The sequence below is a fragment of the Macrotis lagotis genome, chromosome 1, assembly GCF_037893015.1.
Source record: "Macrotis lagotis isolate mMagLag1 chromosome 1, bilby.v1.9.chrom.fasta, whole genome shotgun sequence".
NCBI lineage: Eukaryota > Metazoa > Chordata > Mammalia > Peramelemorphia > Peramelidae > Macrotis > Macrotis lagotis.
The window spans coordinates 908594346-908646274 of NC_133658.1; the positions used below are offsets into that span (position 1 = coordinate 908594346).

Sequence of the window (51929 nt, forward strand, 5' to 3'; positions counted from 1 at the left end):
ACACGGGGCCTCAGGCTTCTCTTTTTTTTTTTTCAAGAAAGATTTTATTTGAGTTTTACAATTTTTTCCCCCCATTCTTGTTTCCCTCCCCCCACCCCCCACAGAAGGCATTTTGTTAGTCTTTACATTGATTCCATGTTATACATTGATCCAAATTGGGTGTGATGAGAGAGAAATCAGATCCTTAGGGAAGAGACAAAAAGGCTAAGAGATAACAAGATCAGACCATAAGATATCCATTTCTTTTCTAAATTAAAGGGAATAGTCCTTGAACTTTGTTCAACCTCCACAGCTCTTTATTTGGATACAGATGGCACTCTCCTTTGCTGACAGCCCAAAATTGTTCCCAATTGTTGTACTGATGGAATGAGCGAGTCTTTCAAGGGTGATCATCTCCCCATGTTGCTGTTAGGGTGTACAGTGTTTTTCTGGTTCTGCTCATCTCACTCAGCATCAGTTCATGCAAATCCCTCCAGGCTTCCCTGAAATCCCATCCCTCCTGGTTTCTAATAGAACAATAGTGTTCCATGACATACATATACCACAGTTTGCTAAGCCATTCCCCAATTGAAGGACATTGACTTGATTTCCAATTCTCTGCCACCACAAACAGCTGCTATAAATATTTTTGTACAAGTAATGTTTTTACCCTTTTTCATCATCTCTTCAGGGTATAGACCCAGTAGTGGTATTGCTGGGTCAAAGGATTTGCTCATTTTTGTTGCCCTTAGGGCATAGTTCCAAATTTCTCTCCAGAAAGGTTGGATGAGTTCACAGCTTCACCAACAGTGTAATAGTGTCCTAGATTTCCCACAACCCTTTCAACAATCATTGTTATCCTTTCTGGTCATATTGGCCAGTCTGAGAGGTGTGAGGTGGTACCTCAGAGAAGCTTTAATTTGCATTTCTCTAATAACTAATGATTTGGAGCAATTTTTCATATGGCTATGGATTGTTTTGATCTCCTCATCTATAAATTGCCTTTGCATATCCTTTGACCATTTGTCAATTGGGGAATGGCTTTTTGTTTTAAAAATATGACTCAGTTCCCTGTATATTTTAGAAATGAGTCTTTTGTCAGAATCATTAGTTGTAAAGATTGTTTCCCAGTTTACTACATTTCTTTTGATCTTGGTTACAGTGGTTTTATCTGTGCAAAAGCTTTTTAATTTAATGTAATCGAAATCATCTAGTTGGGTTTTCAGTGATGTTCTCCAACTCTTCCTTAGTCATAAACTGCTCCCCTTTCCATAGATCTGACAAGTAGACTAGTCCTTGATCTTCTAATTTGCTTATAGTATTGTTTTTTTATGTCTAAGTCCTGTAAACATTTGGATCTTATCTTGGTAAAGGGTGTGAGGTGTTGGTCTAATCTAAGTTTCTTCCATACTAACTTCCAATTTTCCCAGTAGTTTATATCAAAGAGGGAGTTTTTTCCCCAATAGCTGTACTCTTTGGGTTTATCAAACAGCAGATTACTATAATCCTCTCCTGCTTTTGCACCTAGTCTATTCCACTGGTCCACCACTCTATTTCTTAGCCAATACCAAACAGTTTTGATGACTGATGCTTTATAATATAATTTTAGATCATGTAGGGCTAAGCCCCCTTCTTTTGCACTTTTTTTCATTAAGTTCCTGGAAATTCTTGACTTTTTATTTCTCCATATGCATTTACTTACAATTTTTTTCTAACTCCTTAAAGTAATTTTTTGGAATTTTGATCGCTAGGGCACTAAACAAGTAGTTTAGTTTTGGTAGAAATGTCATTTTTATTATATTAGCTCTCCTGATCCATGAGCAGTTGATATTTGCCCAGTTATTTAAATCTGATTTAATTTGTGTGAGAAGTGTTTTGTAATTGTTTTCAAAAAGTTTCTGAGTCTGTCTTGGCAAATAGACTCCAAAGTATTTTATATTGTCTGAGGTTAATTTGAGTGGGATTTCACTTTCTAGCTCTTCCTGCTGTATCTTGCTAGATATATATAGAAAAGTTGAGGATTTATGAAGGTTTATTTTATAACCTGCAACTTTGCTAAAATTGCTAATTGTTTCCAGTAGTTTTTTGAATGATTTCTTGCGATTCTCTAGGTAGACCATCATGTCATCTGCAAAGAGTGAGAGTTTTGTCTCTTTCTTCCCAATTCTAATTACTTCAATTTGTTTTTCTTTTCTAATTGCTGAAGCTAACATTTCTAATACGATATTGAATAGTAGTGGTGATAATGGGCACCCTTGTTTCACCCCTGATCTTACTGGGAATGCCTCTAGCCTCTCCCCATTGAATATAATGCTTGTTGATGGTTTCAGACAGATACTACTAATTATTCTAAGGAACTGTCCATTTTTTTCCTACACTCTGTAGTGTTTTTATTAGGAATAGGTGCTGCATTTTGTCAAAAGCATTTTCAGCATCTATTGATATGATCACATGATTTCTGATAGGTTTGTTGTCGATATAATTAATTACACTAACAATTTTCCTAATATTGAACCAACCCTACATTCCTGGGATAAATCCTATTTGGTCATAATGTATTTGGTGATATCCTAGTGATAACTTGTAATTGTTTTGCTAAGATTTTAAGATTTTTGCATCTATCTTCATCAGGGAGATAGGTCTATAATTTTCTTTCTCTGTTTTAACTCTTCCTGGTTTAGGTATCAGCACCATCTTGGTGTCATAGAAAGAGTTAGGCAGAGTTCCATCTTTCCCTATTTTCCCAAAGAGTTTATATAGAATTGGAACCAATTGTTCCTTAAATATTTGGTAGAATTCACTTGTGAATCCATCTAGCCCTGGAAATTTTTTCTTAGGGAGTTCAATGATGGCTTGTTGAATTTCTTTTTCTGAGATACGGTTATTTTGGTTTTTAATTTCCTCTTCATTTAATCTGGGCAACTAACAGGGGGAAGAGATTTGGCCAAGGTAATGTAGGTAGGATTTGAATCCAAGACTCTCTGAATCCAAATCCAGGACTCTTTCCACTGCCTTGTAGTGTGTAGTGGGCACGTCTTGGCTCCAGGGGACTTGTGTCTTGCTCACCCTCTCCCTGATCCATTATTCTCAGCTCCTCTCATAGCTATTTGGGTACCAGGGGAGGAGGCATTACTTTACAACCCTGCCATGCCCTTCTCTCTCTCCAGTCAATGCCCACTTAAGGGCTCTTGTCTATGCAACGCCTGGTGTTTTACAAAGAGCTTTATATAGATGCTCTGTTTGTTCCTCCCATCAACTGTGAGGTGGGCACTATTAGTCCCATTTTACAGGTGAGGAAACTGAGGTACAGGTGGGTTAAATAAGTAAGCCACATAGCTGAGGCAGGATTTGAACTCAGGTCTCTGATTGATTTCAACACTTGCCACTCTGCCATGCCACCCCCAAGGGCTGCCAGGGCACCTTCCAGAAAGCCCCAGGAGCCTGTTCACTGCCCTCATGTCCTCCCCACACTTTGCCACCCATTCTCCCTCTATTTAAACTTCTTAACAGTGACTAAGGGAGGGAGTGGAAACTGCCAAAATGAGATAGAAAGGAGGTCATAAAAAGTGACATATTTCCTAGTTAGTCCTCAATGGAATTTAAATCTTAGACAATTGGAGAAGGATGACTGGGATCTTGTTGAATGTGCCTCAGAAATTCCTCTGGGACACTCTCCTTTCTCCTGGGAAGGCTGACCTGCCAACCTCGAGAACCCAGGGATAAGAAAGGCCAGGATTGGGACCCTCTTGAGGTCATGAAGTCTCAGGGGTCATCAAAGCTATTGGTTTACCTTTCTATAGTAACAACATCTCATGTTGTAAGGGAGGAAACTTCTAAGGAAACGAGAGAGCCCCAAGGAAGGTAATCCAGAAGTTTCTTTGTAAGTTTGCATGATTTTGTCCCATGGGCAAGGCATCCTGGGCACTGGAAGGGCACTAATGGGTGAGAAATCCCTGGACTTAAACCAGGTGTCCTGACTCCCAGCCCAGGTCTCCTGCTTCCTCTACTAAGTGATCTGTTCCCAACCTTGTTCTTCTTTTGCAAGTAAAGTAACCTTTCCTCTCTGACCACCAGGTCCCTGGGCCTGTTCCTAGTCATCCTTCTTAGACTTTCCCCAATGTCCTCATCAAGGTGGGGAGATAAAAGTCCAGGACAAGGGAGCAGGAACTCTCCCAGGCCCTGCTGGCTGAGGCCAGAGGTGCAGCTGTGCAGTATATCTCATCTCTGAACCAGTCTGCCTCGTCTCGCAGAGGTTTGGCTCCAGATCCTTGGGCCCAGGAGATGTCTTGGTCCAGTCATCACAACTCCAGATGAACTTTCTTCTAAGGCCTAGTGTTCCTGTGATCTGCCTCAGAGAAAGAGCTGTCCATGACAACATCTCAGCTTCTTAGCTTAATTTCCCAGGGCTTCTGACCTTGCTAGGGTCTCTGAGAGCTTCCAAACCAGATGCTTGGATGCAGGGCTATGACCAAAAAAGTCATTTTCTGTCTGTTTTCTGCACAAATACACTTTGGAAACCTACCATCATCAGCAGCAGCGTGGCCCCAGGGGAGAATGAGGACAGTGTCACCTTGACATGCCAGACTTCCAGTCAAGATGTCACATTCCAGTGGTTCCCACCCAATGGCTTCTCAGCAGGTGACAGGATACAGCTGTCCCCGGATAACTGGACACTCACTATCCAGAACGTCACAAGGGATGACCAAGGACCCTATCAGTGTGGAATCTGGAGCCCAGTCAGTCACATCTTGAGTGACCCATTCACACTGAATGTGGCCCGTGAGTATTTCTCCTTCTCCTTGGGGCATGTTTGCGGTCTGGTTCTCCCAGGTCTGGACAGTTGAGACACTTGGCTGAGTGCTGAAGGTCAAGTCTCTGATCATTGTTGTTCTTTTTCCATCTTTTCCATCCCAGTGACACATCATCCTCTTTCTCCCTTAACTTTTTCAACTAAGAACTTCCACACCTGCCCCGGGAACACCTGGTCTTTCCTTCCTAACATTTCACTTGTGTCCACGGCCCCACATGGAGGTTACTCGTCTTGGTTGCCATGTGAGTCATGATTGTAGAGTGGCTGACTTTGATCCCCTTTGAAGGAAATTTTGGAGATGGGAAGGAGAATTTAAATTTTGTCTCCTTTCATGCAAAGGGTCTTACTTTTGCGTTGTTTTATTTCCTCTTTATGGCATGAAAACTAATATGGAAATTTGCCTGGTACGAAACCAGCTTCTTTTCCACATAAAATTTAAATTTGCTTTAGCATGAGGTGGTTGGGTCTAATTCTCTCCTCTGCTTCTGTTCACTGGCCTATTAGCTCACTTGTCAATCAATATATATGCTCTCTGAGCAATTCTGTCTAATATAACAGAGACCTCTGGTGATTATTGAATAGGAATACAGAGGTGTGTGTGTGTGTGTGTGATATTTCCCAGGAGCTTGTGGCAGTTTACAAAAGCAGACTGTAAATTAGGGAATTAAAAACATGACCCCAAAATGCAGAAAACAGAAGTAGTAAACACGTCTTATACTGCTCACAATGCAATAGAAATTTTATTTAAGAAGGTTTGGGGGTAAAGGATTGAAAATTACAGACCACATAACTTAACACTAAATACAGGTGAATCATATCTCCTCTTGCCCAGAGTAAGCGAGCCTATTTCCATGAGCAAACCTTAGATCATCCTCTAGCAGGTGCTAATGATTTTCTTCAGTGTTGGACCATGGAGCTCTTCAAATGCATAGATGAAGGATATAAATTGGGAGAAAGACTAGAGGGGAAAAAGACCAGTAAGGAAACTGAAAAAATTCAGGTGGAAAATGAGGAGAGCTTGAATCTAACTAGGGTTGTGAGGAGGGAGAAAAAGGTAAGCTTAGAAATTAAAGCTGGGAGGAGTGTTGGATCCTCTAGCCCAAATGACATCATTTTTAGATTGCAAAATTGATGTCCAGGAGAAAAGGAACTTAACTCACTAACAGCACCAAGTCTCCAGATTCCAAATCAGAGCCCTTTTTGTTCCAGTACAGCACAGATGCGAGAGACTCTTTTAAAGGTTTTTGAGGAGAAAAATGACATAATTAAGGAAGATTAGATGGGAAGAGTGGTTTGAAGGATGAATTAGAGGTGAGAGACAAGAAGCAGGAGAACTGTACAGAAAACTACTGCCATTAGCAGAAGAAATAGGATATCTTAATAAATGTATTTTAGGAAAAACGACTGAACAGACCATAAATGAACTTCCAAAGGAAAAAACACCAGGACCAGATGGATTTGCAAGTCAATTCTGCCAAATATTTAAAAACCAACTCATTCCTATATCAAATAAATTATTTGAAACAACAGGCAAGGAAGAGATACTATTAAACTACTTTCATGAACTAAATGGATCCTGATACCTAAACTAAGAAGAATAAACAAAGAAAGAAAATCATTCATGGATGATTACCAAAATCCTACATAAAGTACTAGCTAAAAGATTACAATGACATATTACAAAGATTGTACATTATGACCAAGCAGGATTTATATCAGAAATGTTGGGATGGTTTAACAGAAGGAAAACTATTATCATAATTGATTCTATCAATAATAGAAGTAAAAAAAATGATTATTTCAATAGATGCAGGAAAAAACTTTTTGTTAAAGTACAATACTCACAAAAACACTTAAAAATCTGCATGAACTGATGCTGAGTGAGATGAGCAGAACCAGAAAAACACTGTACACCCTAACAGCAACATGGGGGTGATGATCAACCTTGATGGACATACTCATTCCATCAGTGCAACAATCAGGGACAATTTTGGGCTGTCTGCAATGGAGAATACCTTCTGTATCCAGAGAAAGAATTGTGGAGATGGAACAAAGACCAAGGAATATTACCTTTAATTAAAAAAAATCCATTATCTTATGTAATTCTTCTATTTCTTATACTTTATTTTTCTTAAGGATATGATTTCTCTCTCATCACATTCAACTTAATCAATGTATAGCATGGAAACAATGCAAAGACTAACAGACTACCTATACCCTAGTAGATCTGTTTTACATTGTTAGGAAAAAAGGAAAGAACCTCTAAATTTCCAAATATTTTTTTTTTTTTGCAAGGCAAATGGGGTTAAGTGGCTTGCCCAAGGCCACACAGCTAGGTAATTATTGAATGTCTGAGACCAGATTTGAACCCAGGTACTCCTGACTCCAAGGCCGGTGCTTTATACACTACGCCACCTAGCCACCCCTATTTCCAAATATTTATAGCAGATCCTTTTGTGGTGACAAAGAACTAAAAATTTTGGGATACCCTTTCATTGGGGAATGGCTGAACGAGATGCAGTAAATGATTGTGATAGAAGAAATGATAAGCTTTGATAGACTTGTATGAAAAGACAAAGAGTGAAATGAGCAAGCAGAACCAAGAGAATGTTGTCTGTGATAACAGCAATAATTTAAGAACCACTTTGAGTGACTAAGACACTTTGATTGTACAGAGGTCTCAGCACTGTGCCCATGGGTACTTCATGTTGGAGACCCCTCAGAAACACTTAAGGTTTTTTTTTGCTTCTCTGTCCACAGAAGATAAGGACTCCTCCCTCCCTGAATGGACCATTGCTGTCATTGTGATTGCAGTTCTTGTCATTGCAGTGTTTGGTTCATCCCTTACAGCAGGGCTAGAGGTAGGATGATGTTTCCTCTAGTTTCCATCCCTCCTAATCCATCTCCTGCAATGGGGCAGAGAGGCCAGGATCTCCTACTTCCTGTACCCAATTCTGGGACCTGCTCTATTGCTCTTTCCAAAACTCCTACTTTCCCACCCTGATTCTCTTGGGTGGCTCCTCCTCTGAGCTGCCATCCTCCCCCATCCCTCACACTTGATTCCTCTTGGAAATAGGAGTTCACTTCCCCATTGGGGACTAGACCAAACCATTTCTCTCAGATCTTCACCCAAAGGGACTGAAGTTCAAGAAGGCAGAGGTAAAGAATGGAAGGGGCTGCAGAGAGGAAGGAAAGAGATTAATACTCACAACCTAGTGAGAAACCAAGGGAAGGAAAAGACCACTGAGGCAGATCCAGACTGCAAAGTATAACTGAGTAGGAGAATGACAGTGTCTAAGGATCAAGGAATCAACAGTGAGGTGATTATGTTTCAGGGAAAAGCCCTGGAAGGGAAAAGAAGCCTAGGACCTGGGGCAGAAATCTCTCCATGAAATCTAAGGGGACCCAAAGACCCTCTGACTCGGATGCCTAAGTTGCTCTGATACAGATCTCACATCATGTCTGATATTTATTCAGGGCCAGTTAACTTCTTCCTCCCAAGAAATTCCCCACTTTCTAAGCACCATAAGGAAAAATACTGATCAAACTATCTAACGACCATTTGGTTGTCCTGGGGAACCCCCTTGCACTGTAAAACCCCTCCAGTCTTCAATCCTGTGTCTTCATTTTGGTTTTCCAGGTCCAGGTCCCTCCTCCCCAACTTGTAAAAGAAGACCTGGGAGTGTCCCCTGCTGACCCTGAGTCCCAGGCTGGTCAAGCCAGGCCTTCAAAACAGGGACTTATTTCCAGGAGCCATATCCTCAACCTTATTCCTTCACTGGTTCATGGCTCTGTACATGGGACATGGGTCTCTTTCTTTGCTGGGCTTTCCTGTAGGTACCCTCTGCAACCCAATAGCTACTGAGGCATCTAACTGAAGGGAAATCAGAATCTTAAGGAGTGAGGGAAATCTGCAGTGGGTTAATTGGACACTTTTCCATACCAATCCTCTATGCTAAGGCTGCTGGTCCAGGACAGTTACCACAGAGGAGGCATTTCCGCATAAGGCTGGTTCTATTCCAAGGGCCTTCTCACAGCTTCCTCCTCCCACTTCCTCTAAATGAGAAAGAAGGTGATGTGAAACCCCCCCTGTTCACTGCCCAGGACAGACCTGCTGTTGATAAATAACTGTTGTCCTTCTGCTTCCCCAGGTCAGATCTGTTCCCAAGAAGTCATTTGATGAGGTAAGTTTTATCTTTCCCACTCGGGGCTGACCCAGTTGATAGAAAATAAATAGACAGAAATTAGATGATAACAATTATAGCCACATAGCACTTTATTTTTTTATTTTATTTTTTAAATTTTTGCAAGGCAAACGGGGTTAAGTGGCTTGGCCAAGGCCACACAGCTAGGTAATTATTAAGTGTCTTAGACTGGATTTGAACCCAGGTACTCCTGACTCCAGGGCCGGTGCTTTATCCACTACGCCACCTAACCGCCCTAACACATAGCACTTTAAAACCTCCAGTTTCTCCTACCTCATTTGACCCCATAGCTTGAGCCTTCTCCACATCAGACTGTTGAGGAAACTGAGGCTGATAGAAGCAGGGAAAGGTCTCACACTCAGTCCCTTCATGACTGCCCCCCCCCACTGACCCTCTTCTCATCAGTCTGCACCTGCATTCATTCCCTAAGAGGCTGCTTCTTTAGCTGACCAGAGCCCAGGTGTATTCACCTCCACTGCACCTTTATCACTGATTTGCTCAGCACAAGGACCTCTGCTCTGTATTAGGGATGCAAAAGTGTGGCACAGACCTTGCCCCCTCCAGCTGCTTGTTCAAACAAGAGGATTCATTCAGGGAATAAGACTGAGGCCTACAGTATGGTCCAGAATCATCAAAGAACCATTGAAAAGGTGAGTGACCTTGCTCAGGGGTGGTGAGCCCCTTGTTTTCAGGTATAGCCTGAATAGCCATTGGCTGGGAAGTGGCCTCTGGGGGTGTGGGGAGTGCTCCTGGTGCAAATTAGACCAGCTGGGGCCTGGAGGGTCTGTAGTTCATACCTTACAAGAATTGTTGGGACTCCAGAGGAGTGATACCTCCTCCTCTGCTCTGTGTGCCCCCACTGATGCCAGTCTGTTCCTTGCAGTCTGAGGATGGTATTCCTGAAGCCTAGAGGCCTCTTGCCTTGAACTGTCTCCAAGGATGATAGACATCACATTAAAACAAAATTAAATGATCTGCTTGGTTCTGCACCATGTATGTATTATGGTCTTCCCCTGGTTCACAGAAGCTGTTTCTCTTGGACCTTGCTCCCCTCCCATCACAGTGAGACTGGCTTTTCCATCCCTGCTGATGGTGTTTCTTCTTTGTTCTCAAAGAAGAGAGATCAGAGAGGAGATGCCATGACAAGCATGTGAATTAGGCTTGAGAGAGGGGGCAGCCAAGCTAAGTCCCCAGCCTCACTTTCTCCTTTGGAGTCTTGTCCATTGGCCAGTTAGGAATCAGGAAACAGGAGATGACCCCAGGTGCAGTGAGAGATCTTTTGAAGCTAAGTCAAAGGGTGGCTAGGTGGTGCAGTGGATAGAGCTCCAGCCCAGGAGTCAGGAGTACCTGAGTTCAAATCTGGCCTCAGACACTTAATAATTAGGTAGCTATGTGGCCTTGGCCAAGCCACTTAACTCCATTTGCCTTGCAAAAACCTAAAAAAAAAAAAGAGAGAGAGAGAGATAGTCCATTTAAAATAACTTTAGACAGTATAAAATACCTGGGAATACATCTACCAAAATAAACAAAATTATATTTAAAAAACCTTTGTTTATACAAATAAAATAATTTGTAATAAGGAAAAAATATGAATTGTTCATGGATAGATTGAATAGAATAAAATTATAATTTTTACCTAGCCTGATTTATGTATTCAATTCTGCCCTAGTCATCAAAATAATTTTTACTGAATTTTTAAAAATTTAGTTGAAAGAACAAAAAGTTAAGAATATCCAAGGAACTCATGAAAAGAAAACGTAGAGAAGAAGGTTTTGTGGTACCAGATCTTATGTGGTGTTTATTGAATGATTCTACATATTTAAATGATCTTGTAGTGATCGAGAAATAGATCAGTGAAACAGAGAAGATGTATCATTTAAAGCCACAATTAATAAAGTAACCTTGTATTTGACTGGTGAGAAGATTTAAATTATTTGTAAAATAAACATTAGAAACGTGGTTAAAAATGGGTGGTACAACTGGAAAGCCATCTGTGGAAATTGGGGCAATGACCATTACTGTAAAGGTAAGGTCAAAGTGGATAAAATGAGATGACAAGAAAATCTGAAGACAGTGAAATATCTATTCCCTATCAGACTCAAGGCAGGTGAAAAACTTAGGAATAAACAAGAGGTGAGATATAAAATGGCTAATGTCAATCACGTGTAATTCAAAGGATTTGGTACAAATAGCACACGTGAGGCCAAGATCAGAAGGAAAATAAAAAATGAGGAAAATGCTTTTCATAGCTTCTCAGATCAAGGTCTCATATTTAATAGATAAAGAGAGTCATTCCTTAATGGATCAATGGTCAGAGAATATGAACGCGCAGTTTCTTGCTGAGGAACAATTTCCTACCTTTTTTTGTTTTTGCAAGGAAGGCCGTGGGGTTAAGTGACTGGCGGGCGGGCGCCGGACGGGACGCGCGCGCTCAGCTGGGCCGCACCCGGGACCCGGGCCCAGAGCGGCGCCTCGGCGGCCCCAGGTCCCCCCGCGTAGACGCGGCGTCCCGGGGAGGGTCCCCCAGTGTCCAATTCTGCCACTACTAAAAGAGCCGCTGTCCATAGTTTTGCCCACGTGGGCCCTTTCCCTTCCTGATGCTCTCTTTGGGATACAGACCTGCTGGTGGTGTTACCAAAGGGTGAAGCCAGGTGGATCGTCTTTTGGCCGCAGTTCCAAATTGCTCTCCAGAAAGGTTGGATGGCGTGCCCTGCTGTCCCAGTGTTCCCATGTCCTCTCCCATGGATCACGTTCCTTTTCTGTCATCTTAGCCAAGCACATGGGTGTGAGCCGGGACCTCGGAGTTCTCTGAGTTTAGGAGAATGCCTTCATATAGCCAGAGCTAGCTGTCATCTCTTCATCTGAAAGCTAACGGTTATATCCGTGGATCATTCATCAGTTAGAGACTGACTTGTGTTCCTACGCAGTGGACTCAGTTCTCTAGATATTTCAGAAGTGAGACCTTTAGGGGCAGCTAGGTGGCAGTGGATAGAACAGCTGCCCTGGAGTCAGGAGACTGAGTTCAAAGGCTGCCTCAGACACTTATGATTGCCCAGCTGTGTGACCTTGGGCGAGTCAGCTAACTCCATTGCCTTGTGAAAACAAACAAAGAAACAAAAAGAAACAAGACCCCGATCAGAGGCACTAGCTATAAAAATGTCTTCCAGTTTTCTGCATTCTTTCTAATCATGGCAATATGGGAACACAGGCTATTCTAACAGCCATAACACAGGTCATTTCTAACAGCCCTGCCACCTGGACAGTCTCAGGAGCTGGTATGCCACCCTGAGAAATAAGGTGCACCAGAGTCCTTGGGAGCTGGTCATTCCACCCCACAGCCCAAGGGCACAGGACACAGCTGTGCTTTACCACCTCCCCCCTAACATACCCCCTTATCCTGTAATGCAAGACGCTGCATGTACACCATTATGCACCCCCATACCGCTTGTGCACCCCCATTCCCTCATTTTCTTTGTTCTACCCCGGAAGACCTAACAGTATATATGAAGAAGCTAAGCAGTAATAAAATTGAGCTGGAGGCATAAAGCAGTGGTGGCTTGACTCCTCATTCTCAGCTTCCCCCACCCCCAGGAGGGGGGTCATCGCTGTGGGCCCCAAGTTGAAGCAAGCTGCAACATGGCTGCATTATTTTCTTTTGGGGGGGGGGGTTGGTAAGGCAATGGGGTTAAGTGACTTTCCCAAGGCCACACAGCTAGGTCATTATTAAGTGTCTGAGGTTGCATTTGAACTCAGGTCCTCCTGACTCCAGGGCCTGTGCTCTATTCACTGCACCACCCAGCTGCCCCATTGCTGCATTACTTTCACTTCTCCCACTTTGCTTGTGTTTACCTGGAACAAACACCATCTTCCCTCCAGGGCTATTTGTGAGCCCAACTCTGTTAGCCTTCAATTGCACCCAGACTTTAGCAAGGAAAGTTTTCCCTGGTTTTGTACCAGAATATCTGGGTTCAAATGCTGCCTCTGCTATTTCTTACTTAATAGTGGTCACAATATTACCTTTTCTGACACTCAAATTTCCTTACTTGTAAAAGGGCATTTGATTCAGAGATCAGGTCCTATCCAGGTGTAAGTTCTGATTTCTCTCCTCAACCACCACATTTCTCCCTTCTGTGTCTGACCTCCCACACTGCCAGATTCTTTCTGAAGGAGGGAGCTTAAAATGGGTTCCAGACCAAGCTCTCAGATCCTCTGCAGAGACTGGGATGGGTTGATCTGTTAGGTGCATGAATCCCCTCCAAACATACTCCAGTGAGTTCCCATCAGATCCTGGGGCAGGCTTAGTTGACTACAACTAGGTCTTGGGAATGGCTCAGAGACCTGGGGCTCTCAGGAGGGCATGGGGGCCCTCTTGACCTCTGCCTCCTTCTCCCCTCTAAGGGTACATCTTTATTTGTTGCATCCTGTCACTACTTGCTCTAGATGCTCTCCTCACTGTTGTACCAAACCCACCCTATGGTACCGTGGGGAGCAGCGTCCTCTTGGACATCCAGGGCTTCCCAGAAGAAAAGGTCCTCAGCTATGTTTGGTTCAAGTCATCTTCAGAAGGCCTCGACCAGATTGCTGTCTACATCGTTCCTTCTAGAATACAGACCCCAGCAGATATCAGTGAGCGAGTGTTCTCCAACGGCTCCCTTCTCATCCCCAACCTCACCCTCAGTGATAGGGGGTACTACGTGGTGCAACTTGTTAACTTCACTAGTGGTGAGGCGCTCATGGCTCGAGGCCATTTATCAGTGTACGGTAAGTGCTGCCCATCCCCGGCTCAGGGGGTCACTCCAGTACCCTGCTTCTGTGAGGGATGAGAGGTCTCCCCTAAGTTCCTTTCCTAGGGAGCAGAGAGAATCCAAACATGATGCACCCTCACATTAAGTATATCAAACAGGTGAGAACCCCCTAAATCCAGACCAGTCTGGTCATAGGTCACAGGAGAGCTCAGAGGTCCCCATCATCTGAGGCCCCAGGTAGTCAGTATTTGAGGGTAACTTGTTCTCCCTCCAGATTTCCTAGGATGTACTGTGAAACTAGGAGAGGCCCCTGAGGGCTCAGAATGGCACCTGGTCAGTTGTGTCCAAGGCTGGTGAAACCTTCCTGAAGTTCACCTGCCCCAAGATACTCAAAAGACCATGAGACAAGGGGAACATTTCTGGGGGTGGTTTTGGGGAGGACAATCACCCTCCTGTGCCAGCTGGGCCCAGCAGAGCTCAATCCAGAGTGTCTACTCTCCAAGGGCCAGAGACCTGGCTACCTAATGCCCAGGACCATCTGGATACTTGTGCATCCTGAGACTTCATTGCCAGGAGAGCGAGCCCAGAAGGAGGATCCCATGTTGCCTCCATTTTCTAGAGGAAAGGCCAAGAAGGCAGGGCCCAGGCCTTCTCTGAAGGGACAGATTGGAACAGGGGGTCTCAGCCAGATGAGGAGAGAACAAATGCTGAGCAATGTGGGGAGTGACAAGGTTTCTGGGGCAACTTTCCCAAGGAGAGCTTTGCAGTTGGGGAGTAGATGACAGAATTCACAAAGTACCTAAAGGTGGACAATGTCCTTTATGTATTAGATTTTCTTTGATTGTCACCAAGACCCTGTGATCTAGGTACTAATTTTATTTTATAAATGAGAGAAAAGACTGAGAGATTTAGCTAGTCAGTAACTGGGGCAGGATTTGCTTCCAGGCCTTTCTGAGCCTCATGTCCAACATTCCATCCACTGACTGCCTTAGCTGCCCTCTATGCACAGAGGGGGACCTCAGGAGTGACTGACGTTCCCAGCTGGGGAATCTAGGTGACCATTTGTTGGGGATATTTGACTGGAGATGCCTTGTCAGACCTGACTTGGACAAGATGCCCTCTGAGACCCAGAGGACAAGATGCCCAAGAGGTCTCTGGGGGATTTCTAGCTCTGAGGCTGTGGTGTCTCTGGGGTAGGGGTCACAGCCCCAGACATGTGGGGGGGGTTACTTCTGTCATCAGTCTGGGGCAGGGGCCATTCAGTGACTAGAGTGTGAGAGGCAGGAGCCAATGTTTGTGGAGGACCCTCGTGGTCATCGCATCTGTCTGTCTGTCTGTCCTGGGCAGAGGATAGTGTGGGAGGAAGGGCCTGGGAATCCTCAATCTGTTGGTCATTTATTAGGCATCTGCTACATGGATAGGCAATGAATGGGCTGAGGACTGGACAAAAAAGGCAAAGAAAAAAAATGAGCTGCTAATCTTAAGGAACCTATTGAGGAAATGTGTCAATAAATACGAGGAAACTAGGAATCAGTCCCAGGCTGATGAATTCCTGGGGAGAGGGAATCTTGGGGGAGGCAACCTCCCACCAGTAAAGGCTTGAACCTGGTCTGTAAAACTTGGTATTAGTGGGTCCTCTTGGGTCCTAAGCAGGGAGGGCTTGCCTAATATTAGCAGTTGGTATGTGCCTGAGGCAGAACTAGAACCCAGAGCCTCTTGACTTCTCTTTGGTAGCGAGGGCACTAGGCAGGGGAGCACCAGCAGTGTTGGCATCAGGAGGGGCCTGTTTAAGGGGAACCTTGAAAGAAGAGAGGGGCTCTGTGAAAGGGGGGCAGGAAGAGGGCATGCTAGACTGGGGGGGGGGGCAAAGCTCCCTCCTCAGCACAGGACACTGCAGCAGTTGGGAACTGGATTGGGACCTGGGACTCTCTGAACAGTCTGGGAAGAAAGGGACCCAAGAGCACCCAGTAAGAGGAGCTGAGACTTGGGTGAGGTCAAGACAGCCTCAATTCCCCTGAAGAGTCAGGGCTGGAGGCAGCAGATCAGACCTTTTCCCACACACACAAGGGGAGCTGGGCTCCGCCAGGGCTCCCTGCTTCTGTGGAGTGGTGAGGCCAAGGAGAGAAGAGAGAACTCTAGAGGTGGGATCACATTTATTGTGGGATCTCAGGAGAGTCACCTCAGCTCCATGACTCTCCATGGCCTCATCTGAGAAATGGAAGGGTGGGGGTACAGCTCCCAGCACTCCCTGCTTCTCTGGCTGAAGGTGCCAGAGCTTGGGGTACCCTTGTAGGCAGATAGTCATTGAGTTTGGTCAGAAGATACAAAGGGGAAGAGGAATGGGTTGAGAAAGGACTGAAGGGAGTACAGGGGCCTGAACATAAGTTAAGGGACTTTGACCCCGAGATGGAAGGTAATAGTGAACCCCTGAAGATCCTTGAGGAAAGGAGTGACCTCACTCAATCCACAGAGAATTAAGATGGTGTGGTTTGGAGGGGCATAAAGAAAGGTAGAGAAACCTGACAATGAGGGATGATGGAATCGGGGTTTTGGGATGCATTGCAAGGCAATGAGGTCAAGTGACTTGCCTGTCATCATACAGCTAGGTAATTTTTAAGTGTCTGAGGTCCTCCTGACTTCAGGGCCCTGGGATGGTGGAATCTTTGAGCAAGCCTTGGAAAAAGTCACACGGGGAGGATAATGCTGCACTCTCCTTTTACATAGGGAGAGATTGAGGCCTAAAAGGGGAAGAGACTTGGCCAAGGTCATGTAGGTAGGATTCGAATCCAAGCCTTCTGGACCCAAATCCAAGACTCTTTCTACTGCTGTGCAGTGTGTAGTAGGCACATCTTGTCTCCAGGGGACTTGTGTCCTGCCCCCCCGTCTGCGATCCATTCTCCTTAACTCTTGTCATAGTTACTTGGGTACCAGGGCAGGAGGCATTACTTTAGAACCCTGTCATACCCCTCTCTCTCTCCAGTCAATGCCCATTTAATGCCTCCTGTCTATGCAGCACCTGGTGTTTTACAAAGAGCTTTATATAGATGCTCTCATTGTCCCTCCCATTCACTATGAGGTGGGCACTGTTAGTCCCATTTTACAGGTGAGGAAACTGAGGCATGGGTGAATTAGATGACTTGCTAGTAAGTCAAATAATTGAGGTATGGTTTGAACTTGGGTTTTTCATTTCTCATTTCAACACTAGTCACTCTGCCATGCCAGGCATAAGGCCCACAAGGTCTGTCAGGGTACTTTCATGAAATCGCCAGAACCTGCTTGCTGCCCTCATGTCTCCCCACACCCCAGGCATGGCTAGCTGACAACAGCCCTGCCCGGTTCTTGACCAGTCCCACTTGGCCTTACGGGACTGGATATAAGGCATCCTCAGCTTCTCTTTTAGAAATGAGGCACATTCTCCCTCTCTCTAAACTTGTTAATAAGGACTACGGGAGGGAGGGGGAACTCTGCCAAAATGAGGACGAAAGGAGGTCTGAAAAGGTGAAATATTTCCAAGTTAGTTCTCATTGGAAGGATGACCCAAGGCCGGAATCCTGGGATCCTGCTGAACCTGTCCCAGAAATTCCTCTAGGACACTGTCCTTTCTCATGGGAAGGCTGACCTGCCAACTTCAAGAATCCAGGGATAAGGAAAGGCCAGGTCGAGACCCTCTTGGGGCCATGAAGAGTCAGGGGACACCAAAACTCTTGGTTTACTTTCCTACAGTAATACTGTCTCATGTTGTAAGAAAGGAAACTTCTTAGGAAAAGGGAGAGAAGTTTCTTTGTGTGTATGGTTTATCCCGTGGGCAAGATAGTCCTGGGCATGGAGAGGGCATTGATGGGTGAGAAACCACTGGACTTAAACCACGAGACCAGAGGAGGTCTCCTGCTCCCTCTCCTAACTGATCTTTTCCCAACCTTGTTCTTCCTTTGGAAGTAAGGTAACCTTTTCCTCTCTGACTACCAGGCCCCGTGGCCTGTACCTAGCAATTCCTCTCAGACCTGCACAGTGTCCTCATCAAGGTGAGGAGGTAAATGTGGCTCCTTCAAGTTCCATGTCCTGCCAGCTGGAGAGGCCACAGGTGCAGTTGTGCAGTGGAGTCTCTCATCCCTGGACCAACCTGCCTTGTCTTATTGGAGTTTGGCCACAGGGGCTTAGGTCCCAGGAGACATCTTGGTCGGTCGCCACAACTCCCAGATAAATGTTTTCCTAAGGATAGGAAGAGCCTTGGCCTACCTCAGAGAAAGAGCTGTCCATGACAGCAATATCTCAGCTTCTTAGCCTAATGCTTGGACACAGGGCTAAGACCAAAAAGTCATTTTCTGTCTTTTCTGCACAGATTCACTCTGCAAACCTACCATCAGCAGCAGCAACGTGGCCCCAGTGGAGAATGAGGACAATGTCACCTTGATGTGCCAGACTTCCAATCAAGATGTTGCATTCCAGTGGTTCTCCCCCAGTGCCTCCTCATCTGGTGACAGGATTAAACTATCTTTAGATAACAGGACACTTACTGTAGAGAACGTCACAAAGGAAGACCAAGGACCCTATCAGTGTGGAATCTGGAACCCAGTCAGTCACATCCTGAGTGATCCATTCACACTGAATTTGGCCCGTGAGTATTTCTCCTTCTCCTTGGGGCTTGTAGTCTGGTCCCCCAGGTCAGGACAGTTGAGTCACTTGGCTAAGTGCTGAAGGTCAAGTCTCTGATTTTTGTTGTTCCGTCCCAGTGACACATCATCCTCTTTCTTCTGTAGCTTCTTCAACTAACAACTTACACACCTGTCCTGGGAGCACCTGGTCTTTCCTTCCTACCATTTCACTTGTGTCCATGGCTCCACATGGAGGAGTCTAGTCTTGGTTGTAGTACGAGTCATGATTGCAGAGAGGGCTGACCCTGATTCCCTTTGAAGAGAAATTTTGGAGATGGGAAGGAGAATTTAAACTTTGTCTCCTTTTATGCAAAGGGACTCACTTTTTCATTGACATATTTCCTCTTTGTAACATGAAAAGAAAACACGGATATTTGCCTAGTATGAACCAGGCTCTTTTCTATGTAAAGTTGAAAATTGCTTTAGCAAGAGGTGACTGGATCTAATTCTCACCTCTGCCTCAATTCACTGACCTATTAGCTCACTTGTCAATCAATACATGTGCTCCCTGACTGGCTGTGAACTCTGAATGACTTATCTAATATGATAGACCTCTGGTGATTGCTGAATAGCAATGGTAAAGAATATACCTATTTCCCAGGGGTGTGTGGCATTTTACAAAAATTGATCATGGTTTAAGGAATTAAAAATATGACCCCAAAATTCAGAAAACAGAAATAGCAAATGCATCTTCTATTGCTCCCAATGCAAGAAGAAAAAATTGAAAAGTAGAGACTAAGGGCAGCTAGGTGGTGTAGTGGATAGAGCTCCGGCCCTGGGGTCAGGAGGATCAGAGTTCAAATGTGACCCCAGATGCTTAATAATTACCCAGCTGTGTGGCCTTGGGAAAGTCACTTTAACACCATTCCTTGCAAAGAAAATTATAGACTAAATAACTTAACATTAATAACTAAATAACTTAATACTAAGTACTAGTGAATTATATCTCTTCTTGCCCTGAGTAGTAAACTTACTTTCATGAGCAAACCTTAGTCCATCCTGTAGCAGATGCTAACCATTTTCTTCAGTGGCAATACATGGAGCTCTTCAAATGCAAAGGTGAAGGATATAGATTGGAAGAAAGACTGGAGGCAGAAAGACCAGTAAGGAGACTGTGAAAGAATTTAACTACGTTAGTGTGGAGGGAGAAAAAGGCAAGTTTAGGAAGTAAAGCTGGGATGAGAGTTCGATCATGTAGCCCAAACGATGTCATTTTTTAGATTGGGAAATTGATGTCCAGAAGAGAAGGAACTTGCCTCAGATGGCAGGTGACAGGGCCAGGTCCCCAGATTCCAGATGAGACACACTCGTTTAAAGATTTTTGAGGAGAAAAATGACATCATCAGAATGATATTTAAGGAAGATTAGATGGGGACAGTGGTAATGAAGGATGAATTAGAGAGGTGAGAAATGAGAGGCAGGAGAACTGCTCAGAAAACTACTGCCAGTGACAGAAGAAGAAATAATAGACTGATTTTAGGAAAAGAAATTGAACAGACCATGAATGAGCCTCCTAAGAAAAAAGTGCCAAGACCAGATGCATTGAAAAGTCAATTCTGCCAAATACTTAAAGAGCAATTCATTCCAATATTAAATAAATTATTTGAAATAATAGGCCAGGAAGAGATCCTATTAAACTACTTTCATGAACCTACCAGGAAGAGTAAAACAAGGAAAGAAAATTATTCATGGACATGAATGTCAAAATTCTAAATAAAGTACTAGCTAAGAGTACAATCATATAGATTGTACATTATGACCAAGTAGAATTTATACCAGGAATGCTGGGATAGTTTAACATAAGGAAAACTATTATATATAAATTGATTCTTTCAATAATAGAAGTAAAAATGTTATAATTTTATCAACATATACAGAAAAAGCTTTTGATAAGGTACCACATTCATTAAAAACACTTAAAATTATAAATATATTTTTCCTTAAATTGATAAAAAGCATCCATCTCAAAACCATTCTCAAGCATTATTTGTCTTGGGGGATAAGCTAGAAGCCTTCCCAGTGTGAAACAAAGATTCCCACTGTCACCAATATAATTTAATATTTGTATTTGAAATCCTGGCAATGGAAATAAGGATTGAAGGGGCAGCTAGGTGGCAGTGGATAGATCACCGGCCCTGGAGTCAGGAGTACCTGAGTTTGAATCCGGCCTCAGACACTTAAATTACCTAGCTGTGTGGCCTTGGGCAAGCCACTTAACCCCATTTGCCTTGCAAAAAGAAAAAAAAAAAACTAAGGAGGAATGAGAAATAGATGGAATTGGAATAGAGAATAAGGTAATAAAATGGTTTCTTTTTGGAGATGATATGATAGACTTTGAAAAACCCAAAGATTTAACTAAAAAATTAGTTGAAACAGTTAATAATTTTAACAGTGTAGTGAGATATAAAGTAAATCCATAAAAATCATCAACATTCCTATATATATCACCAACAAAACCCTTCAAGAAAAAATAGTAAGAGCCCATATAAAATAACCCTAGACAGTATAAAATACCTGGAAGTACACCTATCACAATTAACAAAATTATTTTTTTAAACAACCTTTTTAAACAAATAAAATCAGGTTTAAACAATGAGAGAAATATTCATTTTTCATGGGTAGTCAGGACAATATAATGAAAGTGACACTTTTACCTAAACTAATTTATACATTCAATTCCATCCCAATTAAATTAACAAAACCATTTTTCTAAATTAGAAAAAGCAATAACAAAATGTATTTGAAAGAATGAAAAATCAAGAATATTCAAGGAACTAAAGATAATAAATGTAAAGGAATGAACTTAAACTATATTATAAGACTGTAATTATCAAAACTTTCTAGTACTAGCTAAGAAATAGAAAGTTAGATTGTGGAATAGAGTAGATATGATTTACAGCAGCAAACAGATACAGTAATTTTGAATTTGAGAAATGGAAAGACTTAAGTTTTGGGGTTAAGAATTCATTATTTGTAAAATGATAATTAAAAAATGTGGTTAAAATTGTTGGGAAAACTGGAAATCAGTCTGTCTGGCAGAAATTGTGCAAAACCAGTGTCTTATATCATTTTACCAAGATAAGGTCAAAATAGATATATGACCTATATAAAAGAAGAGATATTACAAAAAAGATTTTGAGGAAATGGAATATGTTACCTATCAGACTTAGGGTAGATGAACAATTTATGAATAAATAAGAAATAGAGAGCAATGTAAGGTATAAAATGGATAATTTCAATCACGTTAAATTTAAAAGATTTTATACAAGTACAACGTATGTAGCCAGGATCAGATGGAAAGCAGAAAATTAGGAAAATAATTTTTATAGACAGATAAAAGTCTCCTATCTCAAATACATAAAGGACTGTTAACTTTATGAGAATATGAGTCATTCCTTAATTGATAAATTGTTAAAGAACATGAACAAGCAGTTTCTTGATGAAAACAATCTATAATAAAGTAAAAAAAATTCTCAAACTTACTATTAGTAAGAGGAATGCAAATTAAAACAACCTTGAGATGATTGGCCAAAATGATTAAGATGAAAGCAGTGGATATTGAAGGGGACAAGGGTAAATTGAGACCCTAATTCACTGTTGGTGGAACTGTGACCTGACCCCACCATTTTGGAGAGCCATCTGTAATTATGTCCAAAGCATTACTAAACTGCCTAGTAGATCTGTTTCTCAAGATTAGGGAAAAAGGCAAAGAACTTCTATGTTTCCAAATCTTTATAGCAGATCTCTTTGTGGTGACAAAGAACTCTAACTTTGGGGATGCCCAGCAATTGGGGAATGACTGAACAAGTTGTGAATGAATATGATGGAAGAAATGATGAGCTCGATGATCTTAGAAAAATTTGGTTAGACTTGTATGAAATGAAAAAGAGTAAAATGAGCAGAACCAAGAGAATATTGCATGTGATAACAGCAATAATTTAAAACTCACTTTGGGTGACTAAGACACTTTGTACAGAGGCCTAGGCACTGCACCCTAGGACGCTTCATGTTGGAGACCCCTCAGGACCATTCAAGGTTCTTTTTCTCTTCTTTGTCCACAGGAGAAGATAATGGCTCTTCCTTCCTTAAATGGATCATTGCTGTCATTGCAACTGTCATTGCGATTGTAGTAATTGTCATTGTGATCATTAAAAAACCACAGAGGTAGGATGATGCTTCCTTTCATTTTCCTCCCTGCTAGTCTGCTCCTTGGAATGGGGCAGAGAGGCCAGAACCTTCCTCTGCTCCCTGTACCCACTTCTAGGACCTGCTCTATGACTCTTTCCCAAACTCCTGCTTTCCCACCCTGATTCTCTTGGGTGGCTCCTCCTCTGAGCTGCCATCCTCCCCATCCCTTCACTTGATTCCTCCTGTTAACAGGAGTTCACTTCCCCATTGGGGACTAGACCAAACCATTTTTCTCAGCCCTTCAACCAAAGGGACAGAAGTTCAAGAAGGCAGAGGTAAAGAATGGAAGGAGCTGCAGAGAGGAAGGAAAGAGATTATTACTCAACACCTAGTGAGAGACCAAGGGAAGGAAAAGACCACTGAGGCAGATCCAGACTGCAAAGTATAACTGAGTAGGAGAATCATAGTATCTAAGGGTAAAGGGATTAACAGTGAGGTGGTTGTACTTTAGAGAGAAGCCCTGACAGAGGGAAAAGAAGCCTAGACCTGGGGGAGAAATCTCTCCATGAAATCTAGGGGGACCCAAAGACTTTTCTGGCTCAGAGGCCCAAGTTGCTCTTATTGACATCTCATATCACGTTTGATATTTATTTATTCGAGGGCTAGTGAGCAATTCCTCACCTTCCAATTGCAGTAAGGATAAATACTGACTGAATCATCTAGTGGCCATTTGATTCTCCTGGGGGCCCCTTGCCCTGCAAAACTCCTCTAGAATTCAGTCCTGTGCCTTCCCCCCTTTCAGGAACATCCCCTCCTGAACCTGAACCACAGGCCTGTAGCATCACTCATCCCAAGCTAGCCAAACCAGGCCTGCAGAACAGGGACTTGTTTCCAGGAGTCATGTCCTTCCCCTAGTTCATGGCACTGTACATGGAACATGGGTGTCTTTCTTTGTTGGGCTTTCCTGTAGGTGATCTGGGATCCTCCTGCCCCTCCCCTTGACTGGAAATTGCTACTGAGGAAGCTATCTAGCAGAAAATCAGAATCACATTCAGACTTTTAAGGAGTCAGGGAAATCTGCAATGGGCTAACCTGGCACCTCTCCATGCCAGTCCTCTGGTGCCAAGACTGCTGGTCCAGAACTGAGGAGGAGTTTCCTCCTGAGGATGATGGTCAAGCTGCACCCCCCACCCCATCCATCCCACAACCTTCTCTCCTCCTACTTTTTCCTGGGAAAAAGATCAGAATTCTGGGTCAGGAAGAAATGAGGAAGAAAGTGATGTGAACTCCCACTGCTCCCTGCCCAGGACAGACCTGCTACTGATTTCTAACTCTTGTCCTTCTGCTTCCTAAGATAAGATCTGCTCCAACAGCTCATCTAATGAGGTAAATTTTATCTTTCCCATTAGGGGATGACTGTCTTGATGACTGTAAGGATTTACATACATGGAGTTATTTAAAGTCTATTGATAAATCCCCCATCTCATTTGGTCCTGTAACCTGAGCCTTCTCCTCTTTAGGCTGTTGAGGAAACTGAGGCTGATCAGATGCAGAACAGGGTCTCACACTCAGGCCCTTCATGACTGTTCCCCCCACATCCCTGGCCCTCTTCTCATCAGTCCACACCTGCTTTTATTCCCTAAGATGCTGCTTCTTCAGATGACCTGAGCCCAGGTGTATTCACCTCCATTGCACCTTTATCATTCAGTTGCTCAGTACAAGGCCCTCTGCTCTGTATTAGGGATGCAAAAATATGACCCAAACCCGCCCCTTCCAGCAGCTTGTCCAAAGAAGGGGATTCAATCAGGAAACAGGACTGAGACCTACAGTATGGTCCAGAATCACTTAAAAAATATTTCATAAAAGACAGCATGTCTCCTATAAAATCAGAGAACCATTCAAAAGGTGAGTGGCTCCCTCAGAGCCAGTGAATTATTCAGCAGTCCCTGTTACTAAAGGTCTTAAGGTACAGCCTGGATGGCCATTGGCCGGGAGGTGGCTTTGAGGTGGGAGCAAGTGCAAGTTGGACCAGATGGGGTCCCGAGGGTCTGTGATTCATAGAATCCAAGAGTTGCTGGGAACCCTGGAGATGATGCCATCTTCCTCTGTGCAGTGTGCCCCCACTGATGCCCACTGATGCCAATCTGTTCCTTGCAGGCTGAGGACATTGAAGCTCAAAGGCCTCTTGCCTTGAACCCCTCTCCAAGCAGCATAGACATCACTTTAAATCAAAATGAAATAATCTGCTCTTGGATCTTGCCTCCCTCCCACCACAGTGAGACTGACTATGTTGATGTTGTTTCTCCTTCTTTCTCAGAGAACACCTTGACATCAGAGAACTCATGCCATGACAAGTACATGAATTGGGCTTGAGTGAGTGTGTGTGTGGGGGAAGTTGTGCTGAGTCACAAGCCTCACTTTCTTCTCTGGAGCCTTTTGCCATTCTTTTTTTTTAGGTTTTTGCAAGGCAATGGGGTTAAGTGACTTGTCCAAGATCACACAGCTAGGTAATTATTAAGTGTCTGAGGCCAGATTTGAACTCAGGGACTCCTGACTCTAGGGCCAGTGCTCTATTCACTGCACCACCTGGCTGCCCCATCTGGAACCTTTTGGATCTAGTGACTCCAGATCAGGATGACTGGAGAGGGCCCTGGATGCAGTGGGAGACCTTTTAAAACTAGATCAACCCAAACATTTTTTAGTGATACATGCTTTTTTATTTTAAAACTTTTTATTTTTATTTTTTCTCAATTGATATTTTTCCAATTACATGTTATGAATGTTTTTCAATGTTCATCCACATGCATATGCATATTTTTCAGGGCGAACAGTCTGAATATCATATGTTTACAGATTAGTCATTTTCAGTATGAGGAATTAGGATTCAAGAAAAAGAAAGAAATTCATGAGATAGGAAAGAAAGACTTATGAGAAAAATTTAAAAAGTGAATATAGTGTTCATTCAGATTCTGTCAGGTTTTTTCCTTTGTTTTGTTTTTCATCCTCTGGATAGGGAAGCATTGTCCACAGCCAGTCTAATATGGTTGTCCTAGCTCTCTGAACTGCTGGGAGGAGCTGCATCCATCCAGGTTGATCATCTCACAAAATTGTTGTTAATGTGTACCTTGTTCTCTTGGTTCTTCTCCCTTTGCTCAGCATCAGATCTGGTAACTCATCCCATGCTTCTCTAGAGTCTGACCATTCAAGATTTCTTGTTCTATAAGCCCATTCCCAAACTGATAGGCTTCCCCTCAACTTCCAATTCTCTGCCATTATTAAAAGAGCTGCTGTGACAACATGGGGGTTGATCATCCCTGATGGGCATGCTCACTCCATCAAGGCAATAATCGGGAGCAATTTAGGAAATCCATGATGGATGATGCCATCTGTATCCAGAGAAGGAAAGGTGAAGTTTAAACCAAGACTAAAGATTTTATCTTAAAATTTTGAAAAGTTGTCTCATGTATTATATAATTGTGCTATCTCTAATGTTTTCTTTCTTCCTCATGGATCTGTTTCTTCTTTCAACACATTCAATTTGGATCTATGAGTATCATGGAAGCAAATGTAAAGACTATATCGGGGTCAGCTAGGTGGCGGAGTGGATAAAGCACGGGCCCTGGAGTCAGGAGTACCTGGGTTCAAATCCGGTCTCAGACACTTAATAATTACCTAGCTCTGTGGCCTTGGGCAAGCCACTTAACCCCATTTACCTTGCAAAAAAAAAAAACACCTTAAAAAAAATACTATATCGAAGTGCCTTCTGTTGTTTCCCCCATTAGACTGTGAGTCCCCTAAAAGCAGAGACTCCTTTGGTGCTTAATAAATATTGGTTTACTGAGAAATCTGAGATCAAATGTTGTCTAGTTACTTAAGCTGTGTGATCATAGGCAAGTCACTTAACCACTCTCTGCCTCAGTTTCCTCTTTGTACACTCTACAATAAAGTCAAACTGGCCCTCGTGCTTACACACACACACACACACACACCCTCCCTCTCCTGCTTCTAAGTCTTTGTATTGACTATCTTCCAAGCTTAGAACATACCTTAACTTCACTTCTTAGAATCTTTTTCCTTCCCTCAAAACTCAGTTCAGGGGACCCTCACTCCCCAACCTTTCCAGATCCCCCTCCCAAATCTCCTTCCCCCTTCTCACAAATGAGCATGCATTTTCTTGTATACATACATAGTACATGCATATATATTATACAGCGTAAGCCCCTTGATAGCAGACTTTGCCTTTTTAGACAACATTTAACAAACCCCTGTTGGCTGATTGCTTGATAAGGGCTGCCGGGCTCCGCACCCACCTTTGTTTCTGTACTGCCTGGAACTGAGTCAGCATGAGGGGCAAGGGATGAGCTCCCTGCACTTCACTCTCCTCCTTCCATTATTCCAATGTGACAGTCTCCTTCCTGTCCTACAGGCTGAATAAGGGACCTTCAAGATTGCAGGGGGCACCCAGAGGAGCCACCCAGTCAGAAGTACCCAGGTCTTTAGGGGGTGGGAGAGCACTTATGGGAAAATGATTCTTTTCTTCTTGTTCCCCTTCCCCAGATCCTCTGACTAGAAAGTTAACAAAAACACAGATCAAGAAGTAAACCAAGTACCTCTAGGGTGTCACTGATGCTTTTGTCAACCCCTCTTAATTCTAGTGCCTTCCCATTGTTCATTTTTTTCCTTTTGATCCTCTATATAGCTTATTTTGTATTTGTTTGTATATATAAATACAACTGACTATATATCTAGACATATCTATCTCTACCACCTGTCATCTATCTATCTATCAAAATATATCTTCTCCCCCAATAGACTACAAATTCTTTCCGGGAGTTCCATGTCCCAGAAAACAGAAGTGAGGGAGTCTCTAATCCCCCATCCCCTCAGAAGCTGCTCTCCATGAACTGGGCTGAGGGTGGGGTCTTGGGGGAATTGAAAAGATTAATCTCTACTTGGAGGGGGAGCATGGAGAGTCACCCTCAGTCACCTTGACTTGGTTCCCCCTTTGAGTTTGATAGGCTCTTAGTTCCATAGCTCTTGGTGGAAACCCAGACTGTGCAATAATAGTGAGAGTCATCCTCCTTCCTCAGGTCCTGGATGAGAAGGGAGCCATTCTGGTCTTCAGGCTTCCAGTTGAGGAAGACCTGGCCCATGTAAGATAGGTGGGGTTGGGATGTGGAACTGTAGATCTCTTGGCCATACAGGTGTGTGTTCGTCCAAGAAATTCTCATTTTGGATTTCCAGCTCAGCACCCAGGGAAAGGAGAATGTAAAGGAGATGATGACTGAGCCATGGAGAGGACCTGAGAGTTCAGGAGGCTGTGTGACCCCACATGATGCCTTAGTTCCTATGGAGATACCCAGAGAGACTTTAGATTGGGGATTGGATCAAGCTGGGATACTTTCAACAGCCTTAATCCCTTGCTTCTAAGAGAATCAGAAGGGGAGGGCTAAGCTACCTGTCCTGGGGGTGCCCTACCTTCTAAGACTTGGATGGGAATCAGGGTCTGAGAAGGGAACGTGTGGGCAGAACGGGTGGCTTGGAGGAAGGACTCCCGAGAGTCCAGACCAAGATATATATATATATATATATATATATGTATATATATATATATACATATATATATATATGTATATATATGCCATGGGACCCTCATTCTGATGCTCTGGCACAGTTTTCTCAACTTCGCTGTTTTCCTCCTTCATAGTCACCCCCCCGCCACTCACCAAACCCACTCAGAGCCCCCAGCAGCAGAGCCAGGAGACATCGCATGATCCAGGGCAGGTTCACAAGGTATTCTGTGCTGAATTCTCCTCTTGGGGATGTCAGCCAAGTAGCAGAGGCCTCTGAAAGGTGAGGCCAATGGGGAAGAATGAACCTCACCCTTGGAAGGGACAGGGTTTTGTTATCAGAAGGCATTTCCTTCACTTGCCACAACTTCAGCTCTGGTGGGGTTGCTTCTTGTGTTGACAGTGAGGTCAGGATGCGGTCAGCTGGTAGACTGGTTGTGGGCTTACTTAAGGTATCCCAGGACTCAGCCTTTCCCTGGGTTTCCTGGAAGGTGCATCCTAGGAAGAGACATCTGAAGATCCAGCCATGGGTCAGGAGGCCATTGCTACCCAGCTCATACCCCAAGTCCTGTTTGAGGGTGGAAATGGGGGAAACCATGAACAAGGGTTTGGAGTGGCCAGTCCCTTTGGCTCTCTCTTCAATTCCTTACATTTCTTCCCAACCTCCTCAAGAAGGCTGTTTCCAAGAAGACAAGGAGTTTTCATTCTAGAACCTTTCTTCTGTTCATCATTTTCTCAAATCCCACTTTCAGCTGGAAGCCTTTCCTGGTTCCCCCAACCCCCTTCTGAGATTGCAGAATGTGTATATATGTTTTTTGAAATGTCATCAATATTTTTTGTTTTTACATTGTTTACATTTTCTCCTCTCTCCCAGAGAGCCAATGCTTAGATCAGGAATTCTTCATTTGATAGCTCAGAATATTTTTTTGACACTTGAACGGTCTTTTAATCTTTCTCTGTCTCTGGTTCTCTGTTTCTTTTTTTAATTGATGTTGTATTTGTTTACCAATTATCTACAATCGTAGTTTCTACCCATCATTTTCTGTAAGGTTTTGAATTTTATAATTTTCCCCACCCTCCCCTCCCCCATTCCTCCTCAGAAGGCAAGAACATTCTTTATAACTTCATTTCAATATTATTAATTTCCTGTTCAATCTTATGGATTGATTTCATACTTTTAAAAATGTGATGAGAAAGGGTCCACAGATTTCACCAGACTAACTACCAAGGGGGACCATGTCTCCAAAAAATTTAAAAACCACGATCATAATTTTAAGAAATGTATCTTTTAAGTAAATTTTTTTCCTATACCATTCTTTCACCCCCTCAAACCCCATTAATCAATCAATCAATAAACATTAATCACCTATGGTGTGCCAGACTGGACAGCTAGGTGGTGCCATTGTGCATAGAGTGCCAGGGGTGAGGTCAGTAAGATTCATCTTCCTGAGTTCAAATCCAGACTCAGACACTTCCTAATTGTGTGACCCTGGGCAAGTCATTTAACTCTGTTGGCCTCAGTTTCCTCATCTGTAAAATGAACCAGAAAAGGAGATGACAAAACTACTCAAGTGTCTATGGCAAAAATACCCCAAACCCCAAATGGAGTCATGAAGAGTCAGACACAACTGAAAAACAGTTGTGCCAGGCAGATCATTAGAATGTGAATATTTGGGGCAGCTAGGTAGCACAAGGCGGGCAACTAGGTGGCACAGTGGATAGAGCACCAGCCTTGGAGTCAGGAGAACCTGAGTTCAAATCTGGCCTCAGACACTTAATAATTAACTAGCTTGGGCAAGTCACTTAACTCCTTACAAAAAGGTCATTTTACAGATGAGGAAACTGAGGCAAACAGGGTGAAATGACCAGGGTCACACATATAGTAGGTGTCTGAGGCTGGATTTGAATTTGGGAAGATGAATGTGACTCAAGGCCCAGGCTCTGTACACTATGGCACCACCTGGCTACTCCTAAGACAGCAGGCACGATCAGACAATTCTATGTATCTATTCTAGGGCCCTACAGTCTTTGGGACTGACAGCCCAACTCTTATGTGTTCACCATAAAAGATTGCAAGAAGGCAGAGAATCAAGCTCTCTCTGGGAAATGTGTGAAGCAAGAAAAAGGACTCATCTAACACTTTACAAACATCATCTCTGTGAGCCTCACTTTAAACCAATGAAGCAGATACTACTATCCTCATTTTACTGATGAAGAAACTGAGGCTGATCCTCAGGGTCACTTTTAAAATAAAAACCCAACATTGGCCCATTTTGTTACCTCTCCAAGGTAAGTGGCCCTTCCCTTTCAGGTTTCTGAGACTCCCCTGAACCAGGCCAAGTCCATTCCTCCAGTTTGGACCATCTCTGTATCCTATGAATCTGGGGTTAGAGCACATGGGATACAGTGACTACTAATTAGGAGTCCTGGTTGGCTCCAGTGACCTGAAAGAAGGGGCCTGGGGATGGGTGAGTGACACAGAGAGGGAACCCTGTCCTCAGATATACGGTTAGAGGCTCGAGAAGAGGACCCACAGCCTCTGTTGCCTGAGGACAGCCAGCCTGAGAGCACTTGGGGAGGGGAAATGAAAACCCAGCTTCCTTAATTTGGGCTTGCCAGGATTTAGTCCTGCCTCTGCCAACTTTGCCTCCTGGTATTCCTACTCACCCCTACCCCTGCCACCCCACCAAAAAAAGTACTATCTACAGAGCTTATTTCCATAGTGCAAACCTGGCTTTGCCTTTGGAATTTTACCTAGGGCCACCTTGCCCAAGTTAATAGGGACTGGATAGCCAGGCAGTATCCTCTCTGGGGTGACTTCTCCAGCCAAAGGTGCAGCCCCCAGTGAGGAGGAAGTAAAGTTTGGAGGGGAAAGTTGGTGAGGGAGGGGCAGTGCCAAGGGAAAGGCACTGCCAAGGAGGAGGGAAAACTCCCTTAGAGCAGCTGAGGGCCTGAGCTAAGCAGTGGAGCAACCTTTATACTAATTGGGGGACAAGCGTAATCAGCTCTGATCCCCAGAATCAATCGGCCAGCCTGCAGCCCCTGGCTTTCTGCCAGACTCTCTCTTAAGATCTCATTGCTTTTCTAACTGGAGAGCTTCATTTATTCTTCCCTCTCCCCTCATTTCCTGAAAATTCTTCACTATATGAATTAACCAAATGTCTTTTCACTTGTCCAATATTCCCAAGAATCAGAAATATACAAAGAAAAACAAAGGGATGAAGTCTTCTTCCTCAAAGTTAACTTATTTTTTCCTTAGCTAATCATAGCATTTCTTTCCTTTTAAAAATTTAATTAATTTTTTCAATGAACCAAAAACTTTTCTCTCTTTCCTATGTCCAATGTAACCAACTTTTATTAAGCACCTACTATGTGTGCTAAGCATAGGGGACCCAGTTATTGAAAAAATAAGACAGTTTCCCTCAAGAAGTTCACAATCTAATGAGTTAACATCCCTACCATCCCTTGAAAAAGGAAAACCCTTGTAAAAATAAATGTATAGCCAAGCAAAAAGTTCCCACATTGGTCATACCCCAAACTGTGAATCCATCATATCTCCATCAGGAGTTAGAGGCACACTCATCATGCAGTCCTCTGGAATCATGATAAATCATTTTTCTTTTTTTTTTCTTTTTGGGTTTTTTTGCAAGGCAATGGGGTTAAGTGGCTTGCCCAAGGCCACACAGCTAGGTCATTATTAAGTGTCTAAGGCTGGATTTGAACTCAGGTCCTCCTGACTCCAGGCCCATGCTCTATCCACTGTGCCACCTAACCGCCCTGATAAATCATTTTTTAATAGATTTAATAATTCAAAATTGTTTATCTTTAAAATGAACAAATCCTAATTTTTTTCTCCCTTATACTTCTACTAACCCTAAATGGATTCATCTTTTCATCTTTAATAATCAAGAAGAATCTTAATATATATATGTATATATATATATATGTGTGTGTGTGTGTGTGTGTGTATGTTAAACAAAACAAATTCCCATACTGGTCACATCCAAACATGTAGACTTCACATTGCATTTCCCATCCATCCCCTCTCGGGCAGGAGCTGGGCAGCAAGCTTCACGATGAATCCTCTGGCTCCAGGGTTTAACACAGAATTGTTGATCAGAACTCCAAATCACAGAGTTGGTCAGACTGAGAAACTGAGAGGAAGGAGGTGGGTCAGAGCACCTGGCCGTGGCCATGGCCATAGGGAGGTGGGCTGGACCCTCTTCCACCTCAAGAACTGCAGCCATCTCCACATCTTTCCATTGTTCTCAAGGTCACAAAGATTTACTCTTTTCTTCAAAATAAAAATTTTTTATTGATAGCTTTTATTTTACATCACCCAGATTTCCCTGTTCCTCTTCCCCTCATGGCTTCCAGAGTCATTCCATATTTAAAAATTATTTTTAAAGAAAAAGAAGAAAAAAACAGAAAAAAAGAAGAAGGGGGGTGGTGGAAAATGCAACAAAATTGACCAAAATACTGTATTTTCTCTCTCTCTCTCTCTTTTTTTTTTTAGGTTTTTGCAAGGCAAATGGGGTTAAGTGGCTTGCCCAAGGCCACACAGCTAGGTAATTATTAAGTGTCTGAGACAGGATTTGAACCCAGGTACTCCTGACTCCAAGGCCGCTGCTTTATCCACTACTCCACCAAGCCACCCCTTGTATTTTCTCTTAATGAATACAGAATTCTTTGTCATTCTCTCCAAAAAAGCAAAAACAAACAAAAAAGCCAGTCCCCCCCCCCACTCAGTCCTACAGGAAGGAGGGAAGGGATAAGTGTTAATTAAGCACTAGTTGCTTTACTAACATTCTCTCATTTGCTTCTCACCACAACCACACGAGTGGGATCTCCATCTTATGAAACAGGATACTGAGACAGGTTGGATCGCTTGCCCAGGTTTACTCATCTAGATCTGGATGGCTCTGTCTGAGGCAAGAGTTGAGCTCAGGTCTTCTTCTTGCCTCCAGACTAGCACCCAGTCTACTGTGACACCCAGATATCTCTGTTCTCCAGCACCATGGCACCCTGAGGAATCCTAGTACTCCTGGGAATCAAGGGATTAGAGGGCTGGGTGGGAAAGAGGAAGAGAGGTCTAGCATCCTCAAGACATAATGATGGTTTGTATTTATTAAACGCTTTTAAAATTTGGATTTGACTTCTCTTCCTGCCTCCAATTCCAACACTTTATCCACTAGCTATCTCTCAGATGACAGATGTCCCAGCCACATGTCAAAGGATGTCAGGAGGGTTGGATTTCTCTGTGAGAGTTGGTTGGGGGGCAGCTAGGTGGCGCAGTGAATAGAGCACCAGCCTTGGAGTCAGGAGTACCTGGGTTCAAATTCGACCTCAGACACTTGATAATTACCTAGCTGTGTGGCCTTTGGCGAGCCGCTTAACCCCATTGCCTTGAAAAATCTAAAAAACCTAAATAAACAAAAAAGAGAGTGGGTTGGAGAACATTTCTGACTCTGAATAGGGTCCAGAGATGCTTGGGACATGCTGGCACCTGGACCTATAATCTGTTCTCACCAAGGTGAATTCTGGACTCAGGACCCTCTCTTCCCTCCCCCACCCCACAACAAAACTGAGAAGTAGGAGCTATGGGCCTTGGTTTTAGCCATCATGGGCTTGCACCTAGGTTATATGTTTATAGTGCTTGGGATCACCCAGGTAATATCCAGGTTAATGGTCTTCTATGGGGCCATATTCTCTAAAATCATGAATCATGAGCCCCTATTGATGTCTTTATCTTGAATAGTCAGTCAGAGAATACATTTAATGGAAAGAAAATGCATTTAATGAAATGGAAAAGAAAAGTTATAGCAAAATATTTCCCCATAAATCTGAAGGACATTCCCCTCCAAATACACACGTCATCAGCAAGAAGAGTGGAAACACTTAGTAGAGGAAGTAATGCTGGGCAACATTTCTATCTGCCTGGTTTTATGATTGACTGTCATCAGAAGAGGACTGGGGTTATTGCTCTCCTATAGGAGAAAACCGAGTACAGAGAAGGGTAAGAATTGTCTCAGAGACACAGGGTAGCACAACCATGGCCAAGACTCCATCCTCTGAAGCATGTAAGAGACAAAGGAAGATGATGGAAAAGATGAGCAGAAGTCATATTTCCTCACCTTGACTTTGCACAGAAACCACATCATAACAGAACTTGGCTGCATGGCCTTCCTCTTATAACATCAGTGAGAAGTAAGCATTGAGCCTTGGGCAAAAGGAGAAGTGACCTGAGAAAATGGAAGGAAAGAAGTTAGACCACAAGACTTATCCAAGGACAGTCTATAGAGTTGGTCAAGGTCAGAGTTAGTCTCCAAAATGGGAGCTGCTCAACCCTGATGAGTGATAGGATGACCCATGGAAGTGTCCAACCAATCAGTCAGAGGGGGCAAAGATGAACTATAACCCACCTATCAGGGGGAAACCACTAAAATAGTCCTTTGTGGGGATTGTCTCCAAAAGAATCCCATCACTGATTTTCCTCTACCCTCACCCATCGGCTACCTGTCAACCCATCAAGTTAGTGATCCAGGTGATCATAGCAGCTAGGCAGGTTTTGGGAAGATGAGCTCCCTCCCCCAGTATGTCTGTACCTCTATGACCTATGGAGAGGAATGGAATCCAAAGAAGTAACTAGTGGTGAGTACTGAGAAGAATGAGGACACCAAGAGAAAGGAGAGAATGGACATGAGGCCAGTGATAGAGATATTTTTTTTTAGACCACATTATTCCTTATCAGATTGTCTCCATATTGATTTAATAAAAATTTGTGCCCACTTTTCTTACTGATGCCATTTGTCTCAGATTAGAGGAGAAGGGAGCAATGTTTTGTAGGTGTTACTAGTATGCAACCTTGCTAACTCCTTGTTTTGAGCTGATTGTGCCTGCTGGCTGACTAGTAGAGATAAACTCACTAGTGGTAGACTCTTGGATGAAATTTTTAGAAAATGGAACCACAGAGTATCCTGAAGCTCTTGGAAGCTATTTGGAGACCACTTGGATCAGAAATATGAGCAAGGTTTTTTAAAAATTTAAAGCAATGGGGTTAAGTGACTTGCCCAAGGTCACTCAGCTTGGGAATTATGAAGTGTCTGAGACCAATTTGAACTCAAGTCCTCTTGACTCCAGGCCAAGTGCTCTATCCACTGTGCCACCCAACTGCCCCCAAAGTGAATAAGTTCTTAAAGATTTGTTCAACTGTCCCGAGCTTGCATTGGTGTTGGCCTAGACAGACCTGACTGAACAAACCCTTCTTACTATGTACTGATGCTAGTTTGGAAGGCTTAAAGCAGTTCTCCACCAAGAAATCAATGGTCACCTAGACCCCACTGCATTTGCCAGTTGAAGACTTACTAGCAGTGAGAAAGGGTAGCCCAAACAAACTGGAGTTCTTGGCCTTGTGTAATGAAAGACCCAAAAAAGCAAGCATTCCTTTTAAAATTTATTTATATACTTATTTGTCCAACTACTTGCAATGGTAGTTTTCAAAAAACATTTTTTACATTTTTCTCTCTCCCTTCCTTCCCTCCCCCTCCCCTTACAGAAAGCATGTAATATAGGCTCTACATCCATAACCATGATAAACATATTATTCATGGTGTGAAAAAAGAATCACATTGAAATGGATAAGAAAAAAAATTATAGAGGAAAAAAATGACATAACTCACAAGACAACTTTCTTTTAAAAATTGAAGATAGTAAACATTTGGTCTGCATTTAAACTCCACAGTTCCTTCTCTGAATATGGATGGGATCACAAGTCTTTTAGTATTATCTTTGATTATTGCAAAAATGACCAAGTCCATCCTAGCTGATCATCACCCCAGATTGGGTTGGTGTATATAATGTTCTTCTGGTTCTGCTCACTCCACTCAGCATCTGTTCATGCAAGTTTTTCCTGGGATTTTCTGAAGTCCCGTCCCTCCTGATTTCTCATAGAACAATAGCATTCCATCACACTCATATACCACAATTTGTTCAGCCGTTCCCCAATGGATGGACATAGCAACTGTCCTTGCTAAGGTGTTGTGGGACAAATATTTCTCAAGTTTAGCCTGAATTCAGTTTACTAATGTGGCAAAATTTGAAAATACACTTCTTAAAGAGATGTTGGCCTTGACAGGATCAAGCAGTCTAAATTCACATCTTCAGACCCTAGAGAAACAATAAAGCCTGAGGATTTCAGAGGCACAATATGAAAAAATCAAGTCACAGGTGTCAATCATAGGCATGAACACAGAGCTACCAGGAAAGATGTTTCTGGCTTTTCCCCCTCCACAAGTTTTGGGAAAGGACCCCATCTGCTTCTTGACAGGTTATACAAGAAAATGGAAGTGATGGACAGCCTCATAATCTGTATTTTTCCTGGTTAGAGTAGAAGGTAGAGTGAAGGAGGTTTATTGACTGTGATCTTACCTCAGGGAAAAACTGCTAGAAACAAACCACTATCCAATGTTTCCAAGATTCCCAAACAGGTAACAGAATTCCACTGTGCAAGGAACCCAGGAGGAAGTGGACCATCTGATCATAAGTGCCCTCTACTCAAGAAATTCCAGGAGCTCCCTCTGCCTCTAGATCCAATATTAAATCTTGTTTATTTTTTCAAGTGCTTCACAATCTGTCCTTCATCACCTTCCCAGTCATCACACTTTGAGCCTTTTCCATGTACTCTCACCAGCAAGAGACACCGACCTTTCTTTTCCTCTCATAGGATACTTCAACTCCAGACTCTGGGTACTTGCCCTGACTGTGGTCTCTAGCAAGAATGTTCATCTTCCTCACCCCTACCTCTTGGCTTCCTTCAAGTGTCAGCAAAACTTCTACCTTTAACTAGAAGCTTTCATCCTCCCATTCCTCATGCCTCATATCTGTTTTCACCTCTAACTTAGCTTGTATATAAAGACACACACACACACACACACACACACACACACACACACACACACAAAGACATACACCCCTCCCTAAATTGGACCCACATCATAAGCCAAAATGGGTCTCTGCCAGAAGGGACCACGAAAGAAAGGGAAGGAAAAGTTGAAACATCCATTTTCTGAAATAACACTGCTTTCTGATGCCTCACAATGAGATGATCCTGCTCAGGAGATGTGTAACGTCAGAGCCATGGTTCTATGGGAGTATTTTCTGATCTTAGGATAAAAGTGCCTATACTTAAAAAAAAGTAGAGCCAGCTAAGAGAACATAGCAATGTTTTCCTGGAGCATGACCTCCTGAATGGACAGCATCTATCATCAACCAGCAGAGCAGAATCCAGTTCAGCATGGACCTTGGACATCATCTACCCTGTTTGCACATGCTTTGGAAACATATTTCTCATATTTCTGTTTGTTTATTCTCCCAGTTGATGCTGTGTATACTTATGGTAGAGAATATATGAAGAGTTGAGTGCTGAGAGAGGAGTGAGGAAAATGGAGGGGGACATTTGGTTGTCAAGATGATAAAGGAAAACAGCAACTATTGGAGAGGATTTGGGAGGACAAACAGACTGATATACTTTAGTGGCATTATGAATTAGTTCAATCATTCTAGAAAGCAATTTGGGACACCAATCCAAAGACTCTAGCCAGAGACTAAAATTTGTACCTTTGACCTAATAATATTACTATTAAATATGTTGTCCAAGGGCATCAAGAAAAGAGGGAAAGGAGCCATATAAGCAAAAATATTTATAGAAACACTTTATTATAGTAAAGAATTGGAGTGGGAGCCTGGGGGGGTGCCTGGGTTTGTTGCAGCAGAAGCAGTATCCTTCTTCCCAAACCAGGGTGCATGAGCAGAACTTGGAATATCAGTGGGGAAACCTCTGCCAGAGTGAGTGCAGAGCCCAGGTCAGCCGGCCCCTCAGTGCAGCCTTGACCCTCAGCACAGCCCCTGTAGGGGAAATGGAAGCAGGTCCATGGAACCACCCATCAGAGCTCTCAGCCCACAGAAGGTAAGGAGGTTGGGAGAGACTGAATACTCCACTATCCCTGGACAGGACTCTTGTGCTTTGTCCACATTAACGGCCTTGAGCCCCCTATTGCCATAGTGCAGGTAGATACCCTCCTCACAGCTCCAGGGCAGAAGAGAGTGCTTGTGGTCATCCACAGACCAGAGCATTCAGAGTCTCTCATAAGACACTGAAGGAATTGAGGTCCTTGCAGGGGTGCCCCAATAATACTCAAAAGCTTGGGAAGCACCTCAAAACCAGGGTGCAGACTGGGGAAATGAATAAACAGAAAAAAAAGAATCTGCCCATAGTTAATTACTTTGGTCCCAAGGAGGATCCAAACACACACTCAGAATATGACAAAGTCCAAGCTTCTGTACCCAAAGCCTCCAAGAAAAATAGGAATTGGTCTCAAGTTATGGAAGAATTCAAAAAAAATTTTGAAAATCAAGTAAGGAAGGCAGAGGAAAAAGAGAAATCAGAGGAATGCAGGAAAAACATGAAAACCAAGTCAGCAACTTGGTGAAGGAGATCCAGAAAAATACTGAAGAAAGCAACATGTTAAAAACAAATCTAGGTCAAATGGAAAAAGCAGTCCAAAAAGTTAATAAGGAGAACAATTGGAAACAAAATAGGTGTACCTTTAATAGGGAATAGTCATATACATAATAATTATGTATTATAGTTAGAAGTATATAAATATCATTGTTGTTGTTGAGTTGTTCAAATGTTCAGTCATGTCTGACTTTTCATACACCAGAACCTTCTAACCTCCACTATGTCTTAAAGTCTATCTAAGCTCCTGTTCGTTGATTCCATGACACTAACCATCTCAAACTTAGCCATCTTCTTTTCCTTTTGCCTTCAAATTATCCCACTATTAGGGTCTTTTCCAATGAGTGCCATCTTCTCATTATTTAAAGTATTCTCAAAGTATTTAAGCTTCAGCTTCAGTATTTAACTGAATTAATTTCTTCCAACAAATAGTCTGGATCAATTTAAGTACTGCCTTCTCAAATACCTCTCTGTGAAGAGTATCCCCTCCAGGACCCTCCCTTTGTTTTCTTGTCATGAATGCTCAGGGTTCCCTGGCAGACATCTACTGCCTGGTCCTCCCACTTATCAGCCAATCTCTGGGGAGCCCCCAGAAAAAGAAGCTGAACATGTCCCATAAATAGTCTAGAATAGGCTCAACAGGACTAAAGTACCCCCTGCCTTCTTTGCCCAATGATGATGACAAAGTAGCAGAGGTCTCTGAGGGGGAGGATGATGGGAAAGTAGGAACCACACTCTTCCAGGGGGGGAAAGAGCTTTTAGTCTCTGCTATCCTAAGTCACCCCTATTCAAGCACCAACATGGAAGAGTCCCAAGATGATTGAAAATCAAGGATTTAGATGGAATACAATAAGGGAGGACCAAGGTCCCCAATGCGGGATCCTGTTATATGATAAGGAAGAATATATAACTCTGTGTATCCTGGGTCTAATCTTTCTGTGACAAAAAGCCTTCCTGAAGTCATACCCCAAATTTTAGTTTGGACTGGATGCAGAGGGGTTGGAACAGAGGTCTCTCCTCATCCAACAGGCTAGTAGAGCACTTACCTTACTGAGTTCAAATCCAGCCTCAGACACTTACCAGTTGTGTGATCTTGGGCAAATCACTTCACCCTGTTTGCCTCAGTTTCCTCATCTGGAAAATGAATTGGAAAAGGAAAAGGCCAACCACTCAATATCTCTGCCAAGAAATATTGAAATGGGGTCACAAAAAGTCAGCCATTGAAAAACTAATATGGAAATGACCTAATATGACCTCACATGTAAAATGGCCATCATATTGCTTGCCTTCTCAATAGGGGAAGAGGGCTGGAGGGAGAATTTGGAACTGAAATTTTGAAAACTAAACATTAAAATACTTTAAAAGCACACGGGACGAATATAATATTTTCTGCAACCTAAAACAAAAAACAAAGAGAGGCAAAAACTGCTCCTGCTCACAAAGAGCTCACAATCTAATGGGAAAGAGTTCTTATAAGCAACTAACTAGGGACAATAAGAAAAATATAGGATTAATGGGAAGTCATCAACAAATGGAGCATTTCCCTTTGGGAAAGTATGTAGAATAAAAGGCTTTTCTTAGGGAATGACTTAAGACTAAGTCTCCTCTCTCTTGCCTTCTCCACTCAAAGTCATGGAGCTATTGATCCATGTGGGACTGTCTTCTCTTCTTTACACCCTGGGAACCTAGGCAAGGGAAGTGCCTCTATTTCATTCACAGGGAAGAAATTTTTTCCATTATTTAGAATAGATTTAGCTGCTCCCATTCAGAAGAGATCCTTGATGTGAGGATCTCTGGGAGGCTCATTTGTTGAGAGTAGTGATGCAGGAACTATCTTTTTCTTTGTTTAATATTCTTATAAATGTTTCCTTAATTCATCCTGGGTTTGAGAATGCTGAAGGACATGGGGGAATGTGGACATCTCTCTCTAAACTAGAAATGACTTGGATATTAGAGATAAAGGCAATATTAAATAAAATTGTTTTTTAAATCAGATTTATGTCTAAAACTCAGAGTACAATACTGATATGTTTCAATTTGACACATATGGACACACAACTAATAAATGTCTGAGGCAAGGTTCAAACTTAGATCTTCCTGACTCAGACCAGTGTTCTACCTATTAGGCTACACAACTTCCCTCTATATTTAAGAAAGCAGAAAAAAAGTAGGAAGTAAGAGATCTATTGGTATCCGAGCTTATAAACCAATTCCTTGTGATCCAATTCTCACAGATCAAGTAAGCCAAGGGAGAAGAGGAAAGGGACATAGAAGGACCATGACCCAATGAAGCAACATCACTGGACAGTCTGGTCTTTAGTTCTACTCTCACACTGACTGTTCAGGAAGGAGGACCTTCTCTATGGACTCATAATGTACTGCTATAAAGAAATCCCAGTTTAGAGAATGAGGAACAAACCTGTCAGTATTGACCTAGTATTCCAGGTGAGGGTTTACTAAATGGTTGTGGTGATGTTTCTGTTATCCTCTCCTTTCCCTGCATGTGCCAGAGACTTAGGTTAAGACCTTAGCATTCTGAGCAGCATGGCAAGCACTATTGGAGACAGAACAGGGAAGATGCCTTGTGAAATGAGGCTAAAGCAAGTTGGTTCTTTTGATGCTTGCAAAGGAATCACAGCCACATTGAATTTTGGAGTTGGAAGAGACCAGAAAGGCCACCTCATCTGAACCATGCTCAAAAAGGAACTTCCCTTACAATAATAACCAGATACCTGGGCATCTAATTGTCTCTGCTAGAAGACCTCTGATTAGGCAGAGTCCACCCATCACCTGTTTGGCAACCCAGCCCACCTGCAGATTAGAGAAATGATTATTTCTCTCATATTTTACTCAATTATAAAAATTAGAGAGGCCCAACCTTTTTCCCTTTCTTATTTCCTTGTCATCTCTCAAGGGCAAGGCTGATGAGAGAGATAAGATCAACATTCACTTCATTCTGTGTATCATTATTTCACCCAACTATATTCCACTTCTAAGATAAAATTAATTCCTGCCCATTGTGTTCCAACATACTAATTGGGATGGAGGTAGATCTTCCATCTAGGGTGCCCAAGTCTATGGGTAAACTGATTATAGAGGTAGTCCCCTTCTCCAAGTGGTGTGATGTCTCTTTCCCAGCCTCTCATTAGAATAGGTTCACTTATCATTAATTGTTAATCAGTCAGAGTTGATTGCCACCCTCAAGAGCACCCCCTCTTCCAAGGGTATATAAACTTTGAGCCTATTGTCATAAGTTTTCGGTCCAAGAGAAATGACCAAATGACCATTATTCTTATTAATAAAATGCTAGCATTATTAATAAAATGATTATTACCCAGAAATTATGTCTCTCAAATCTTTTAAATGTCACACAGAAAACCAGATTGTGAAGGATAGATTGGAGAAAGGGGAGGCTGGAAGTAAAAGAACCCAATTAGAATGCTCTTTCAAGAAATGATAATAACCTGGACCAGGTGGTTGTATCAGTGGAGAGAAGCAGATATATATGATATGATTGTGGAAATAAAATTGGTAAGACTTTGATTTGATATCTGTTTGATATGGATAGATAAGAATGAGAGAGCAGCACTTTCAGTTTACAAAACTGAGGGATTCGAAGGATTGAATTGGTAAAGTGGATAAAGCACTGCACTTGAAGGGAAGAAAACCCAAATTCAAATCCAGCCTTAGATTCTTCTTAGCTATGAGACCTTGGTCAAGTCACGTAATTTCTCTCAAACTTAATTTCATCATCTGTAAAATGGGAGTCATAATAACACCTACCTCCCAGGGCTATTGGGAATATCATATGAGATAAAATATGTAAAATGTTGAAGTTCTATATAAAAGAAAGCTTTCAATCAATCTGTAAACATTTTTTAAGCACCAACTAGATATCACACACTGGGATATCTGGGAATACAAATATGCTGGGAATACAAAAAAGAGGCAAAAGACAGTCCCTGCCCTCAAAGAGCCTATAAACTAATGAGGGAAGGGGTGGCTAGGTGACACAGTGGATAGAGCACCAGCCCTGGAACGTCAGACACTTAGTCGTTACCTAGCTGTGTGGCTTTGGGCAAGCCACTTAACCCCATTGCTTTGAAAAAAAAAAACCAAACAACCCAAAAAACCCCTAAAAAAAATAAAATAAAATAAACTAATGAGGGAGACAAAATCAAAACAAATATATACAAAGCAGAGATAATTATTGGGGGAAGACAGTAGAAATAAGGGGAAAGTTTCCAGCTATCATTATTTTTGTCCCCTCAAAAGAAAGAAAGAAGTTAGGAGCAGAGTTCTGTTTTGGACATGTTGAATCTGAGATGGCTACAGAATAGAGGGGAAAATCATAGCACTAATTCAATAATTGGCTATCATTTCTCTTAGTGGGAATCACTCTTCATAAGAATCAGAGATGAATCAGAGATGAAAGGGACCATCTAGGGCCATTTTATCCAACCCATATCAGAAACATAGAAAACAACAGAAAAAGATAAGAGATCGAGGGGGTGGATAGATCCTCCTAGGGCCTGTATGTAGGCAACAGGAAAGGAGTCAGTCAGCAGGGCACAAAGGGTTGGGCAAGGGGTGTAAATAAAAGGAGAAAATCTTGAAGAAAACCAAAAGAGTAAACAGAGGGATTGGTCTTGGTAAGAAGAGCCAACACAGGATTACTTTGCCAAAAATATGTGAGAGTTGGAAAGATGAGAATCGGGGGGGGGGGGAGAAGGAAGCAAAGAAATCATTATGACTATCCATCTGACTCTGTTTTTAGACTCTCTAAGCCTAGCCTCAGTCCCATATCCCCAGTCAGCAAAGCATTTGTGGTCTCCATCTAGAACATCAGAGTGAAGGATGAGTCTATTCAGTAGGAGAGACTTGACTCATCAAGGTTGAGCGTGTGAGAGAGGATATTGTCAGGGTTACCTCTACTCTGGGAAAACCAGATTAGAACAGAGCACCGTTAGTCCAAGGAAACTCATTATTTTCCCCAGTATCCTCCTCCCAACTTGCTTCTTCCTATTGAGTGCCCACCATCTTCTCAGTTACCCACATCATCATCTCTTCATGCTTACAAGTTCTTTTCTTGTTCCTTGAGTCTTGTTCTGGTAGTCAACAATCCACTGAGCCTGGGCTTCTCTTTTGATCATTCTTCCAAAGCAATTGGAATGCTTTATAATGAGAGCATTTATTCATACTCACTTTTTGAATCCTTGGCCCCTTGGTGTTGTGGCAAAGCTAAAGGAAATCAATCAATCAATAAATGTGTATCTAGTATCTTCTATGACCTAGGGACTTGTCCTGCCAGTATACAAAGACATTGAATGAAATAAAAACTGTTCCATTATATTGATGAATACCTTTGTGAGAAGGACTCAGTGATCTACTTACTGGGAAACTGAATATGAGCCATTCTGGAGATTTCTTTTAGTTTCCTGGAGAAATCAAGGTTGGGGCAAATTGACTCCTTTGGACTTAGACCCTCCCTAGTATCAGACCTGGATGTGTTTGAACCTGAAGTCCCTTGATGGGGGATTTAGCAACTTGGGCTAAAAGGAACATATGATCATACATTTAGAGCTAGAAGGGACCTGAGAGAACCATTGAGAACAACTTCATTGTACAGATGAAGAAACAGAGGCAGAAAGAGATTAAATGACTTGCATATGATCACACAGCTAATAAGTGTCTGAGGCAAGATTTGAACTCAGCTTAGTCAGTTAACTATCATTTATTAAGGACCTACTCTGAGTCAAGCTCTGGGGACACAAAGAAAGGCAAAAGATGGTCCCTGTTCTCAAGAAGCTCATAGTCTACTAAGACAAGATGACTCGCAAACCACAATCTTATTCAAAGAAGACATATGTGTGTGTGTCTCTGCATAAATATATATACACACATATACATGTAGAGACACGCATATGTATATATATAATCTCCAATTAAATTGAATAGAATGGAATTTAACATAATAAATATATTTAATATTCAAATAAATATATTTAATACTTAATAATGCCTAATAAAAATATACTTAATAATTTAATAATTAAATACAACAGAATAAGTTTAATATAATAAATACATTTAATATTTAAATAGACATATTTAATATTTAATAATTAAATATAATATAACAAATTTACTATAATAGATACTTAATATTTAAATAAAGATATTTAATATTCAATAACATTTAACAAAATATATTTGATATTCAATAATTAAATATACATAATATAATATAATATGATATATATTTAATATTTGAATAACAATATTTAGTAAAAATCTATTTAATATTTAAGTATACAATTAATATAATAAAGATATTTAATATTTAACAATATTTAATAAAATATGTTTGCTACTTAATAATTAAATATAATAAATTTAATATACTATAATTTACTTTTTAAATAGTTAATCTCCAATTAAATATGTCTGAATGTATATATTCATACATATTTAATTGGAGATAATTAAGAGAGGGAAGGCACTGTAGCATTGAATGGGAATAGAGGAGGCTCCTTGCAGGAGATGCCATTTTAGTTGGGTCCTGAAGTGAGCCAGGGAAAGCAGGAGGCACAGATGAAGAGGGAGAGAATTTTAGGGAGGAGGCGACAGCCAGTGAATATGGCCAGAATGAGTAGATGGAGTGTCCTGTGCAAAGCAGCAAGGAAGCCAACATACATGGATTTCAGAGTATATAGGGGAGAGTGCATATAAGGTATAAGAAAACTGAAAAGGTAGGAAGGCACAAGAAGGCTTTATTTTTTTTAAGATTTTATTTATTTTGGGCTTTACAATTTTCCCCTAATCTTACTTCCCTCCCCCACCCTCCACAGAAGGCAATCTGTCAGTCTTTACATTGTTTTCATGTTGCACATTGTTCCAAATTAAATGTGATGAGAGAGAAATCATATCCTTAAGGAAGAAACATAAAGTAAAAGAGATAGTAAGATCAGACAAAAAGATAGCCGGTTTTTTCCTAAAATTAAAGGTAATAGTCCTTGATCTTTATTCAAACTCCACAGTTTTTTCTCTGGATACAGATGGTATTCTCCATGGCAGACAGCCCCAAATTGTCCCTGATTGTTGCACTGATGGAATGAGCAAGTCCTTCAAGGTTGAACATCACCCCCATGTTGCTGTTAGGGTTCACAGTGTTTTTCTGGTTCTGCTCATCTCACTCAGCATCAGTTCATGCAAATCCCTCCAGGCTTCCCTGAATTTCCGTCCCTCCTGGTTTCTAATAGAACAATAGTGTTCTATGACATACATATACCACAGTTTGCTAAGCCGTTCCCCAATTGAAGGACATTTACTTGATTTCCAATTCTTTGCCACCACAAACAGGGCTGCTATGAATATTTTTGTACAAGTGATGTTTTTACCCTTTTTCATCATCTCTTCAGGGTATAGACACAGGTGTGGTATTGCTGGATCAAATGGTATGCACATTTTTGTTGCTCTTTCGGCATAGTTCCAGACTGCTCTCCAGAAAGGTTGGATGAGTTCCCAGCTCCACCAACAATGTATTAGTGTCCCAGATTTCCCACAACCCTTCCAACAATAATGATTGTCCTTTCTGGTCATATAGGCCAGTCTGAGAGATGTGATATACCCCCAGAGAAGCTTTAATTTGCATATCTCTAATAAGTAATGATTTAGAACAATTTTTCATATGACTATGGATCACTTTGATCTCCTCATCTGTAAATTGCCTTTGCATATCCTTTGACCATTTGTCAACTGGGGAATGGCTTTTTTTTAAAATTTAACTCACTTCTCTGTATATTTTAGAAATGAGTCCTTTGTCAGAAATACTAGTTGTAAAGATTATTTCCCAGTTTACTACATTTCTTTAGCTCTTGGTTACAGTGGTTTTGTCTGTGCAAAAGCTTTTTAATTTAATGTAATCAAAATTATCTAGTTTTTTTTTTAATTATGTTTTCCATCTCTTCCGTATTCATAAACTGTTTCCCTTTCTATAGATCTGACAGGTAGACTAGTCCTTGATCTTCTAATTTGCTTATAGTATTGTTTTTTATGTCTATGTCCTGTAACCATTTGGATCTTATCTTGCTATAGGATGTGAGGTGTTGGTCTAATCTAAGTTTCTTCATTACTAACTTCCAATTTTCCCAGCAGTTTTTATCGAAGAGGGAGTTTTTGTCCCAATAGCTGGACTCTTTGGGTTTATCAAACAGCAGATTACTATAATTGTTTCCTGCTATTGCACCTAGTCTATTCCACTGATCCACCGCTCTATTTCTTAGCCAATACCAGACAGTTTTGATGACTGATGCTTTATTATATAATTTTAGATTTGGTAGGGCTAAGCCACCTTCTTTTGCACTATTTTTCATCGAATCCCTAGAAATTCTTGACTTTATTTCTCCATATGAATTTACTTACCATTTCTTCTAACTCATTGGAGTAATTTTTTGGAATTTTGATTGGTAGGGCACTAAACAGGTAGTTTAGTTTTGGTAGGATTGTCATTTTTATTATATTAGCTCTACCTATCCATGAGCAGTTGATACTTGCCCAGTTATTTAAATATGATTTTATTTGTGTGAAAAGAGCTTTGTAATTGTTTTCAAAAAGTTTCTGAGTCTGCCTTGGCAGGTAGACTCCCAAGTATTTTATGTTGTCTGAGGTTACTTTGAATGGGATTTCTCTTTCTAGCTCTTCCTGCTGTATCTTGCTAGACATATATAGAAAAGTTGAGGATTTATGAGGGTTTATTTTATATCCTGCAACTTTGCTAAAGTTGCTAATTGTTTCCAGTAGTTTTTTGGATGATTTACAAGAAGGCTTTAAAATACAAACATAGGGGTGGCTAGGTGGCGCAGTGGATAAAGCACTGGCCCTGGAGTCAGGAGTACCTGGGTTCAAATGCCGTCTCAGACGCTTAATAATTACCTAGCTGTGTGGCCTTGGGCAAGTCACTTAACCCCATTTGCCTTGCAAAAACCTAAAATACAAACATAGTATTATATATTTGAATCTAGAAGCCTTAGGAAATCACCAAAATTTATTGAAGGAGGGGAATGACATGGTCAGACTTATGTTTTAGGAAGATCAGTTTGATAGATGAGAGGAATATTGACTGTTGTAGGGGGAGACTTGAGGAAGGGCAATCAAACAGCAAACTATTTGCAACAGTCTAGGAGTAAGATGATGGAAGCTAGTACCAGAGGGGTGGCAGAGGAGAGAAAAGGGCATTTTTTGAGAGATGGAAAGATAGACCCAAAAAGATTTGGCAACAGATTGGATATGGGAAGTTAGAGTAAGGGGTTAGGGACGTCTAGGTTGTAAGTCTGAATAACTGGGTAGACATTAATAAAGGAGAAAGGAAAAAGGAAGGCTTTTGGATGGAGAGAGAGAGAGATAATTCACTTTTTACACATGTCCAATACATAACTAGAGATGTGAGACTGCAGATTACAGACAGAGATCTGAGAAGCATCAGTGTAGAGATAATTTTTGGATCATGGGAGCTGAAGAGCTCCCCAGGTGAAGTAACATAGAGGGATAAAAGAAAGAGAGCCCAGCTACAATAAATGGCCAGACCCTGGAAGAAGATGGGAGTAATCCAAGGATGAGTCTTCGCTACACAAGATCATTGATAGGATAAAGGGGCAAGGTACTAGAGAAAATAAGACAATGCAGAATTGAACTGGTTCACCAAGGGTTCAACAAGGGGAAGAAGGAGAGTGTAATCAATTTAGAAATGATGGTCTAGAAGAGAATTGAGGGGTAGAGGGATTGTAGGTCAAGATGATTTTTAATAACAATATTAGTAATAATTAGCATTATTGAAACAAAAATGATCAACTGTGAAAGACTTGGTTTGTCTGGTCTAGACAATAATCCAAGACAATTCCAAAGGACCCATGATGAAAGACATTATCTACCTCCAGAAGGAACTGATGAACTAGATGAGTGCATATTGAAGCCTACTATTTTTTCCTTCACAGATGCCTAAGTAAGAGGATCTTGCCTTCCCTATCACAGTGGAAACTCCATGAAGGTAAGGAGCTTCTCGACTCTCCCAGTGTGAATCTTCTCCCCAATGCCTACCACAAGGGTCTTATCCTTATTTCTCAGGTTAATGCTGCTCAGTCTAACACTGCCCAGCAGGAACCCAATGAGAAGGAAACCTGGGATCTAGTCTGGGACCATCTACCTGTAGGGAGCCGAACTTGGATTCACTATGCTGATCCCTCCCTTATTTCTAGGCTCCTGTAGTAAAGGAAGATGGATTGTCAGTTCTATTTGTCCAGTCTTAATCTCTCTTCTGACCTCCTGACCTCATGTCTCCAACTGCCATTTTGGACATTTAAAATCCATTATCTTAAGAGACTAGATGTTTCAAACTCAACATGTGCAAAACTGAACTTATTATCTTTTCCCTAATACTCTCCTCTCTACTACTATTGAGGGACTATCTTACTAGTCACTTAGGCTCACAGTCTGTGTTATCCTTGACTACTCACTCTCTTAGACCCTACTATCCTATCAATTGCCAAGTTCCATTTCTACCTTCACTACATCTCTTTCATATACCTCTCCTCTCTTCTGACTACCACCACTCTCATGGCCTCACACTTGTACTATATTGTAAGAGGCTTCTGGTTGCTTTCCCCATCTCAAGCCTCTCCACTCCAATCCATCTTCCATTCAGGTGCCAAAGCGATCCTCCTTAAAGCACAGATCTGACCACCTTACTCCCTATTCAATCAAACCCAGTGACTCCCTACCACCTCCAAGATCAAATATAAAAGTCTTTGCTTGTCATTCAAAGTTCTTCAAAACTTGGTCCCTTTCAGTCTTCTTATACTTTACTTCTCCTTGTGACTGTACAGTCATTTCAGGCATCTCTGACTCTTTGTGACCTCAGTTGTGGTTCTTGGTAAAGACACCAGAGTGGTTTGTCATTTCCTCTTCTAGATTTTTTTATAGGTGAAGAAACTGAGGCAAACAAGATGAAGTGATTTGCTAGTACATGGCTAGTAAGTGAGGTTAGAGTTGAACTCATGAAGAAGAGTCTTCCTGATTCAAGGCCTAGAACTCTATTCATTATGGTACCACTTAGCTACCCTCATATACTACATACAGTGGACCTCATAGCTGTTCCACTCCATTTCCCCAATCTACAAAATTTTGCTGGCTTTCCCTTCCTTCTTGGAACTTTCTCCCTGCTTCATCTCCACCTCTTGGCTTCCCCAGCTCCTATCAAGACACAGTTAAAATCCTCCCTTTTGTAAGAACCTTTTTCCAGTTCCCCTTAATCATATTGAGATTATTTCCAGTTGGTCCTTCTTGTACCAATTTATCCCGTTTGTACATAGTTATTTGCATGCTGAGTGAGGATAGCTTTTATCATCCTCACTGTCTTCTCAGTTAGAACAGCAAGTCCTTCTAAGTCAAGATGGCTTCCTTCTTTGGTGACCCAGAGCTTAGCATGAAGTGGATGCCTGCTCGACAATCATCCATTGATTGATTGAGTATATGAAGGCTCTGGGTTTCATGAATGGGTAACAACTCCCTTCAATAACACAGGTCTCAACAGAGGTATGACTTAGCAGGTGACTTCTGGAGGCATAATCAAAGTTCACATCCAGTCCCTCAAGAAAATTCTCTCATTAATTTTTAGACAATTAGAGTTGATTGACAACCTCTTCCACACCCACTTCCAGGATTGTCTTTGGTTTAAGAGAGACAGTCAAATGACTATCCTTTTATTAAAATGCTAACATCATTAATACAATGATTAAATCACCCAATATGCCATATCTACCACATGATGAGTGGGATGGTTCCCGTTCCTTGCCATTTAATGCTGATAGGGAGAGAATCAGGACTTGAAACTCCCCTGTACCAAGTGACCTCTTGGGGCATCTGTTCCCTTAGCAAAAGTAGATATTGCATGGAGGGACTTCGACTGCTGGAAGGTGTTGATTGCAAACATTTCTGGGGGCGGGAAAGTCAGCTGTTCAAAAGTTCCAGGGGACAGCTTGCCTTAGATTCTATTTGGTAAATATGCTCTTCTCTATAACGTGAGCATGAAATTCATTTAAGTCTCATGAAGTTAGGAAGGAGATAAGAAACTTTTGGTAATAAGGGCATTAGCCATTGTATAAGTATGACATTAGGAATGTTCATACCTTAGTGAAACTGAGCAAAATACTAAAAGATGGGTAAGCTGTCTGGGCCTACCTGGTGGCTTACCCAGGTATGATACTCTCAAAAGCTGGGTCACATACACAATTGATTGGCATTTAATTCTTTGTAATGACAAAAAAAAGGTTATTAGAAGGACAGCTAGGTGGCACAGTGGATAGAGCACTGGCCCTGGAGTCAGGAGGACCTGAGTTCGGATCTGACCTCAGACATTTAATACTTAGCTGTGTGACTTTGGACAAGTCACTTAACCCCATTGCCTTACAAAAATCTAAAATAAAAAGAGGGGAGGGAGCTGTTAGAAATGTATTGGTGTATATGGAGCCTTTCTCTCTTTTTTTAATCAATCATTTCTTTGGAATATATGACCTGGACAAATCTTAACCCATGTCTGGCCCAGTCTCTTCAATTGTAAAACAGATAATGATAGCAGCCACTGCACATGTATATATGTGTAAGGACAGTTTTAAATCTTACAATACAACTTGAGTTACTATTGCCATTATTATTGTTTGTAACAGATCTGTCCTTCAGGTCATGAATGATTCTTTGATGCAAAGATTATTACATACATAGACCATGAAATGTAAGCTCTGGAAGGAATCCTAGGTAATAGAAGACAAAATGCCAAAGCTAGGAAGGACATTCTTACAAAAAATGCCTTCATGACAAGACCTTTTGAAATAAGAACATAGAACATCAGAGTTGGGAGAACAGCAGCAGCCCCAGAACCAAAATACAGAATGTCAGATGTGGGAAAACCTCAGAACCAGAACATAGATCATTAGAACTGGGAGAAGAGCATGAAACTCAGAACCAGAACATAGAACAACATCAGAGCTGGGAGAACAGCAGGAACCCCAGAACAAGAACGTGGGACATCAGAGCTGGGAGAACAGCAGGAACCCCAGAACCAGAATGAAATATCAGAGCTGGGAGAAGAGCAGGAACTCCAGAACCAGAACATAGAATAGCAGAGCTGGGAGAACAGCAGAAACCTCAGAGCCAGAACATAGAACGTCAGAGCTGGGAGAACAGCAGGAACCTCAGAACCAGAACATGGAACATCAGAACTGAGAGAAGAGCAGAAACCCCAGAACCAAAGCATGGAATGTCAGAGCTGGGA

At 42.0% G+C, this 51929-nt stretch overlaps 1 protein-coding gene and 1 long non-coding RNA gene across 2 annotated transcripts; one reads left to right on the plus strand and one right to left on the minus strand.

Moving 5' to 3' along the window:
- Window positions 1-9033: 9033 nt before the first annotated feature.
- LOC141509691 (uncharacterized) lies at window positions 9034-11505 on the minus strand. The gene is made up of 2 exons (XR_012474696.1): window positions 11353-11505; window positions 9034-10430 (listed from the first exon to the last, which is right to left on the minus strand). It is a non-coding gene; the product is annotated as an uncharacterized LOC141509691 (long non-coding RNA).
- Window positions 11506-12190: 685 nt separating this feature from the next.
- Window positions 12191-24713, plus strand: LOC141508701 (cell adhesion molecule CEACAM1-like). The gene is made up of 5 exons (XM_074217545.1): window positions 12191-12269; window positions 13393-13755; window positions 18079-18354; window positions 22453-22555; window positions 24677-24713. The coding sequence occupies exons 1-5, from the start codon at window positions 12191-12193 to the stop codon at window positions 24711-24713; spliced, it is 858 nt and encodes a 285-aa protein (XP_074073646.1).
- The last annotated feature ends 27216 nt before the right edge of the window (window positions 24714-51929 follow it).

Bases quoted from the DNA above. Each gene is read 5' to 3' on its own strand.
- LOC141508701 (XM_074217545.1), top strand. From the start codon at position 12,191: ATGGGAACACAGGCTATTCTAACAGCCATAACACAGGTCATTTCTAAC. The intron at 12,270-13,392 runs GTATGCCACCCT...CTCCCCTCTAAG, and splicing joins CTGGACAGTCTCAGGAGCTG to GGTACATCTTTATTTGTTGC. The intron at 18,355-22,452 runs GTGAGTATTTCT...CTTTGTCCACAG, and splicing joins ATTCACACTGAATTTGGCCC to GAGAAGATAATGGCTCTTCC.